Raw genomic sequence first — 72,089 nt, 5'->3', positions numbered from 1 at the left:
CTCCCTGCTGCCTTACCTGGGGAAAATCCTAAAAGCTCATGTGGCAAGCTGCCTGAGTTCCTTCATTGAACAATCTAATTTCTTGGACTCTCACCAGGCAGGCTTTAGGCCAGCACATTCAACAGAGTCCGTCATCCTTGCAGTTATGGATGAACTCAGAGGGGGGATGGACAGAGGCCTCACCCAGGCCCTGATACTCCTAGATCTGGCAGCTGCTTTTGACACGATCGATCAAGATATTCTGATCGACCGTGTCAGTAATGCTGGGATCCAGGGCGTAGCATTGAGGTGGATCTCTTCCTTCCTCAGCAAACATTTCCAAGCTGTTCGCCTTGCGAATTTCTCCTCCCAGAAAATTAAATTAACATGTGGGGTTCCTCAGGGGCCTTCTCGCCCCTTTTGTTTAACTTATACCTACTTCCCCTGATCCTCTGCGCGTGAGAAAGGTAATTACTTTCAACTATGCCGACAACCTTCAGTTGGTGTTTGACATCAATCCTACCATCTCCCCAGCATTCGATTTCCAGTCTACGCCGAGCTTTATTAGTGTCTGGATGAATGATAACCAACTGAAATTAAATCCCAACAAAACTGAGCTTATTCTCTCAGGTGGACCAGCAAATCCATGGAACGCCAATTTCTGGCCTCCTCTGCTAGGTAGTCCCCCACTACCAGAAACTTCTGTCAAGAGTCTAGGGATTATGATTAGTAACGATCTTTCCATGAAGGCCCAGATAGGCTCAGTGGTCTCGGCGTGTTTCTTTCATCTTCGCAGAATCCGGAAGATCAGCAGATTCTTAAGCACTGAGGCCTTAACCTTGACTGTCCTTGCCTTGGCAATGTCGCATATTGATTACGCCAACTCACTTTATGTTGGCATCCCCGCATATCAATTACAATATTTGCAGCTGGTGCAAAACGATGCAGCCAGATTAATCGCCCGCCAGCCCATACGACACCACGTTAAACCCCTGATGAAGAGCCTTCACTGGCTTCCAGTGGCTAAACGATATGACTTTAAGCTGGGATGCACCACATTCAAAGCCCTAGCGGGGAACGGCCCTACCTTCATCTCTTCCAGGATTCAGCGCTATACTCCCTCTCGAAAACTGCGGTCCTCCAGCTTAAATTTGCTGACCACTTCCGTATTTAAATGCAAAAAACACGGAGGGCTCAGTTATGCGGTCTTAGCTTCGCAGCTCTGAAACTCCTTCCCTGTGGAAGTGAGGCTGACAGCCTCTTATGCACAGTTCAGGAAACTGCTTAAAACCTTTTTCTTTACTCAGGCATATCTGTAAGCCAAATGCATCTCTGTCGCAGCTCCTCTCCTGCTCATGAGCGCCATGCAACCGTTTGGTGTACGTGCGCTGTACAAATATATTTAACATGACATATAGGTGCCGATTCCGATCCGGCAAAAAAAAATTGCGTACGACTCGTATACGTATATTTTCACGTACGAATCGTACAAGTACCGTACAAACTGCGAAGTACGATTCGTACGTGAAAAATACATACGAATTGCGTCGGGAAAAGGGTACGAGAGGGAGCCGGAAATTTTTACGTCCAAATAGCGTCGGGAAAAGTGTACGATGGGGAGCCGGACATTTTTACTTGCAAATCGTAAAACAGAAGTCTGAGCGCGCAAGTACGATCCGTACCGCCCGTCCGAATACACAACCGCATGTAAAAGGCCCCGTACGCAGCGAACGCTGTAGCACACATGTACACGGGTAAACTTGTGCCCGGATACGAGTCGTACAGCTCCCCTTCCCCCTGCATATGTCAGCACCGTACCCCCGTATGTCAGCACTGTACCCCCCTCCGCACCGTACCCCAGGACCGTACCCCAGCCCCGCACCTGTATGCGCCGCACCCCAGGCCCATCTCCGAGCCCCGCACCTGTACGCACCGTACCCCAGGCCCGTACCCCAGCCCCCCACCTGTACGTGCCGCACCCCAGGTGCGTACCCCAGCCCCGTACCTGTACGCACCGTACCCCAACACCGTAGCCCAGCCCCACACCTGTACACAACGTACCCCAACACCGTAGCCCAGCCCCGCACCTCTACGCACCATACCCCAACACCGTACCCCAGCCCCGCACCTGTTCGCACCATACCCCAACACCGTAGCCCAGCGCCGCACCTGTACGCACCATACCCCAACACCGTACTCCAGCCCCCCACATGTACGCACCGTACCCCAGGCCCGTACCCCAGCCCCGCACCTGTACGCACCGTACCCCAACACCGTAGCACAGCCCCGCACCTGTACACACCGTACCCCAGCACCCCACCTGTACGCACCGCACCCCAGGCTCCTACCCCAGCCCCGTACCTGTACGTACCGTACCCCAACACCGTACCACAGCACCCTCACCCATCATCGTGTATGTACGGACCTTACCTATGCGAAAAATACTCGTACAGAACCAGGACACTGTAAAACAGCACAAGGAGGGTCAATTCAACTCGCACAACACCATAAAACACGTCTACATGACAAAATACATCTCAATGACTGACCTGGCACATCCAAACAGGCAAACAGAGGCCCTAAATCACAACCACCTCTTATAACACACCCACCACAAATTCAAACCCAGCCACACCCACAAATGGACCAATAAAAAGGGCCCACACACACAACCCATGAGCCTTTGCAACAGACCCACTGCTGCCAGACCCCACAGACAAACAACTGCACCTTACTTACACCTTAACCCCTTGCATGCCCTTGACGGAACCACTCCGTCATGAGCCACGGGCGCCGTGTGCTCATGACGGAGTGGTTCCGTCATGCTGCGGCCGTTGGCGGCCGCTCCGCCCACGCGGCGTTAATTCCCCGCCTGTGCGGGCGATTAGCGCAAGTGGGTGGAGTCATGACGGAACCACGGCGTCATGAGCACAGCTCGCCCGTGACTCATGACGGCGTGGTTCAGTCATGAGCATAGCGGTGCCGCAAACCCCCAAAGCCCCCCCAGCGCTGCGGCAGAAATCGCGCCGCAGCGAAGAGGTTAACTACACCTTAACTTACACACCTTCACACAACCTCCTTCACAAACACCCCCTCTTCACATTCACACACACTCCATCACATTCACACCCACACACCCACAACCATCCACACCCACACCCACACCCCACACCATGCCCACAGACAAGAATCCAAAGTTCACAAGGGCGGAGCTGGACCTCCTTGTCAATGAAGTCATCAGAGTCGAGCAACAGCTGTTTGGAACATTGGTCAGACAGACTAGCATAGCCTAAAAAACAAGCCTGTGGCAGAGGATCGTCGATAAGGTGAATGCTGTTGCGCCCATCCGAAGGACCAGGCATGAATGCCAAGCCAGGTGGTACGATCTGCGCAGGGCAGTCAAGAGGAAAATGAACGAGGAATACGCCCAGAGTAACATCACTGGAGGTGGGCTGCCCCGCAGACCCGTACATTACCATCCCTGGGAGGAGAAGGTGATGGCCATGCTTTCGCCGGTGGGAGTACACGGAGTCGAAGGAGTCGCAGAGCCTGGTAAGTACACAAACAACTTACGTAACATGCGGGGAATGGCATCCACACCACAAATACACCAAATGCACGCAACTTCCCCCAAGCCCTCACCGCACACAACCACACTCAAAAACCACGCTCATGCCACTAACGTCTCCATGCCCCATTCACAAATAAAGGCAATGCCATGTCCCAGGCCACACCAACCACAAACCCAAGACTGGATGTCCGGGATGCTGGGAGGGTGGGGCTCACACAACACATTGTGCAACTCAGAAGCAGACACCAATGCCCTCAGCCCATATGGGCTAGGTACATACACATGCACCATGCCCAATGCACAGGGACTGGCAATGTACTGACAAGGTAGCTGACACTTGGCCCTGCTGTATGCAGCACAAGGCCCCCTGTGACCACTGTACACTCAAACACCAACTCCACAAGCTCAGATATCTAGCACAGGAACTCACACTCACTGTCATGCCAGCATGCACCATGAGGGGACAGACACATTACCTGGGAGACCCAATGACAAATCACACTACACCCAACAGCAGGCCCGGTCACACACCTCCCCTCACACAAGCACACACCCCCGGGGCAGGCAACGGATTTACCCACTCTCACAATGGACATGTGACACAACAAGACCAATCCATAGCCAAATAAGCATCCTAGCCAAAAATCTGCTGGTCAAACACTCAGGAGAACATATCAATCTGTCCCCCGCATCATCCCCATCCCCAAGTGGACATTGAGAGGAATGCTAGGGACACCCAACTACCTGGAGGAACTGTGACAACTTGAATATGTATGAAACATTGATGTGGCATGAAACAGCATTAACATTGTCTCTCTCTCAAACACAGGGCAACGTCATCGACCTCCCCCCAACAATGGGGGGAAACAATCACAGTCCCAGGCTCAGCGTGAAGATGATCCCACCGGCAGCAACGACTCACACCACTCCGTGAATGACCCCGACCAACCTGGCCCCTCTGGTGCCCAAGCCCCTGCAGCACCTGCGTCTGGTACATCTGTGCCAACCCCCTCCCCCATTCCTGCCACATCCCAGGAGACACACAGGAGCCCTGCTCGCACTGAACAACAGAGCCAGTCTGACCAGGAGGGACAAGGTTCTCCGGGCACCCAGGAGGAGGCAGACAACCCCGCTAATGCCATCCCTCAGGGGTCCCGTAGACCCAATGTGCCCACAACGGCAGGACAGGCTCGTGTGGGCAGGGGTGGTGGGAGTGGAGGCAGGCGGAGGCGAGAACCTGACCAGGCAGCTGAGGGAACCGGTATGTCACACATACGCCACATCCTGGACACATACCGGCGTGACACCAGGGGCATCAGCCAGGTAGTGTCGAGCCTCACAGAGATGAAGGGGACCCTCGACGAGATGAAGAACCTGCAGGCCGAACAACATGCCAGTCAACAACAACACCAAGGATGGATGGAGGCAAGACTGGCTGAGTTCCTGGCGGAGCAAACGGACATGAGCCGTTCACTCCGTCGGATCGCCGACAACATGGGCAGCCCTCCCTGTGCCACCAGGCGAAGGCCACCACCAGCCACAGGGAGGGAGGAGGAGGAGGATTTGTCCGACGGAGCATCACAGACATCGTCAAGGCCTGCATCTGAGGGTCCCCCCAGGAAGGTGGGTCGTCCACGGAAAAGACCGTGAGAGTCAGCGGACCATCCACATCTACCAGGTCACCTGGCCTGGCACCTGGCCCTCTGGCGTAACAGCAGCACCTCACCCAATGACATTCTCTGCCACATGGACTTGCTGGTCACAGTCTGACCTATGATGACCAACACTGTGGTCTGGACTCTGATGACTCCAACTGACAAGGATGCCATCTCCCCCTGTGAACTTTGGATTCTATGCACCCGGTAGAGCACCTTAGTTCATCTAACAAAAGACAAACCCCACCAAAAATAAAAACTTAATTTTGTCATGAGATGTTGCTGTCATTTGGCATTATTCCACAACATATGTGTGTGTAAATGTCAAACTATGCCTGAGTGTTGAACTAACTCCACCCATCCATACCCTGGGATCTGAGTCTGGTACAGGACACACATGGGTCACAATGTATCATTCAATACAGACATGGAGCACAATACTCACCTGTGATGGCCTCAAGCTGCTGAGGGGGTGCTTGCAATACTGTGCGGACAGACCTATTTGGAAGAGTATCATTAAGGCGTAGAGGTCATGCCTCATTCGGAGGTTCCCGAGGAGGGAGTCCCAGGTATGTGTTCCCAGGTGGGAGAACTATGTCCTGCATGCTGGAGTACGGTGGATCTGAAGAATGGAGGCCAGGTCAAGGTAGGATGCACGGAGATGGCACTACGGGGTCTCGGATGACAGTGGTACAAGGTTGGTTTTGGGTCGGGGTTGTGGCCTGCCTCCTGAGTGTGGGTGGGGAGTCTGAAGGTCATCCTGCAGCACACAGTGATCCATTGCAGCTATCTCTGCTGGACGGTGATGTGGCTGGGGCGCGGGATGTTGCAGCTAAGGTGTGCACATGCAGCCTGGATGTGGACAAGTTTCCCGGGAGTTTGGATGTGGCTGCTCCGTAGAGGGAAGGGCAGTATTTGACACGGATGTTGTCGTGGACCTGGGGGATGGTCCGTCTTTCCATGGAGTGGATCTATCTGGGGATCATGTGCATAATTTAGAGGGCGTTGCAGTCTGAGGCACAGATGCTGGTGATTAGCATGGCAAATGTGATCAAGCAATCCATGATGCACACCATCTTGTGTGCGTGGACACTGGGTGCTTGTGCAGGGCTTGTGCGGGTGGGACACAAGCAGTTGACCCAGCTGTAAGGGGACAATCCTCAGATGTTGACCTCTGTCCTGTACAAGTCCAGCCTCAGGTGGCTGCTGTTCTGCCATTCATCAATGGATCTTATGCAATCTTGAATATTGGAACTGGCAATGTCTGCATCCTTGGTGAGGGTGAGGAGCACCTGCCTGTCACTGGCATATGAGTTGATGATGAGGTTGTGTGCGCATGTGATGGTGGAGAGGGGGGTCCTGTACACATTGTAGATTGACACGCTGAGAGATGATACCTGTGCCCTGTGCCTGACGACGACACCATACTACATGCAGAAGCCTTGAGTCCCACTCCCATGGCCTTGCCGGGGTACCCAGCCGGTGGGGAGTAGGAGGGACATGACCTGGTGGGTGTGACAGGGCCTGGAAGGCGTGGCAGCACTGTGTAGCCAGTCAGAGTTGCACACTCATCATGCAAAGGTGTTGTGTGTGCTCTTAGTGTATGCCTGAGAGCAGGTGGGAGATGTGTGGATGGACATTGCTTGGAGGGTGGCTGCAACATCAGACTGTAGTGTGATGTGGGTCATGCACGGACCTGAGGGTCGTGCAATGTGCACGTTGCATGTGCAGACGGTCCAGCCTTTGGCACCGCGTGGCCGCAACTGTGGCACAGACAAGCTGATGACAGCCAAATGAATGGGTTGAGAGAGGAAGGGAGGAGCATCTTTGATGTGTGTGTGTTGCCAAATCATGAAACTTCGTGTGCCCTTGCTGCAGTGGCTGCAACATCAGGCGGCATGTCCTGGGAACTATGCCACAATTTCCACACAAAGACTAGGATGTCTTAAAGGACTACTGCAACAGGTGTATGTAAAGGAAGGAGTGACCGGTTTTCAATGGCACACCTAGAGACAAGGGATGCACAATCACCAAAGATGACTGACACCGGATCATAAAACTGAAGGCCGAGCTGCGCACAGGAAACACATCCCAGAAGGTGTTGAGGGCCCGTTGTGGGGACCAACATGCCAAAACACATACACAGCCATGGCCTTCATGCACAATAGAGAATCAAATACATGAAGAACAGCATGCAGGTTGCTAATCTATACATAGACTCATATGCACAATCCTTGACAACCATGCCAGAGATGCCGCATGCACAGTGGCAAGAGACCTGCATTGACAGAGATGAGGCACCTTGGAGGCTGAGGAACACCTTTATTACTCAGGCTCACACCTATGGAAATGCATCAATATGAACAGACTCACAGGTCTTTTGGATGAACATGTGGGACCTACACTGGACACCCCCTTCGCACCACAGATGCTGTAAATCCATTGGACTGGCACACAAGTGAAGGGGGTGAGCCAAACATCCCCTGCTGCACACGGAGAGGCTGCAATTCCCCATCGAGCCTCTCATGGGGATGTCCCACACTATGTCCACCCGTAGCCTCCCGTATGTTTCCGAGGGAAGTTGTACACACATTGATGCCTTCATCACAATCCACAATCCCATAACAGATGACTGTCATGAAGTGTGACTATCAATTCATGTGAGTCATGCTACATGTCATGTACCCCATGGTGAGTCGACATGTATGCATAGTAACCAAACCTGCACAGGAGCAGTGCCCACACATTCCAAACAACTAACACACCCAAAATGCCTTGCTGCAAACCTTACCCAAAGGAGACTTTTCACCATGTCCGTGCATGTAACGCTGATTCAGCACACGTTGCAATACTCATGAGGAATAGCAGGAGCACAACGATGCCACGAGCACACAGCATGCGCAACTACCTGGGGATGACAGACACACAAGAAGTCAGGAAAAAGATAGTCATCCACATGCATGGTCATGTACTGTACATGAATAAGGTTGACACCATGCTAGTTGTCAATTGAGTGTGTGAGCTAAAATGTGTGGAATGACATCAGCACTCGAGTGACACATCAGGACACACCTCAAAGTCACTTAGCATACAGTCAGCTGGACACACACATTGCAACACATGCCACACAAGGCTCCAAGCGTGCACACTCAGACCCAGGGACTCACCATTATGAGAAGAAGTTGCGTATGAGCTGACTCCGGATGTCCTCCTCCTCCTCCTCCTCCTCACTTGCCTTGTGACCAAGGCCGTCATCCTCCACGGGTGGATGTTCCTGCTCATCGGGATCCAGGATGAGTGGCACAGCTTTCTCCACTGCCATGTTGTGCAGCATGCAGCACACGAGGAAGATTTTGCAGACCTTCACCGGTGCATATGGGAGGGACCCGCCTGTCTTGTGGAGGCAACGGAATCGGCTCTTCAGGAGGCCAAACATCCTCTCAATCACTCGCCTGGTCTGCCCATGGGCGTTGTTGTAACGGTGATCTGTAGCTGTTCTGGGGTTGCGGAGAGGCGTCACCAGCCAAGGCATGTTGGGATAGCCAGAGTCCCCTACATGGAAACATCATGTAAAGAAGTGGGTCAGGAAATGCCGTAACATACAAAGATACCGCTAAATACTGGACAAACAGAGTCTACCCACCAACAAGACATGCTCGTTCGTTGTGCAGCCGCAGCATCATTTCTGGAACCCTGCTACGCCTCATGATGTAGGCATCGTGTGCTGACCCTGGAAAACGTGCACAGACATGGGAAATCAGCATGTTAGCAAGACACACCACAAGGGCATTAATGGAGTGATAATGTTTACGGTTTCGATAGGCTACCTCCTGTGCCTGTGGTGGTACCAAAGCCACATGTGTCCCATCAATGGACTCAATTACATGGGGAATCCCTCCCAGGGCATAGAACTCACCCTTGATACCTGTCAACTGCTCACGATTAGGAAAGTCGATGAATTCATCCAGGTGCTCCAACATGGCTTCTAAAACATCATGCAGGACACGGCTGAACATGGTCTGGGACATGCCACCCACATCAGCTATGGTGAATTGAAACGTACCGGTGGCAAAGAAATGTAGGGCTGACATCACCTTCATCTTGGGGGTCAGCGCAGTCGGATAACTGTGTCGCGGTTGGAGGTGTGGTGCCAGCCTGTTTGTCAGCTCCTCAATTAACTGTTGGGGGAATCTGTAAGGGGGTATGCAGTCACGTTCCCTCATGGCACCCAAGTCTGGCATTGGTCGGGGGAGAGGCAGTGCCCTGCAGAAATTAGGAAGGAATAACGAAGATTGAGTACATTACTACACCAATGTCAATTAACTGAGCAAATGTTCAACAGCTAATACACATATGCTACATACAGAGTCTGTTCTGTGCAATACATCCTGGACACGTATGCCAGCCAGGTGATACTCCTACCAAGAGCCAGCTACAAACATGGATTGTCAAGGTCTACATGACATGCCATGAAAGTAGCTGTGGGCCAGTGTGAGTGAACAGCCAGACACAGTACTGGAGTGACATACATCCACATATGTGCATTTGAAGGATGTTATCTCATTCAGACAGCTGGCGGCAAGCTAGACGCACAGGTCACATGTCATTGAAAAAGGACAGACCACACACCTTGCCATGAAGGGGTACATGTCAAAACTGATCACACAGACATTGAGACTACGCAGATAAGTCCCTGTTCGATACATACAGACACATGTTACGTGTGATTCCACATGTGGCCTGGTGTGCGTAATAGTGTACCATGGCCATCTACACACAGACACATGTTGGATGCAGCTACAGCAGATGCAGTTGACGGAACACCAACAGCAAGCTCATGGGAACACATGACACACACATGACATAGTCACATCGTGGCACGCTGGTAGTTAGATGTCAGGTGTCATCATCCGTGCACCAGGCATCAGGGGACAGTTGCGGGTGTTGGTGACTGTGCCATGCCAGTGATGCAGTGCTTGACAAGTTTGTACTACATGCACACATGTAAAAGGTGTGAAGGGGAAGTGTGCCACATAGTGCCCCATCACACATGACATGTGTACACAGGTCATCACACAACTATTGGGTTAAAACATGAGGAGACATGTGCCACATCACTGCCTGACACACCTAGGCCCTACACATGAAGGACTGCACTAAAAATGACTTGATGTCCATCCTTGTGCGAGTCTGACACCTCCATTCCTGTCCTGTGCGTCTCCTATCACCAGTGTAAGCTGTGAAACGCAGCGTACACACGCTCTGAGGGCGTGTGTACGGTCGTATCACTATATTGGGGTTGGGTAGGAGTACGCGTGTGTGTACGGTCCGTACACACGCACGTGTACACACTGGTCCTATCCCTATGGTAGTGTTGCTGTAGGCGTATGCCATAGTGATACGGCCCGTACACGCATGGGTAGGGGTCCTATCCCCATGGTAGTGTTGCCGTAGGCGTATGCCATAGTGATACGGCCCGTACACGCGTGTGTAGGGGTCCTATCCCCATGGTAGTGTTGCCGTAGGCAAACGCCATAGTGATACGGCCCGTACACACGTGTGTATGGGCCGTATCACTATGGCGTATGCCTACGGCAACACTACCATGGGGATAGGACCCCTACACACGCGTGTATGGGCCGTATCACTATGGCGTACGCCTACGGCAACACTACCATGGGGATAGGACCCCTACACAAGCGTGTATGGGCCGTATCACTATGGCGTACGCCTACGGCAACACTCCCATCGTGATACAGCCCGTACACACGCGTGTACGGGCCGTATCACTATGGCGTACGCCTACGGCAACACTACCATGGGGATAGGACCCCTACACATGCGTGTACGGGCCGTATCACTATGGCGTACGCCTACGGCAACACTCCCATCGTGATACGGCCCATACACACGCGTGTATCCGTATCACTAGAGTAGTGGTGCCCTAGGGTTACGTGTGAAACGCACCATACCGGTGTGGGTATTTGAAAATTACAATGGGGACACATAGGGGACAAGTATTAGGGCCTAAATGCATGCTGGTTGTCATGGATACCCAGTTTAAAGATCAAATGTTTCCATCATGTGGCCTGGAAATAGCAGTTGGCCAGCTTATACATTGTTGCAAAGTGGTTGTTGACTTGACATGATGCTGCAAATTTGAAAAAATGCTAATGCTGTCACTGCTGTATGTTCAAAGGGATTGGAGGAAACATAGGATGCAAATGAGTCTGACCAATCACTCTGTACTCCTGTAAAGGAAATAGCCCAGCAAGGCAGATATAAGTCAGCCAGAACCCATGAGAGGGCACTTGCCTGCACAACCTTTCATCGACACCACTGCTGCTGTTTGGCTTCCCTGGCACCATGTCAAGGACTGTGGAGGGGGCCCAGCCTTTCACCCAGGAGGAGAATGAGGCGTTGCTGGACGTCATCCTCCCACAGTTCCCCAGCCTGTACGGTAGACCAGGGGTGCAGGTGAGTGCTGACTCCGCTACCTTTGACTGTGCCCCTTCTTTTTGTGACTGGCACTTCTGGCATTGTGTCCAGGTGTGACAGACATGCAATGTTGTTTAGAGTGGGTCCCAGGGGGGGAGGGAATGGCTTAGGTCTGTCATGCAGAGCATGATGTGGTTCATGTGTGCACTCCTCACTTGCATTGTGCTTACTGTGACATTCACTGCATGGTGCATGGCACATTCAGCATGGCTACTCCTCTTGGCCATTCTTGTTCTATAGTCCTGAGGTGATTCAGTGTTCCCCACGGTGTGACAGGTGACTGTACCCACAGATGTGTGTGAGTTTAGTGGAGCTGTGGTGAGAGTGACCAAATGATGTGTACGCCCCCTGGACATTGATGTGTGTGAATGTTCCTTGTCATGTGGGTGAGTGTTTATGTGGAGTGTTGCACCGCAGCTGCATGGAGGAGGCAACTGCTTAACCCATCTGATGTAAGAAGTAAGCCGTGCTGTGTGTCTGACTAGCTGGGCTAGCCCCACGCCTGTGACACCCCCCAGGCAAGTGGCACATGTGCAGAGTGATGTTTGTATCCGCTGTTGCCACTGGCAGGTGATTTTTCTGTGCCTGTGTGTGTCTGTGTACTCTGCTGAGGTTGGGTCAGTGGCCTGGGGCATGTGACTGCTTGGAGGTGCTGTCCATCAGCCTTGTGTTGCTTGTGATGTACAGTGTGTGCCATGATCAGGGAGTGTGTTGCACCCCTCATGCCACCTGTGTACTTTCAATGCCATGTAGTGCATTGGGGCATACACAGAGGCGAAATCCCCTATGACGAAGGTGCTATTAGTTTGCAGCATGCTATGCCCTGTTCAACAAATCAAAGATGTTCTAATGTGTGTCTCTGTGACATGGTGCAGGTGTAGTGATCTATTCTCACTGTGTCATCCTCACAGGTAACCGCCTACGAGAAGGGGAAGATATGGAAGTGGGCCGTCAGGGCCGTGATCTCCGTGGAGGGTCGCAGTCGGTGCCTGGCCCAGGTGAGGAAACGCTGGCAGGACATCCGGTGCTGGACCAGGAGGATCGCCCAGGTCCTGCTGGGGGACTCACCAGCACGAAAACACGGCGGGCGCCGGCGCCTGACCCACCAAATGAAGCGTGTCCTGGCGGTGGTCTTCCCTGACATTGATAGGCGGTTACAGGAGAAGCAGCAGCAGCAAGGGGGTAGGTACGTGTGTGTCTGTTGTGTGTCACAAGCTTTTGGAAGTGCTCAGTCGCATGGATACACTGCCAGGGTTTATATGTGCAGTGCATATCCTGTTCCCCCCGAGTCAACCGCTGCTGTTCTGCCTCCCTTCCCCTCCTTGACATGTGTTCCCTGGTCTGTGTGTAATCACTATTGCACATGGTCATCTAGGCTGCAAGGTCATCACGGTGCACAATGCTTTCTGCATCATGTGTGGGGGTGGTCTGTGACATGTGTTGGTACCTTGCCTGTGCCCTGTACTGTCCACTCATTTGGGGGTCCATAATTGTTGGCACTGTCCTGAGGCTCCACATAGGAGTGTGAGGTTTTAAATACACACCCTTGCAGCATGCATGACCAATGTAGTGGCCTCAGACATGATGTGCATGAGTGGGAGATATGCATAGGGCCGGGACGGTTGCTCCAGTTACAGTCAGATCATTCCAGGACCATGGAGCAGTGTGTCCACTACTGTCCCATGAGACACCTTATCCTAGGAATCATGTGTGGAGCCACACGCTGTGGCCTGTCTCTGTGTGTTCAGCATAGTTTGGCCTCTGTGACATTGTTCCCTGCCATAATTTCTATTAACGTACATTGTGCTACATGTGTCCACTGTACAGGGTGACCCCATTAGGCTTGTGCATACTCACACTGGGCAGTGCCTGTGTTTCTATGTACAACTATCAGTTGATGATTGTTTGTCACAGATATATGTGTGGTCAGCCTCACGAGGTGATGTTGAGTACATTTAGGAGTTCTTGATTCCCCTTTTAGTAAACACAGATTGAGAGGTGTAACTACTTACTCTGTCTCAATCACATAGTCACATGTATGGGGGGTTTGTGCAGGAAAGGCATACTTGTCAAAACCTTATGTCTCCTTGCCAGGTCTGACCTGTGTGTGCTAATTGTCTGGACTGACACTCAACGTGCAGTGACCCAGACATGTTGTGCAGGGTGTCATGTTTGTGCTTTGCAGCATGTGTCAAAAGTTACCATACATGTTTCCAGCTCATCCATTATTGGCACCGGTGTGTGCTCCCGATGCTATGTGGTTTGGTCTGTGTGTGCTGACATCTGTGTGGACATTCTTCGGTCCTATCAGGGTGTCTCCTCAGTGCAGGTGCTCCTTATTCCAACACTATTTCAGGGCCATTAGCTAATGCATTGTCCTGTGTCTGGACATGTGTGCCAATCCACATGACAGGTAGTGTGTCAGATGTGTTGCCAACTGTGTCATCATGGTACAGATGGCCATGTGACAGGTGGCATGTTTTAAGTTGTCATTCAAGAAGTCTTGTACCTTGGCACTCACTACACTGGTCAACATGTCCCAATAGTTTCGATGCTTCACTTTGATTATTGTGAAGGGCAATAATGTGCCTGCATGACAGTTGTCTCCCAAGGAAGTGCACAAGAAACCACCTTTACACTTTGGGGGAACACGCTGGCACATTTCAAACACAGGCACAGTTCTGTCCAAAATTTGTTCAGGAATTATACATATCCATGTTCCCACAGTGTGTTTGCATTTGGGTTAGTCCTTGGTTGTTGCTGATGCCAACTTACCGGTGTCCAGTCATCCGGACCACCGTGGTGCTATGTATATGTACTTCCTGATGCCACATTTCTTCTTTACAATGGCTTCTTGGCATTAGGCTGGCAGCTCATACAATGACTGTGTAAATGTAGTTTTGTGTGCACCTCCTTGTGTGACTTCTGATATTCATGCACATGTGTGTTCTGTTCCACAAGTGGAACATTCACACATTCCAAACTTGTCAATTGTGTAAAGTGTTGTGATTCCCAATGGATCAGGAAGTATTTATTTGGCTTTTCTAAAGTACTCACAGGTCTATGAGTGTGGGGACACCTTCAGCATTGGCGTCTGTTATTTGGCATTGGGTGCACCAATACTGTTTCGTTCACAGTGACCAAGGGGTGGCATGCCTTCATAGTCTGGCTGTGCTCCACTGTTCACAGACACTAGCTTCTCTGTATAATTGGATATCCAGTTATTTGCTGTTGTGTCCTGATATTCATTATTTAAGGTGGCATGGTGGGTTAACCAACTGGGGAGTGCAAGGCTTACATATGTGCGCAGTCATCTAGATGTTACTCATGATGCTTTTCATGATATGCACTGTGACCTATTATGTTTGGACTCATGTGTCAGATGTACACAGGTGACTGAATATTATCTGTCTCTTCACCTTGCCCACAGCATCATCGGGGGACACCGAGGGAGACACCTGCACGGACGTGGAGGAGGGATCCAGCACCAGTGCCACCACTCTTGGCGAGTCAGCAGCATCAAGTGGCACGGAGGGCGAGGGGAGTGCGGCGGAGGACCTGGGTAGTACCAACACAGACTACGACGCTGACGGGGCAGAGGCTGCTCCAACAGCTGGCAGCAGCACTACAACTGTCACCGCCCCCTCCGTTCCCATCACCGCCCTCCCAGTTGCTCCGGTCCCTTCTGTCCATGTAGGGGAACAACGTGTCTCCTTTGTGCCAGGCACTGCACCCCCTGCCCCTGTTCCCCCTGCTGCCCTCACTGCCGAGTCTGTGGACATTCAGCGGCAGTTGCAAGTTGGGCAGACATCGATCCTGACTGTCCTGCATGGCCACACCACACTGCTGACACAGATGGTGTCGTACATGGAGGGCATGTCATCAGCGATGTCTGACCAACGGATGTTGCTGAGGTCCATGAACTCGTCACTGACAGCAGCAGGGGGTCTCCTGCAGCGCTTGGTCCCCCACCTACCCCTGCACCATCCACACTTCCCACTCCCATGCCTGTCCCAAGCACACACACACATTCCCAGGCAGGCACCACACCAGACACAGCCAGCACACCAACAGGGAAGGGCAAGCGCACACCTCCAGCCACGCACACTCAGGGGGTAGAAGGCACACCCACTGGGTCTAGGGCACACAGGCAGACACGCAGCCACAGTCAGAGTCCGCATGCCTCACTCACCAGTCCCTCCAATGTCACTCCCCTTGGCTCCCCTGCCCCACAGTCTGAGAAGGAGGCCTACTTGGCTGTGCTGGGCCTCAGCCCCACTGCTTCACCATCGTGCAAACGGGCAAGGCACTCCATGGGTAGGGGAGTTGAGTCCCCCCCGTCCACCACCTCCCCCAGTAGCGCTGCAACCCATCCCTCCGCCCCCCCCTCCTTGGGGCCTGTGGTTCATTCGGGTGCAGAGGAGACGCTGGAAGAGCTTGCCGAAGTGTGCAGCACCATACTAACCTCCACCTTTGGCACTGCCCCACCCCCTGTGGGGGAGTCGCCCGTCCCTGCACCCACAACACCTACCCTTCCCCCTCCTGTCCCTGAGGTGCCTGGTCCTTCCCCACATGATGCCCCCACACCAGTCGATGAATCAGAGGTTTCGAATGTGCAGGCAAGCTAGGGGAGATGCGTGGACATGTGTCCCCCCCCAGGACATCGCTTCTGGACTGGCCTATGGCCTTTGTACATAGTGTCCTTTTATACATTTTATTTGACTGCTGAATAAAGCATTTTGTTTTCCCTTTGAACACGATTGCTTTTCAGGTATTGATGTTGGTGCTGATGCTCCATGAGTTGGGGTGGTGATCATGTGTTAGATGTCCGGGGAAATGTTGTAGTATGGTGCTCATGGGGTGGACCCTGGTATCTGCGTGCCATCACAAGGTCTCTGCTAAGATTCTTTGCTCGTGTATGCTCTTTGTGTTTGGAGACATTGTCCCAAGGAGTGTTCCTTCCTCTGTGGCACCGGACATTTTCCCTGCATGGAGTTGCACTATTGTTGTGATGACCTGTGTCTACATTTCCTTGGTGGCTGACGGATCACTTCAACTAGGCCCATGCCTGCTCAGCAATGTCTCCGGCTGCATCGTCTGTGCCATCCTTGGTAGTCAATGTACTTGTGTATAGAGTATGTTGCCATGCCTCCATGTGGAACTTGTCCCTTTTCCGCACTATGCATGTGTGTACTCCCAGCCTAGCACACAATTGGTACTTCTTCTGCAGGGTATTTGGTCACCTGACTGACATTTGTGGTCATTGTATCTGCGGGAAGACCACCCTATTCCTTACATGGGAGACAACTACTTGGTGGCTGTGCCAGCACATGTACATTCCTATCAGTCCTGGAATGTGCGTGACAGTGTGTATTCCCTTTGGCTCTCTTAGTTTAGTAGGCTTTTACATAACTATGCAGTCTTGTGACATGTTCTCAGTGTGTGTATTGTGCTGCATCCGCCAGGGGTGGGTATACATGTGTCATTTGTCCTCACACCCACATGTGGTGTGTCATGCAGTGGGGGAAAGACATCCATCCTCATGGGAGTGGGACACTGCTGCCAGTGATGTGTTGATATGGCACTCTCAACATTTTCGCACATTGGGGATGCGTTCATGAACACATGGAGTTGTGCTCATCTGAGGATGATGCACCCACCACTCATATGTCAGGACAATGCTGGGAATCCTCTGCACCCACCCCCATGTCTCTGTCCACTACTGGTGTTCCTCTGCACCCACCCCCATGTCTCTGTCCACTACTGGTATTCCTCTGCACCCACCCCTCACATGTCTCTGTCCACTGCTGGGAGTCCTGGGCATCCACCCCCATGTCTCTGTCCACTGCCGGCTCCCGTAAAAAATGCTACGTGCGGAGTGTCGTATGGAGAATGCGCTCCGTAAGACCATTCGTACCCGGGTTTTACAGGATCGGAATTGGCACCATAATGTTAGGATGAGGATATTAAGTAAAATTATGCTATGTCAAAAATTATGGATCAAAGGTAGTCTAATATTAAATTCAGTTTTATTACATATCTGACAGATTGTATGGCAAATATCCCTCATATTAGGACAATGTAGTTTCCAGAACATTGCATTACATATGAAGAGTGGTTGACATACAGGAGAGTTTTGCGCATCACAAAGGGTTTGTTTGCTCTACAATCGGAATCTCGCAATCTGTTTTTGGAAGGTTCTCTTGCTTGCTCACTCATATGTGCCTTTGTTTTCTTTTATTTTCAGTGTTTGGTCTAAAGATTGTTAAAATACTCACCCTGAAGATGGATGTTCAGTCTGAAATGCATTGGGGATTATGTAATGAAATGAAATTCCAATCATGAGTGGGATAAATAATTTTAAGTTTTTATTTCTTGTGGTTGTGAATTTCATAGAGAAGTAAATTTGATTGTAACAATAAAAGGAACATTTTATAAGAACAAGATTTAATATCAATTAATTTATAGGAGAGGAACTGCACCAAAAGTAGTGGGTATGTGGGTCTCTTTGTTGTACAAACTATAGCATAGAGGTTGATGTTGTCTATTTCAGTCATATTAGAGGGACGTTTATGTTCCCTAATACTTTAAACTATTTAAATTTTCTTAGTGACCCTGGCACAAAATGCATTTGAATAACATTTGGTGCCTTTCGAGTGAGTTTTCTCACTGGCGGTGTTCTCCTTACAACACAGGCATCCTCTACAATTTAATAACAGTTTCCATTTTTGAGATTCGATGTGTTTTGGCTGTTTTCAACATTTTGTCTATAATTTTATATGGAGTATAGAAAATATATATATTTTTTTATAAACAAATAATAGGCGAAATTATATTCATTGAAACGCTTTTAAATTGCAGGTCCCATTTTAACTTATGTTCCAGATGTTGTCTTTACTTTGTTATAGTTGTTGAATATTACCTTGCCGGTTCAGTTGGGGTTGTTTTGGCACAATTTTTGTTGCACTCTGTGGAGAGGAACATTTTGCTAGCTTTGTCAGTTTATTTTTTAATCTAAAATGTAATTGGGGTTTGTAAAAAAAAAGAAACTTATTTGTTAAAGCATTATTTTTACTAATATGTTACTTCTGTGCTTTAGTTGCTATATTACCTTGTGGGAGGCATTTTAGAAATTTTGAGTAATTTGATATTTGTGTTTTTATTTTTTCTCCTTTTGCATGTTTTCCTTCGTGTAGAGGATGCACCTGTAAGTTTGAGTAATGTAAACGTAAAAAGTGTAGCACATTTTTCATTATTTATTTTGTTAAAATACTTCAAGTTATTTATTATTTACTTTAGTTTTCAATGATTGTTAAACCTACTTTTTTCACGTTTGAAGTCTTAAATGGTTAGCTCAAGTGTAGCAGTAGCTTTGCAATCTATCAGAGTGACACTGTCCTGCTGTAAATATTTTGTAGGAAGCATTTTGCTGTGCATTTTCATCGCATTTTTATAAAGTCTGCTGATTGAAAAAGCTATGTTAATTGTTATATGTCTTTAAGTTTAATTGGATTGTTTGGATTTACACTAGTTAGGCTTTATTGTTGTGCACTATCTAAAATCTATGCAAATTAGTGTTTTTTATCTTTATTTATTTTGAGCTCTTTTCATATGTGTGTACACATTTAGGGGTCGATTCCGATCCTGTATTTTTTTTTTCCGTATGACTCGTATCCGTAATTTTTTCCGTACGTATCGTACAAGTCCCGTCCGACCCGTGAAGTACGATTCCTACGGGAAAAATACATACGGACCGGCCCGATCCGTACGAATCGGATTGGGAAAAGTTGTACGAGACGGACCCGGACACTTTTCCGTACAAATCCTGAAAATACTGTCCGACCGTACAAGTACGATCAGAACCGGCTTTCCGATTTACGAATCGTACGGGAAACGTCCCGTACACGGGGAATGACTTTACCCGCTACGAAGCGAACTTTGTATGACTCGTATCCCGTGAAAAGATGTTCCCGGGGTACGAGTCGTACAGCGGTACGAGTCATACATACAAGTCATACAGGGGTAAGAGTCGTACATACGAGTCATACAGGGGTACCAGTCGTACAGGGGTACGAGTCGTACATACGAGTCGTACAGGGGTACGAGTCGTACAGGGGTAGGAGTCGTACATACGAGTCGTACAGGGGTAAGAGTCGTACAGGGGTACCAGTCGTACAGGGGTAAGAGTCGTACATATGAGTGGTACAGGGGTACCAGTCGTACAGGGGTACGAGTCGTACATACGAGTCATACAGGGGTAAGAGTCGTACATATGAGTCGTACAGGGGTAAGAGTCGTACATACTAGTCATACAGGAGTACAAGTCGTACAGGCCCCACCCATTCATATGTACGCACCTTACAACAACATGTATGTACGCACCGTACATACGCAATGTTGGGGTATGCACCGTACATACACAACACATGGAGGTGTATGCCTGTATGACTCGTACCCCTGTACGAATCGTACCCCTGTACAGCTCGTATGTACAACTTGTACCCCTGTACGACTCGTACCCCTGTATGACTCATACCCCTGGGAACATGTGGAGTACGACTCGTACCGTGGAGAACGTCGCGTATGACCTTTTACGGCTGTTTTTGGCTCCCGTAAGAAAAGAGCCGTACGGAGTGCTGTAGGGACGAATCGTACTTGCTGGGCCGGAAACCTCTGCTTAAATACATCCGGACGTCGTGTACAGGCTGTTCCGGATCTGAATCGTTGTTTTTTTTACCCATACGGTCTTTTGTACGATTCGTACGGAAAGAGGCTTTCTGTACGAATCGTACTTCCTAGGTTGGAAGGAAAGTTTACCGGGTACGAGTCGTGCGGAGAAAACGCTCCGTACAAGGATTCGTATAGCCTTTTTCCAGGAGTGGAATCGGCTCCTTAATGTAATATTGCATTTTTAATTTACAATTATGCTGATATTAATATGTTTGATAGTTTGGTTTCGTATGATTGTTGGTATGTTTTGTTAGTTTTAAGGTGTAGGTGATATTACTTTTTGTATATGATATTTTGTATTTGAGACTTTTTCTGCAATATTTTTGTTGTCAATATTTGTGTGTTTACTTTTTAAGTACAGGGTAACAATATTTTTTCTTTTGATATTATGCCGTACAGCCACTCATAGGTGGGCATTTGTTTATTGTTCTATTGAATAAAATACATGTTAACAAATTAATTGTATTCTAAAGCACTTTACTCAGATTACTACATGTAGTTGCAAGTATGATATACACAAACATGCTATTCATCAAAAAATAATACCGCATATCTTAACGTTTAAGATGGCAAATAAAAGGCAGAATGACAAGACATCAAAAAGATAACAGGGACATAGGAAATCATCATAGCTAAGTAGCAGTTCAAAGGTTGCACAGTAGGAAAACAAATCCAAACAAGCAGACAAGTGTGGAAAGGTGATTCAATATATACATTACAATACACAAAACAAGAAATGAAGGTGATTGGGTGATGATAACCAATGAATAGAAGCAAGTGCGGCGACTAAGAGACTAGAGGCCTGATTACGAGTTTGACGATGTGGCAGCGAGCCACAACACCAGTACCCCGCTGCCATGCTGCCAAACACGTATGCACACCGCCCACCAGATTACAAGTTCATTAGTGGTCTGACAGTGCTTAGGCGGTCCCACATCAGTGCCTTTCAAAGGCTCATATTTATGCCTTAGGAAAGCAGCGCAATCGGAGTGCCAAAGCATGGTCCTACATGGCATGGACTGTGCAGTCCATGCCATGCAGGAACAGGGGGTGCATACTTACAGGGGGGCACATCATGTGCTTCCCTTCAGGCACCCCCAGGCCCTGAGGCAACAAAGGGCCCTGTAGGGCTCCCTTAGATTCCTCACTGCCACACTTTTCATGCCGGGCTCACCGCCATGAAAACTGTGGCATTGAGGAAACTCATAATATGCTTGGTGGTGCCAGCATATTGTAGCTCACACCGCTGCAACACCACCGAGGGATCGCTTCCATCGAAATAACTCTGTATCCCCTACATTCCAGGGCTAGAAACTGGTTGAATCTCAGCTTTCACTTTACAAAGTCACAGTGTGTGCCAAGAGCTGCGTGGCAGAAATATCCTCACGATCCATGTTTCAACAGTTGTGCCCAGCTGTATAGTGTCCAACATTGCCCACATTGCTGCTTCATTGTCTTGTACCAATATTATCTAATACCTCTCTCAATTATAAAACTCCATAACACCATCCATTCATTTTGGGCAAAGTGTATGAGTCTTACTTGTCAAATGAGGCAAAAACAATGTCATTCTCACTCCAATGTTCACAAGTTGTTTTTGAAAGACTTCCCTATGCTTTCAATAAGGAGCTGTAGAGGGCAAGGCGTGCCAGATCACCCTCCAATCATCATATATTCAAACATCAAAGATCTGGCACTGATGGGCACCTTCTCACATTTTTGGGTATAAAGGATAGATATGGGTGGATATTCTTATCTTTACCCAAAACCGTTTACACAGTCTGACCTAATCCTTTGTGCCCACTTAATTCATTTTTTAAAACAAAGACGAAAGGAAAAGTGGTCAGTCAAGTCACTCAACATACAGCATACCCACTCTAATTAGGTGTATGTGTACTACAAAGAAAAATGTGTAGAGAAACGAGAAAGTATCTCACGTGTGCACCACCAGAGGAGCTACTGGTAGGTTCTCACCAGCTTGCCCACGTTTTTATCATCATCGATAACTTTCTCAAACAAAAAAGAAGGTTGTGTCCAGTACAAGAAAGATATACAATAAAGACCCCGTGAAAAAAATGAGACATAAGAAGTCTCTAATAAAATTGAGCTAAACTCACACACCTACTTGTAACTTTTTAATCCGAAATGTGAGTCTGCCCAGTATTAAAAACACAGCATTTTGTGAACCACTACAAGGACGGCCAACATGTTTCATTGCCTGTTATATATTAGCGGCAAATTCGTCAGGGCAACCGAGGTCAGCAATCGCCTCCCTGGACATCTAACAATAAATCAAGAGTGACTGACAAACACACAGAAAACAATAGAAAGAGATTTATTTAGAGAGAAACACCCCCAAATCCCGGCTTGTCTCAGTACAGGTATTGATAAAAAAAATGGGCATGTGGCTAAGATATAGCACCTCGTCCAGTTGTTAAAAAGTCGTAATATTTACCTAGTGAGAGCCATGGGCCAACATACCAGCTCCCACTTAGTCGTAAGGGTGTGTATTGTTTATACTTTTGATCCCTTCACATAGCACAATCGTTGCTTACAAGTTCATCTGTGGAAATAGACATATCTCATTATATGTTTCTGAACTGAGCCACTGGAAATAGCACAAAATCATTTATGTGGCTTCCAACACAAGCACAACCTCAATTTCACTCGCAAGTGTGCCCCGGTGTCTGACCACATGCTGACTTAAGGCATGCAAACAATCTCATTAGTTCAATTAAAAACAATGTCACTCAGCATCGTACTTGTTGCACGGCATTATCTTGCTTCATATTTTGACCATGCCCGAGCCACTGCAAACTGCCTGTGCGTGATGGCTGGACAACATGTTACTTACTTCAATACGACCTCGTCCACAGCCTTATATTCATTCTTCAAGGCTGCATCACTCATACCGCCATCTTCTCAACAAACATACTCTTACCGCTTCACCAAGGATCTCCACGAGGTAATTAAACCCTGCATGTCGCTTACGAGCGATTTCCTTCCATTTCAAACAGGACGCGGTCAACCTCCGTATGTGTCATGACGTTTTCATCGTCACATGACCCCCGTTATGTGCTCCTTGTCATTCCTGATAACTCAGGCTCCATCTTAAAATGCCAAACAGTAGTCTATATAGACGCCAAGATATTCCTATTGTGGAATACTATTGAAGAAATAAGTATATACACAATGCGCGATCTAACAAAACCACAATACTTTTACTTCCTGTCTGCTTTAACCGATCGCGGTCAGACTACTCCAACAATACAACGTAGTCACCATTACATCCCAACTGTCAAAATGAGGGGTTTGGGCGCCATCGTTAAATGACTCGATTTACAATGTACTGATCTATGCAGATCCTAGATCTTCCTCGTATGGGCGGCCCCAATACCACTACTTCTCACTTGAGGTATCAAAATGAAGCCAGTGTAAACCCATACTACATACCTATTATACTATGCTGCATGGGACCAAGTACACAATTTTTGGCTACTCAAGATTGCATCAAGGCCATCTAAAGCATTCTCCCATCACACTCATATCAACCAGCATGCATACATATTAGCAATGCAACAATGGTGTCCTGCACCCAGACAGCATGTATCCATGGACCAGACATAGGGAAGTAAACGATCTTGGGCTGCCACTACCCCAGAGTGTATTCAAATGAACTCATCGGCATACCTCTAAAACTCATCAAGAATGTGTTTATAAGTAGTTGCGTTCCCGAGATGTTGCCCCTAAATGTGTAAACAACAGCACATTGCCTCATCCCTAACATTCATAGTGGATGTGTGTGCCCTCCCCCTGTTTGGGACAAACCCATTGTCCACTTCATAGCGAAGGGATGGTGATTCCGTTTAGAATATATATCATCATTGTCAGCAATGGAGGACATCTAATATATTACATGGTTCTTGAGTCATCTCCATGTCACCATTTACTGATCTTCTTCCACTCAATTTGGTCATTAAGGCCAATCTGGTCTGCTTTCTCAGAAAATATCCAGCGAGCATCTTTGGTAGCGAGTATCTTATCCAAGTTACTCGAGTCGCCGTCTACCTTCTCTAACACCACCCATTTCAATGCTCTATAGTTATGTTGATATTCCCTGTAGTGTTGCACCAAAGGTGTGGTCAATGTTCCTGCTTTAATTGTGCTAAGATGCTCCTGCACACGGACCTTAATTTTACGAGACGTCAGACCAATGCAATACAACCCGCATTGGCATGTCAATCTGTAAATCACATTTGTCGAATTACAGTTGCTGAACTTGTTTAGGTGCCACGTCCTTCCATGCAACAGCTGTACATTCATACTCTTTTCTGTTAAATCACATACTGAGCAACAACCACAGGGGTAGTGTCCAGGCGGAATGGAGGTGTTCACAGTGCTCTGTATCGGTCTTGTATGGACAAGTCTATCCTTTAAATTCAGTGCGCGCTTGAACGCAAACCTTGGTTGCGGCATTTGATACTCTGTGGTGGACAGTAACGACCAATGTTTTCTTATGGCCTGTTGGATTTTTGTGGACAAGGGATCAAAAGTCAGCACAACTGCCAGGCAGTCATTCGATTCTTTCCAGTTTCTTTCAAGAAGTGCCTCCAGAGGGGTGTTATGAGCCCTTTTGTGAGCTCTGTTAACAATCCTCCTTGGATATGCCTGCTGTACTAACTTCTCAGTCAAGCTTTCAGATTGTTGCAGATAGTCATATGTAGAAGAACAGTTCCTACGATATCTAAGGAACTGGCCCACTGGGAGGTTATCCCTGAGGGCTCTTGGGTGAAACAACTGGTAGTGCAACAACAAGTTCTTATCAGTTGGTTTTTGATGCATACTTGTGCTAAGCTTGTTGTTAGTAACTCCAATGTCCAAATCAAGATAGGTCACGCTTTCATTGCTTATGTTCCATGTGAACTTCAAGCATTCATCGAGACCATTCAGCCAGTCCAAAAACTCACGGAGCTGACTTTCCGGTCCAGACCACACACACAGAACATCATCAATATACCTCTTCCAGAGGCAAGTGTGCCTCTGGAAGGGGTTAGATGGATGGTACAAATGATGTTCTTCAAACTGGCCTACATAAATGCAGGCCAGATTGGGCGCAAACGGTGCGCCCATAGATGTACCGGATATTTGCAAAAACTGTTTGTTTTTATAGCAAAAATAGTTATGAGACAAGGCTAACTCAACACATTGCATCTCAAAGGACTGTAGGGTGTCGTAGAACCACTCCTGAGCCCCAAGAGCGCCAGCTGCTGCCACCAACGTTGCCTCTTGGGGTATGCTAGTGTACAAAGACTTGATGTCAATTGTAACTAAGAACTGTTGTAAAGGGTCAAAATCCATGTTTTCAATGGTATTCAAGATATCGGTGGTGTCCTGGACATAGGACGATTGCTTTAACACCGGCTCTCTTAAGAAGAAGTCCGCAAACTGCGACAGTGGTTCTAAAATGAAAGAGATCCCCGAAACTATCGGTGGGCGTTGGGCCTTATGAATTTTAGGCAGAATGTAAAACGCCGGTGTTCTGGGTTTTACATTAATCAAAAAATCTGCCTCTTTACTAGTTATCCACTTTTTCTCTTTCGCTGGTGAAAACAATAGCTGTAATTATGCTTAGAAGTTCATCTGCCGGGTCTCTAGGAAGGGGTTGATAATTTTTCCTTTCTTGTAATAACCTCCTCACCTCAGCTTCGTAATCACACGTATTCATTAAGACCACTGCCCCGCCTTTGTCGGCGGACTTTATGGTTAAAGAGGTATTGTCTTGTAGCGTTTTGATTGCCTGCCAGTCACTTCTACAGACTTCCCGCCTTAACCAAAATGGTCTTCAATGTCATCAAACAATCCCTGCTGTACATCGATACTGTGCTGAGGTACTTGACTCCTGCAAAACCTGGAAGTTTCAAAGTATCATAGAGTACACAGGGCATGGACCTGGCATTCAACCCACCATCAGGTGTTTTTTATGCCCTGATTCCACGTACCTCTTAATAACTACAAAAAGCAGCCGGTGGGCATCCGTTAAACACACACACACACACACATATATATATAGATATATATATATATATATATATATATATATATAACTTCACTGAAAAAACCATAGGTTTCAGGCACGTTATAGTTAGGAATTAGCATTTAAAAAACCTTAGAAATTCACTGAAAAAAACATAGGTTTCACGTGCGTTATAGTTAGTTGGACATTTCACTCATACAAATCCATTGAAATTCCCCCGTTATAGTTAGTTCAGCTAACTATAACTCGCGCGCCCGCAATGCACTGCTGATGACGTCACATATTACATCACTCATGACATGGTCAGTGACATCACTCATGACATCACTGATGACATCTCAAATGACATCACTGATGACATCACTGATGTTCTCCAATGTCCACCATGGCATCCCACAGGGATCGACGATAAACCCTATTCTTTTCAATGTCTATATGAGACCCTTGATTGAAATCATAAAGGCGCATGGTGTGAAATTGGTGATCCATGCCGATGACACCCAACTCTTTTTTTCTCTAGAGGGAAATCAGTCGATTCCTTTGACAGCCTTCCATGATTGCATGCAGGATACTGCCCAGTGGCTAAGAGCTAACTCACTTCAATTTAACTCAGATCAGACTGAAGTTTTATATTGTACTACAGGGAGGGTTCCTACCCCTTTTCCTGGAAATCTTTGGTCCTCTTCACTCACGTCTACTATGGCTCCGGCCAAAGCTGTACGTAATCTGGGAGTTATGCTCGATGCTAACTTAACTCTGGAAAGGCACGTAAACAAGGTGGTGGGGAATTGTTTTTCCCTGATTAGAGCCCTGAGGAAGATTCTTCCGGTACTACTAAGGATGGCCAGAGCGCTGGTCGTTGGTAGTATCTTCCTCAGTAGATTAGACTACTGTAACGCCTTACTGCTGGAGGCTCGTAAATTTTTGATTGAACGCCTTCAAAGAGTTCAAACTGTGTCAGCCAAACTGGCTCTGATGAAACCAGTATTGAAAGAGTATTAATTCTCCAACTTAAAACTCGCCACAGGGCGCGTTTGCACAGTGGTGAAGGGAGGGGGTGGGTCCTGAGTTCACATGTGTGCAAACACGCCCTCTGGCGCGTTTTAAGTTAGAGAATTAATTCCTCCTCAATCCTGTGGGTCCCTGAGGGCCAACTAGCCCACCAGGTACCTCCAGTATGCGCCAAAAGGCTGCGTTGCAGACAGGTGTTCAGAGGCCACGCCCCTTTTTACAACACTCTGCAACTCAGCTCCGTGGCGCTTACTGGAGGTACCTGGTGGGCTAGTTGGCCGCCAGGAACCCTCAGTATTGACAAGGAATTTATTCCCCAACTTAAACCGCGTCACAGGGCGTGTTTGCACACATGTGAACTCAGGACCCGCCCCCTCCCTTCACCACTGTGCAAACGGGCCCCGTGGCGTGTTTTAAGTTGGGGGATTAACTCCCCTTGAATACTGAGGGTCCCTGGGGTGCAACTAGCCCACCAGCTATCTCCAATAAGCGCAACAGAGCTGCGTTGCAGAGAGGTGCAAAAAGGGGCGTGGCCTCAGAACACCTCTCTGCAACGCAGCACCCTGGTGCATACTGGAGGTACCTGGTGGGCTAGTTGGCCCCTAGGGACCCCCAGTATTCAAGGGGAATTTGAGCCCCTCTGCAAACGCGCAAGGTGGCGCGTTTTGCAGAGTGGTGCAATGAGGGAGCGTGGCCTCCGTCCACGATCCCTTTTTTTTTGTTTTTGTTTTTTAAGAAGGGGGCCTGTGTAGCCCCCCCTTCTTTTTCTAAATTTTTGGCCCTGGGGACCCCATCCCCCAGGCCCTGCCCCGAATTTTGTTTGCAAAAATGTAAAAATCGGGAAGGTGGCCGTGTGGCCCCCCTCCTGAGGCCATAATCAGCCCCGGGGACCCCGTCCTCCGTTGCATGGGCCTTTATTTATTTATATTTTTATTTGGAGGGGGGCTGCCTTGCCCCCCTACTGTAGCCACTTGTGGCCCCAGGGACCCCATCCCCCGGGGCCGGCCCTTTTTTATTTAAAAAAAAAAATGTTCATTCTTTTTGGGGAGGGGGGCCATGTGGCCCCCCCTCCCGGGCCACTTATGGCCCCGGGGACCCCATCCCCCGGGGCTGGCCCACTCCGTTGGGGACCGTGGGGGGGTCCCCAATCCCCCCGCGGTCCCAGCCGGCTCCCCGCATCCTGCGTGACCCGGCATTGCTTTTTCACATGGGGAGCAGCTAACATGCTGCTCCCCATGTGGAAAAGCAATCTGCTTTGCTATTTGGAAGAGAGAGCAGGTTTCCAGTTTGCAATGACAGGGTGGGAGTTGCGAGGCTCCCGCCCTGTCATTGCAAATGGCAGTGTCCTGGGGGTGGGCACCCCGGGACACTGCAAGAGCCAGCCCTGGGGGGTGGCAACCCCCAGGGCCATCACTGGCTCCAGGAGGGGGGCCACGTGGCTCCCCTCCCATCATTTGAAAAGCCCCAGGGGTGGTGGTCCCCGGGGCTTAGGGGTCCATAACGGACCCCCAAATTTAAAAAAAAATGTGGGGCCCTGGGGGTCCTTGTGGGACCCCCTGAGCAATCCTAGGGGGTCAGGGTGTTTCTACCCTGTCCCCTTTTCGCGTTTTGCACGTTTGTTTTTTAGGTTTCTTGTGCCTCGGTTCTACTGAGTCACAAGATGGCTGCCAACACTTCCTGATTTGGAGTGTTGACAGCCAATTAGAATACAGCTCGTGCACGGCAGGGTGCGCGCTGGTTGCTCTTACAGTATGCGGATCCTCCGAGGCCATAGATATATATGTACTTTTAAATGTCATTTTCTCAGGGACTACTGAACGGATTTACACCATTTAAGCAAAAGGCACGAGTCTGAACTGAGGACTACCTCTTTGCCAAATTCCGTTCAGCAGTTCGGGCTGTAGCTGCGGCTAAAGGTCCTATGGGAAATTGCATGGGGAAAACACGTTTTGGGACCCCTCTTTTTTCTCAGTCCCCGCTACACGAATCATCCTGATACTTTCAGGATAGGAGCGGACCAGAGCTGGCCAAAAGTTTTGAAAATTTCGCGAAGATTCGTCAACGGGCGCCAAAGTTATTCCAAATAGAATGTTGCAGATTTCCTATGGAAAATAGGTCCTAACTATAACTACCTGGAAACCATCATGTTGTTTTGCCTTCAACAGAACATCTTTCTCTTTGAAAAATCTGTGTACCAACAATGATCTGGTACTGCCATGGGCACCTGTTTCACCCCCAGCCTGGCGAACTTGTTCCTGGGCTGGTGGGAGGAACAGGTGTTCTGGACGGAGAGGTTCGAGCGATATACTGATCACGTACTAGTATAGATCAGATATATCGACGACCTGTTCCTGATTTAGGACGGTTCAGAATCCTTGGCTAAGGAATTTATCCATGAGCTGGGAGTAAATAATCTAAATCTTAAATTCACCCATAAGATCAACACTAATTACTGTGAATTCCTGGATACCATAGTTGAAGTTAAGCAGAACCGAATCTCAACACGTCTGTTTTGTAAGAAAACAGCGGGAAACACATGTGCTGCATGCGGCGAGCCTCCATCCCGTCCCCCTAGTGAACAGCATCCCCTATGGGGAGGTGTTACGGGCCCGCCCGAATTGCAGCACCAATGAGGATTTCCAAACTGAGCAAGATAACATCATTGCACGTTTCAGAAATCGAGGGTACAAGGACAGTGTACTACATAAGGCCAAAGATAAGGTGAGCGGCATCACACAGAGTGAGTTGTTGTTTAACCCATCCTTAAGCAAAATCAAGAAAAATGTGCAGAAAGGGAACATAGCACCTCGGATGATTACCACCTTCAGTAGAGGTGCTTGGGCCCTAAAGAAAGCCATGAAAGTCCATTGGAATCTTTTGGTGGCAGATCCCATAATAGGTAACAGTGTGGGTGACAGCCCACAAGTGACTTACAAACGAGCAAGGTCATTGCGGGACCGGTTAGTACATAGCTATCCCCCAGTCAATTCGCAGACACATTGGCTAAAATCACTCAATGGATTTACCACATGTGGAACGTGCAAAGCCTGCCACAATGGTAAAAACTGCATGGAATATGCGACTAGTCTGGGTGGCTCAAAGAAAATCACACTTACCATTAATTGTAGTAGTGATTTTGCTGTCTACGTACTGGAGTGCCCTTGTGGTCTCCGGTACGTGGGCAGCAATAAGCTCTCACTTAAACAACGCATATTACAGCACTTTGCCGATAAACACAAAAGTAATGTCTGCCATCTACTATTCTATGGGATAGATAGGATACCAGCGCACATACGAGGTGGCAATAGGGAGAGAAATCTCAGGGTCCTTGAGTCCAAATATATAATAGAATTGGATTGCAAGACACCAAAAGGCTTGAATGGGGAGAGGAACTCGCAACCCATATAGGCTATTAAATTATAAGCTACTGCTCTTCATTATCTTCACTATGTTTTATAGTTTTAAATGGTTGCAAGCAGGTGTCACGTCACATTTTTTAAGGAGGACTTTTAGAATTGGGGCATGGGTTGCCCTCATGAGCCATGTTCGGCAGGCCAATAAGTAGTAAAACCACAATTGTGGTATTATCACTCAGGTACCTTATGGTTATTCCCCTAGGTATCCTTTCCCAAGCCCCTCCATTTTAAATGCCCAGTATTTGTGTTTATCATTATTTTTCACTTCACTTACTTCATTTGCTTATTGCACATCTAACACCCACTATTCCCACTCGGAGCACTTTACTTAAGGTCCTTTTCCTGTCTTTATGACCACCCTCAGCGATATAGTATTTCATGATGCACAATTTCAGTACTTCCATAGGACTCTGGTTGCAATAGGGCACTTGCCCAGTATTGGGCTTTCTCAGTATAACCACTTGTGTTGCATGCTGGGGAATGTAGTAATTTTGCCTCAAATTGATTCCTTAAGTAGGATCTGTGTAAAAACAAAATTCACATTAACTTTTGTTACCCTCAGTGGGCCTTGAAAATTGCAATTGCCAGTCACATTACGCGTGTCTTTTGTTCCATAGGAGAACTCGGGACAGTCCCAGGCTCTCATGATCCCTCTTGACCCCAGGGGTGGTGTTGTTTTCACGGCTGGACTGCCGTTACAAATTTACATCAAATTGTCCCTGGTTAAAAAAATATTAAAATATTAAATGTATTAATTACAAAATATATTACTTTTAAATAATAAACCACTTTAAATACATTGCATTAATGTTGATTTTTATTTACATTTTTTTTTTGCTATTTTTGGACGATATTCGTGTCAACGATTTTACTTGGATTTTACATCATAAGTGTAGGATCCCAATATTATTGCTAACAAAATTTTTGACACAATATTTTTGTATCTCGATATTAATTATCAAAATATTATATAATAGATCCGTTAAGGCAACACAAGCACTGGGATTTAGGTAAGCATATGTGGTCCTGCGTTCTCATCTCCCTTTCTTTGCTTCAACCGTGGTAATCCTTTCATTGAATGCTACCAGCATGTAATTCATAGCTCATATTTGTGTACACCGAGTAATAAGCTACAACCTATGGAAGATTTTGCTGCCTTTAACCTTCTTTAAGATTGAATATAATGTGCCAAAAGTTCCACTGAACGCATCTGAAGTTAAAAATACTGATGTTTACACCTCTTAATGTGAAAGTGACCTTTATATGTTTCTTCCAAGTGTGAAACATCATCTTACACTGTGAGTGATTCATAATAATCCATCAGAGGACCTAATTTATAGAGTACCTGAGTTAAAGGCTGATTCTTTTGATTACTTAGAATTGATAACGTATTGGCAACAATTAAATCAGAGTAACTGTCCCTAGATGTATTGCACTTGAAAAGCAACTTAGCCTTTCCCACTTCCAATTATTTCCTCATGCAGTGTCTTGTACTCAGACTTGATTCGTGGTTCCATGGGACTAGGCAAATTGAGTAATGAAAGGCCCACCTGTGGCTTATTCTAGGTTCTGCACTCTTTCGATTTCCGGAATGATGATTTCATTCTACTCTCGTCTTATTGCCTACTGTTATTTGAAAATTGGGAACCCCTGCTATAGGCTCACCTCTTTGAACCACAATGATTCCTGACACTTTTTGATGTCTCTTAGGGGCTAAGAAGAGATTTACATCAACAATTGGATTTTCTTGTCACTGACATCTCCCTGGACCCTGGCTGGAGTCTATCACCCTTTATTTAGATCTGTTATTGCTCCTATAACTGCATCTTTCACTGCTGACTCAGTTTCACCCCTCCAACAAGGAATGAGACAGTACCATTATCCCCTTACTCAGGGCTTATCCCTCCAGCACAATTTAGAGCAGGAATGACTAAATATAAGGTCCCATCTGAAGGTGCTCCTCCTTTAAGCTGGGGTATAACGGGTACATTTACAACTGAAGCTTCTGCAAAAGGCATAGAATACTCTGGATATTCTAAAAATAATATACTAGGGACCTGCCTAGCATTTAGTTTAATCGGAGCCACAGAAGCCTCTTCAGAAACAGTGATATTCGACGCAGTACATAGAGGGTATTGTCTCATACATACCGCTGAGAAGCTGGTCAACATTATATTACAAAGCACGTTCTATACTACTGGTCTCCAACCTCTTCTATAATGACAGCTACTTTTGATCAACAAAAATCATCCCAAGCTACTAGCAAACATAACAACTGGTACAGTAGATACCGTATCAGACATGGGCATCAGATACTTTTTATTAAGTTTGCACACTTTGACTCCAACTCATGCAATTCCACACTTAAGCTACTGTGCTCTTCCTAGCACAGAGTTTACACACAACATAAACATACTATGACAGACAGAGCCTGAGTCCACTGCGGCAGGCAGCTTTGCTTATGTTGATTGGTTATGTTGCAGGCTTCATGCTGTCAGTCTCACTGTGAATATGTTTGAGCATGGATCTTTGTGGCTGGATAGACTGATTTCTACTTCAAGGGTCTGTCCTCATGTGGTATGCACAAGGTAGCACCACTACGCTCTATGTCCTCTGAATTGTGTATCAAGCGGGGCATCATTTTGAAGAGCTGCTTTCATACAGCTGTCGAGCTACTGGTAGCTCCTTAGCAGTGTGTTAGTGAAACCAACTGATTATTAGTACTCTTTTAACCATCCCTTACTACAACAGATCAATCAGTCAAGTACTTTTATTCAACTAATTTTTAGCCATAAAAAGTCATAAAGCAATAACCACAATAAAAAAAAATATAATAAATACAATATCCAGACACATTAAAATACATTTATGAAAGAGATCACAGCAATAAACTGGTACAAACTGGCAAGATTAAGCAATTAAAACTCATGAGTATAATAAGAAGTAGGCAGAACCCCCCTGAGGTTTTCCTATTTTTATGAGAACAGAAAATGAAACTAATTACAGCCTGACAAGTAAGAACACTTTCCAAGCGCTGGAAGAGTTTCAAACTTGCTCTTGCAGATCTAGAATTGAAAGAGCACAAAATGGCACGAAAGAATTGAGCTTTCAGCACAGAATAAAACTTGCAGAAAAAAATACAGTGGATGAAAGATTGCTGGCTAATGTTATCAAATAGGCAACAAGGTAAAGAAGGAAACCAGCTAGCTTGTATAGGTAGGCTAGCAAGAAATGATATGTAGACAGACTGATTAGAGAACCACAGCAAATATGGCTCAATACAGTCGTAATCTCCAAGTAAGGACAAACTGTGTCCATTTACTGGGATTTATCTGCCCTTTTCAGATCTCTATTGTTATGAAACAGGGTTCAGATAAGAGCCCATGATTTAGCGTCGAATTCCTCAAGTCAATGAAACATATAGGAAATGAATAATTCTGAAAATGACTTTATAATAAAAGATAGGCAAGCAATTCTTTCCCCGTGGTCTAATCTGATACAATCATTCAAGATTGAGCGGGACTATTGGGTATGTGGGGAGCACCAAGCTTTAGCCCAAAGTAAAAGTAGTGCTAGATTATTCAGATCCCCTAAATAAAGCAATCCAACCTCTGGATGAGTTATGATACTGGCAGTACTCCTGTGTGCAACCAGCAAACTGGTGAGAAATGTATTCTCAGCAATCTGTACGGAATGACAATCTGGGCCAGAGCTCATCGCATTTAAAATTCGATTAAAAAAATAATTCCAAGATAATGTGGTACTTTAGTGACCAGGATCGCGTCGATAAAAAAACCTCAGAGAGCGAGTACTTTTGGGGCCTAGAGTCATAACAAAAGAATTCTTGTGATTGACCCTTAATTTTAAGTCCCCCATGAACTCCTTAAAAGATTCCAACAGAAGCTGGAGACCATGTGCAGTCCGCAATATAAGCACTGCATCGTCTGCATAAAGTAAACCAGACACCGCTAATGTCCCAACAATCAGTACATCCTTCCCATTATCTTGTCAAAATTGGTCAAGTGCATTTATATAAAAGAGGAAGAGAAAGAGGGCTAAAATACAACTCTATCTGACCCCTTTACAGACCTTAAAATAGGGAGTACATTCCCAGTAAGGACTGCAACAGATCTCGAGCTTTCATATTCTCTGTGTTTTTTTAATTCTTATTTTTCAATATATCTCCCAAATATAGAGGCTTCAAGCCTGTTGAAGGAGTAGGCAGACCAACAGTTTTCAAGATTCTGTTCCCCATTTATCATCCTATTTTTTCACCATATGTTTCCTTTAGCTGCTGCAGTGCCGGTCTCCTCTGTGCAAATGATGAGGAACTAAGAAGAGGAATGGGCATAGACTTAATTTGCAAAAGAATAGCAACCCAACACCCCCCCCACCAGAATGAGGCTGATTCCGCCCTTGGATTATGGATATTTAAACTGAAGAGAAAACAATTACATTCCACGCATGCTGTTTTTGGCTTTGGAATGTCTTGAATGCCACATTTATGTACTTTGGTAATATATATATCTTCAAGATATATGTTGGGTTAATCTATACTTGCCTAAATAATACTTTCTATATATTTTGATCCTCAATATTTTGGCTACAAAATGTTGGTATCTAAATATTTCAAACAAATGAGGGACTAGGGGCTAGTATACCGAGGTCCAGCGTACATGTCCCAGTAAGGCTGTTTACAAAGAGAGTACGGAGTTCCTCTGTGGCGGTCGGTAAGGAGGGCTGGAGCTGGTAGAGACAAGTGGATAACAGGGGACCACTATTGTGTATGTGTAGAAGAGGGAATTCTCCTTGTTGGAACTAGGGCTCTCACACACCCAGCAAGCTAGGTGTCATGCTTCATCATTTGAGCCTGCCCCTCGTCAGGTCAGCGCTGCAATACCTGACGGGCACCCGGAACAGGGGCTCTTTATCGGGGATCTTTTGTTCCTGCCGGTGGGTGCAGTGGGGGTGAGGGGCCTTAGTGTGTGTAGATGTAGGACAAAATGTGAATTCAAATAGGTCAGTTAGTCCTAACCAACATTTTATTCTGAAGGTAAACTGCCTAATGTAAAAAATAGAGAGGGACAAAAAACTAGTCGCGATGTGTCTAGTGGTGTATGCCCTGCCCTCAGGTGATCGACATGTTTCATGTCTCTGATGTCATTACGATCCGGACACTTCCTCAGGATCAAAGGAACACTATCTACACTAAAAAGGTAAGTGGAATCTACATACCCAGTTCTCTGGTTGTTGACTTGCAAGTAGGACAAAAGTGGGTGGGGATAACATGTTTAAATCACATTATATACAACATACATAGTCTCTGTGAACCAACACTCAATGTCCAGCAGGGCGGACATGCTTGTGAAAAACCAAAACTAGGACGCTGTGTCACATAAATAATCACAGCGAAATAACCGATGGTACCAATATCGTGTACTCAATGTATTCTGTGCTCAGGTTCTTAAAACTCATAGCTTTGATGTTAAATTGCCAGTGTGCAGGTAGTAAAAAATCGTGGTTGTCAGGACGAAGTAGGACTCACCTATAATGTCAGCAAGTCATTGCTTGCAACAGTAGCCGGCGGTACTTAAGGACACCGATTGGGTCCTAACAGGAAGAGATGGAAGTAGTAGGCAATCTGTTATATTTAGGCATAAAATATGGGAAGGTCATAGTCAAGGTACTAGCCTGTAGCTGAAAACGCTGAAGGGATGGGCAGACATAAGTAAAGGACGTCCAAAAGCGACCCTACCCAAGAGGAGCTCCCACCTAGTGAGCAGTAAGTGGCGCGACCTCACCCCCCCAGAGCTGCGTGAGCTGCAATGGTGCCTTGGAAGGAACCAAGATGCCAAGCTAGCAACACTGGACCCAGGTGAGCAAGCACACGCCCCAAACCGTGCACAGATGTCTGGTGCCCCTGCGGGCAAATCCCGACATGGATACACCCCGATACACAGTTCACTCACCTCCAAAGTGGTCAGACACCTATAGTTATCGTGTGCACAGTCACTCACCAGCATGTATAACGCTATCAACGTTCGACCTACCCTGCCGCCAACACCGGGATGGTGGAAGGTTGTCGGCGGCGGGTCTAGATGTAGTCACTGAGACCGCGGTGCCGGGGGATCACGTGGGTGGAAAGTGTCACGTGGGCATTGTGATCGAACGCTAGCAATGGGATAGCGTAGCTAGCGGCCATCTTGGAGTGCAGTATTAGTGTTGCAAAGTGTAAGATCATCGTGGATTAAACAGCGTGAACCTGGTGTCAATGTCACCGACATTCTGAAGATCATTGATGAAACACCCAAAGCAGGAGAGATAGACCTTGTCCTTAAGTACCACCGGCTACTGTTGCAGCACTGAGGGGGAGTGTAGGGTCGTTTTTAGTACTGGGGCAGGTACATTTTAAGGGTTTGGGGGGCTGGTTTTCAGGAGGGAGGGGGAGCTTCAGGACTCAGGGTGGGGACAGAGGTCGGGAGGTTAAGACTTACCTGTCAAATCTTAACAACGGATATGTCTTTACCATACATGCCTTAACAAAGCATAATTCGTTGTAAAGGAATGCGTGATAAAGGCATATGCGTGGTTAAAACTTGTGTTGGTGAGACCACGTGGAACCGGCATGCATGGTAAACGCATGCGTGGTTCCATCACACAACCGCCATAATCGAACACATAGCATTACAGAGTCATACAAACGCATGTATCTTAAAAAGTGAGGGTAATCTTATTCCAACTTACTGTAGTTATATTAGAACACTACATCACCCAGATGTTACAGTCAAGGTGTTACCATCAATTGCGCTCTCGCCTGCAGCATTAAGTCAGGTAGAGCGAATGTGGATTCAGTGACTATACATCATTATCTCCTGAATGGTAATCTGCCAGAGGGCAGTCGTTACAATCTGTCCCCATTGGTCCAGAGCAGATGCTTCCACGAGGTCGCTGTAGTATGCTCTGCTATGGTCTTCCTTTGGATGTAGGGTACACTGTAAGTCTCTGACCACCTTGGCACAGAATCTCGTTACCATAGGACAGTTGTGCACCATATGGAAGGAGTCTGATTTAATCATAACGTTCAGCCTGCGTGGAGTGAGGTAAGAACGGTGTAAAAAGTTGAATTGTGTGTATTTGTAAGGCGTGTTTCCCTCTTCATTGCTTGCTTAATGAAATGGTCCTCCCAGGTCCTTTTTCCAGTGGTGTTGTGTAGTTCCTATATTACCCATACAGGACCAGCGCGTTTGAATAATATAAACTGTAGGATTGGTAGCAGACTAACTCTGAGCACCCCCACCGAGAATGTTAGCCGGTTTCCATTAGCTAGCTCACAGTGCCACTATAATCTCCTCTTATCAGGGAGAGAATAGTTTCTGGCAACCTCAGAACATGACAACCCTGATGCCCCAGGATCGTGGAATCAATATACAACCTTCACTCAGTCACTTTAGCTCACTTACTTCATCTCAGAGAGTTACACAGAAGAAACAGTTGGGCGTGTTACAATAAAGTATTTATTGCTCAGTTGTTCTAGTTGTGTCTAGTGTACAATATATGTGCTGCGACAACCGTTAGACAGTAGCAGAGATATATGATCAGCAGTGCAGTGAATATAAAAGGATAGTACAGTTCTACCATTTTGCAATAGTCATGAACACATACATGGATATAAAATGCATGATAAAAGAAAGCGTGTGTACTCCTACGATGCCTATCTGGATGTACCTAAGTGTACCTAGCATGTGAGTAGGTGTAAAGCCAAGAATCCCTCTAGGTTTAGTCCAACCCAATTGCCTGAAGCAAGAGAGTGTGGAGCCCCGTCCTGGTCTCGAGTTGGACACCCCACAAGGGATGTTTAGACTGCTGTCAGCTGGAGCATCTGCATGCAGAAGCCTCCGCCTCTCTGGTCCACGTGTTGGCCTGGTAGTCTCGGTTCCCTCTAGTTAACTCTAGCAAGAGGTGCTGTATTTATACAGAAAGTATCTAAGGTTCATTTGTCCCTTGTTACTTGTATTAGCCATTGTTGGGTTGGAGGATGACGTATGGGATGAACCTCATACGTAGATATTATGCAGGTGGATGTAGCCCCAGCCTGGTTTCCAAGAACCCTTATGAATATTCATTCATACTGTGTCAGTCTAAAGATGAAGTCATAGAACGCCATTGTTCAGGGAAACCCTTCTTCTGTGTCCTGGACTAGATAAAGGTTTAATCCTAAAAGGCCTGTTACTGTGTAGTGTAGGGGAGGTGATGTAGGTGAAAGGGTATAATGTTAACTGGGCCTATATTAGGGTACCTGTATGAAACATAACAGCGGTTTTGTAATGCTCTTGATCAAGGACAAGGTTGTCCGATGGATCCAAGGCAAAATCTTGCATCCTCCGCCAAAAGTCAGGAAAGTCTGCAGCAATTTGTTTAGATGGCTCTGCCTTGGTCATCATCCAGAGATTGCCCATTGACCTCAGTAGTGTTGCATATGCCAGGAATTTTGTCGATGGTAGGCCCTCATTGACTAGATCATCCAGCTTGGGAGCCCTGCCTTTGGCGTAGCAGACCCCCTCCAATCCAAGGCCTGCTACGTTCCACTCCCACATACTCTGCTCTGTAAAGAAGCCTCCCAAAAGTGTGGATATGCCAATGATGGGAAGCACAGGTTTATACAGTGGGCAGTGCTGTGTCTTTTGGACCACTGAGCGCTAGCAGTGCAGCTCCGGGTTAAGGAGCTCAGGACACTCAGGGCACTGGACCACTGCCAATATCATCCCCACAAAGCGCTCCTGCGGCACAGATCATCTATTGCTCCAGCTCTGTACATGGCATCCGGCTATCCATCTTACCAGACACTGCAGTAGGGTCAGTAGGAAGTACATCTCAAATGCGGCACCCCCAGGCCACCATCATTCGTCTGGTGTCTCAGCTCTTCCAGTGAAACCCGCTGTCTGTACCCATCTTATATGAAGTCACATAGCAGGGTAAACGGACGCGCGGCTGAAAAGCAGACAGTGGCAGTGTCTGCACAGGCTTGGACGAGGAATTACGAGCTAGTGCCGAACTGCCTACCTGTCGTTCTTTTTTTTGATAATCAAATTTATTGAAATTTTTAAAGCACAAATTCATAAAGGCATCACAGTCAAGTAGAATATCATATTGTACATACATGAAGAGAGCAACAAAGATCGACAAATCAAATAACAGGGTTAATTCATACAGAGGGTCAACCCAGAAGACTAGCAGCCAATATCCACTCCTCAAGAGCACAGGTTGAACCATTTGCCCCATATCTTTTGAAAGAGTTCAGGGCAGCCCCGGGCTTCGAAGAGGGGCTCCTCCTGAGTCCCACACCAGTCCACCCCCGCCTCCACCTTCGCACAGTGGGGGGCTTGGCCTGGGACCACAGCGCGGCTAAGTCTCGTTTCGCCACTGCCACCGCTGTCCTGAGGAAACGCTTGTCGGCCCGAGAGCCGTCCAGGCCATCGAACACCCCTAAAATCAGGCGCAAAGGGTTATGGGGAATGTTCCACCCCAGGGTCTGTGAGAGCTCCAATTCCACACCCGCCCAGAATGGAGCAAGGACAGGGCACTGCCACACCATATGTTAGAAATCCGCGGGGGCATAGTTGCATCGCCCGCAGGCCGGGGAAGGGCGCAATTGGGCTTTATGTAGGTGCTCCGGGGTGAGATAAGCCCCGTGCATATAGTAAAGTTGGACTAAGCGCAGCTTCGACGAGGTCGTCAGGGTTTTAGGGGCCATAAGGGCGTCCCTCCAATCCACCTCCTCCAAGGGGCCCAGCCATCCCTCCCAACGGGCCCGCAGCGCGTCTAAGGTCACGGGGGTATTGTTGACAAGGGAACGGTATATCCGGGAGACCCCGCCCCTGCCCAGATTCCCCATCATCACCTGGGCCTCAAGGGGACTAAACTCGGGAAGGGAGGAGAGAGAAGGTAGGTGCACTCCCAGGGCGTGCCTAAGCTGCAGGTATTTGTAGAACTAGGAGGGGTGGAGAGAATAGCGCTGCTGCAGGTCTGCGAAGGTTTTGATATGGTTCCCCACCCAAACATCCCCGAGAAGTGAGATCTCTATGCAGTCCCAACGATGGAAGTCCTGGAGGGATGAAATCTCCTGCAAACATGTGCCACACCACAGGGGGGTCTGCCCAGTGAGTGTCTGATCCCACCTCGTGTGGCGCAAGGCGTTGCGCCAAGCCAGGAGGACCGATCGAGTGATGGGGGCAGGTCTCGCGGCACGGGGATTCCATATATGTAGGCCGTGGTCGGACCAGCTGCCCGTGAACCAATCGTGAACCACAATAAGTTTCGTGGCAAGGTAGTAGAGGTGAAGGTTGGTGACTCCCATACCTCCGTCATAAGGAGGTATTCGGCAGTGTGCCAAGGACATCCGTGGTCTCCCGCCCCCCCACAAGAAACGGGTAAGAACCCCGTCAAACTCGCAAAACCAGGTCGCCGGTAGGTGAAAGGAAATATTCTGCAGAATGTATAAAAAACGGGAGAGGACCATCATTTTGAAAAGGGCACTTCTGCCAAGTGGGTTAAGGGGAAGAGACTGCCATTTCTTAAGGTCCGCCCTGGCCTTGGTGAGCAAAGGTGTGATGTTCAAAGCCCACTCAAGCTCTGGAAGCAGGGCAACCTAAAGCCCCAGGTACTTGAAGGAGTGTCTGCGCAAGGGGATCATTGTCTGCCATTCGAAACAGGCACGGGATGGGTGGAGGGGAACCAAGGTGGACTTCGCCGGGTTGAGCCCAAGGCCCGAGACCCGCTCGAAAGTGGAGAGAACCTCCAAACAGTGGGGGCCGGAGGTCTCAGGGTCCGCCAGAAAGAGGAGGACATCGTCCGCGTATAGGGCGATCTTGTCCACCCGCAGAGGGTCTCACGCCCATCCCCGGATGTTGGGGTCCTGTCGGATAAGGGAGGCCAGGGGTTCCATCGCCAGTGCGAATAGTAGTGGTGAGAGTGGGCAACCCTGGCGAGTGCCCCTTCGGATAGGAAAGGCCTCCGACAGCACCCCGTTGACCAGGACCCTCGCTTTAGGGCTGGAGTATAGAACGCAAGTGAAGCGCCAGAAAGGCAAGCCGAACCCCATCACCTCCAGCACCTCATCCAAGTAGGCTCAATCAACCGTGTCAAAGGCTTTCTCAAAATCGATTAAAAGCAGAGCCTGATACGGAGTGAGACGGTGGCAATGCGCAAGCGCGAGGTACCTGAGTGTAGGTGAGAGATGGCGTCATGGACATCGTCCGAAGTAATGGGGTGATCCATGGTCTCCGAGACCGTTTGGGGCAGGCGCTGCAGATGGGTCCCTGTCTCCGCCAACAGTGCAGTCAGCGAGGCCCCGGGCAGGGTGGGCCGCATAGAGAGTAGTATAGTATGCTGCAAAGGCATGGGCAATAGCTCGCGAGGTGGGCAGTGAGAGCAGGCGAGCACCCAGATAGGAGGGGGGTCCCCGGAACCCAGAACGTCAATACTCAGGCACGGGCGCCTGGGTCAGCCCCCCAGGTCACCGCCCACTCCTGAGGAGAGCCTGTAGACAACCAGGAGAAGCTCCCCAAGCAGGAGAAGTACCAAACAGCTGACAGCCGAGTAGGCCCAGGGAGGTAAGTCTCCAAGACGGTGCACAATGGGTGAAAGGCAGTTCCAGGCAGTCAGTCAGCTCCAGGCAGCAGCGACCGCAAAAAAGGGGATCCACCAGGGTGCAGGGGGGCCTAGGCGAGCGGCAGAGGCGACGGGCAGGAGGCTCTGCAGCGCCCCTCCATCCGCCACTGGCCAGGACGAGTACGGGGAGGAGGGAGGGTGACCTCACGTGGCCAACTCCCCGTGGTGGCCCCGTCAGGGAGCACGCACCTCCACCACCCCCACCCGCTACCCGACAATGGTAGCTGAAGGCAGGTAAGGCCCAACAAATACGCGAAGGGGGGGCTCGAGAGCGTCCACCGGAGGCAAGGGCACGTCTACCAAGCAAGGAGAAAGGGGGCGGGGGGGAGTTCCCAACAGCTATAACTCCCCGGCTACTCCAGCCGGCCTCCCACACCCCCCGCACTCACCAGAGTCTTGTTCAGAAGGACCGACGGGGTCCACCCCCTCCACGAGGCCAACGATCCGCAGGGGCCAGGACCGGGTGCAGGGCCCAGGCCAGATCAATTCAATTCAGGGGGGGCACCGAGTAACAAGCTCAAATCCCCGGTTGGATGACAGGTGTCTCAGCAGCGGAGCTCTCCAGCGCCCAAATCCAAGCGAGACCAGAGGCCCAGGAAAGGCCAAGAGCACTGGGGGGTAGGGAAGCCCCCACACACCTCGCCGCTGCCCGAGAAAGACAGCCGACCCCAGTCATGATGGGCGGGCAGGGCCGACTGTCAGGCGGGCCCCCAGCAGTGCAGGAAGCTAAAGGCCCTCGACAGGGCCGGCCCATGGAAGCCCCGGGGAGATCAGAGACCCAGGGGAGCAGGTATGCCCCGATGCACTCCACCGCTGCCCGATTAGGCAGCCGAATCCATGAGAGGCAGCTCCAAGGGATGGAACAATATGGCCAGGATACGTGAAGCCCTCCGCTGCCTGGAAGACACCGCGACCCCAATGGGTCACACTGGGGCCCACAGGCGGGATGCACAGACCGGAGCGCATGCCTCCGCCGGCCCGAACAGATCTCCCAGCTCCACCGTCCCAGGCTCCAGGGCGATCGGAATTTCGCGGAGGGCAAGCAGGCTCCAGCGCACCCCGGTACTCACCGCCGCTGCCCAGAGATAGCAGCCAAAGGACACCAGGTTGGGGCGGACTACGGGTCGGCAGGCAGGCCGGCCGTGGCTTCAGTGCATCCGGGGCGCCCCGTCCCCACAGCTCACCAGCACTCACCCCTCGAGGCGGGCAGGTGTTGCAGCTCGGCTCGCCCCATTCGCCAGAGACCCGGGACCTGACTCGGCCTCCAGCAGCACCGGAGGACCGGTAGGCCTTAGTGCCCCCAGAATGGCCGGTTGAAAGGCCCGGGGGAGGTTCACCAGGGCCCAGTATGGAGAGTCAGAAATGGGCCTTCCCAGGGGGCCGCCATGTTGTGTAGTGCAGCCCCGGGAAGAAAGGCTACTCAGACAGGGCGACCAAGCGTGCAGCCATTCAGGACCAGGATCAAAAGGCAGCTATTGGGACAGGGGAACCTCCGCTACCACTGTAGAGGGTCGATGGCAGCCATCAACGGCGGATGAAAGGCGGATGACGGAAGGGGTCCGGAGCACTCTCAAAGTGCGACCGCCATCTTGACGCCTCAGGCCACGCCCCCTACCTGGCGTTCTTAAATACTTTAAAACACATATTGCAATTTTCACGTGGTCTTTAACAGGGAATTGTTTAAGGCGTAAAGCGTTTTTCTTTTTCTTTCTTCTTTTGTAATTTGATTTCTTACTGGTCTCCTTGTGTGCAGCTCTTTCTCTGCTCTGGTCCACCACGGCTGACAGTGCCGATTGAGCGGAGAGCGGACATCTTGACTGCACTCACTTCCGATTCCCCACTCTGGGCTACAGTTGGCGTGCTAGTTCAGGGAGGCTCCAACTCTATTTAGGACACATGCCTAAACGGACGTGCAGCGGATACGCGGTGTGGGCGCGCCGCCAGCACGATGAAGGCACGCCAAAGGCAAGCCAAAGGCAAGCCTGTCTGCGCCCGTTCATGGCCGGCCGGGGCTAGGGGCCAGTCCCCCTGCTCGTTCCGTTGTTAGGCAGAAATGGGGCAGGAACTACGACAATTATGCCCAGTAATCACAGAACAATGTAGGCATAGCTTGCTATCACCCCCCTACAATGCTCCCATTGTCCTTTTAATATATCCGTCCACATGAGAGGAGTTGGGACTAAGTCAAAGCATTGCTTTGCACTCATCAATTGCAGATCCCTTAATCAACATAAGCACGAAGTACATGATTATATTGTGGAGAGCCAGCCAGATGTTGTATTCCTCACTGAAACCTGACTAAAGGAGGGGTCAGCCCCTAAAATATTTGAAGCCCTCCCGCAGAACAATGGCATCATGAGATTGGATCGCGAAGTCAATCGGGGGGGGGGGGGTCTGGCATAGCCATTATACATAAACTTCTCCTTGAATGTACCTTGGACAAGGCTACTATCAACGAGAGTGAAGCTGCCTTCTTCTCGGTTTCTGCTACTACGAACTGCATTATAAAGGGCTTCCTAATCCTCCTTCCCCCAAGTACTGCTACTCAGTTTGCATCCAGTTAAGCGGAGCAGCTGATTCAACCTGCTCTTCGCTATCACAAAGTACGTTCTGGGGGATTTGAACCTACACTTTGATGACCTATCTAATTGTGAATCTCTCTGTTAGGAACTGGCTACCCTCCAGCTCAGACTGAAATCACTACTCCCAACTCACCAACATGGCCACATATTAGATCCAGTTTTTGCCAATTGGTCTGATCTAGCAACGGAGCCCCCTATAGCAGTCCCTTGGTCGGATCACTACCTCGTTCCCTTCAATGTCCCTGCAGCTACTAGCCCACTCATAGGCACTAAGGGCCCAAGTGGTCAACACAGGAAATGGACTAAATTTACACCGACAAGCTTCTGTCACACACTCCAGCAGAGTTGCCCTCCAATGGGCACCAATATTGAGGAGGCCTGTAGTACAGTGGATACATGGATTACAACAGCACTGGATAAAGTAGGCCCCTGGACAGCAAGTGCCACGTGCAGACATTTAAAATCCGCCCCTTGGTTTAATGATGAGCTAAAAATAGCTAAGAAGGCATGTTAGCGTCTAGAACGTTTGTGGAGGAAAGATATCTCAGTACTTAGGAAGGCTGAATATAAGAAAAAATTAAATAACTATCACTCTCTCATAAGAAGAAATCGTGCAACCTAATAGTGATAGAATAGAGCAAGCAGCATGCTCCTCCAAAGTTGTATTCAGCATTTATAACGACATAACATCTCTTACAAGAATTGAGTCTCTCCCCTCCAGCTCAGTAGAATCATGTAATCAAATGGCTGACTTTTTTGCAGATAAGGTTACGAAAATATACACTACCTTCCCGTATGTGGCCCGCAATGGGATCCCTGGTCTGGTGGAGAGGGACAACATGGAGGAGGCATACCGCCTCTACAAATTTGAACCCCCACCCGATGAAGATCTCAAAGGCATTGCCTTAAGCATCAAATCCGGGTCTCCGAGAGACCCCGCAACACCTAGAACTATGAGAGAGGGCCTGGAAATTCTAATACCACACATCAGGCATCTTCTAGAACTCTCCTTTGCGGAAGGCGTGGTACCATCGCAGAGGAAGCAAGCAATAGTTCTACCTGTTAAAAAGAAACCAGCTAGACAATTTCCGTCCTATTTCTCTCCTATCCTACTTTGAAAAAATAACTGAAAAAGTAGTTAACAATCAATTGATAGCCCACATGGATCGCCACAGTCTACTTCACCCTACACAGTCTGGTTTAAGGGCTACCTACTCCAGCAGAATCTGCCCTGCTCTTGTCAACCAATACTATTCGCAAATATGTAAATGAGGGCCAGACAGTCGCACTCATCCTTTTGGATCTCAGTGTGACCTTTGACACTGTATCGCATGAAGTACTCTTACAGTGGCTCGGTGAAGGAGGACTGAAAAAGAAGGCATTCAAATGGATGACTTCCTTTCTGCAAGACCGGAGCTTTCAGGTGGCCCAACGCCCACACTATTCTAAAAGCATCCTATTATCTCAAGGGATTCCTCAGGGTTCCATACTGAGCCCTACTCTCTTTAACTCATATATGACACCATTGGCAAAGGTGGCAGAAAAGTATAACATCACTATCGTGTCATATGCGGATGACACGCAATTGGTGGTTTTGCTGTGGCAACCCCGCGCGACACCGGTCACGAATTTCGCCTCCTGTCTTCGAGATCTATCCTTATGGATGACCAATGACTGCCTAAAGTTAAATGGCAGTAAGACAGAAATTCTAGTGGTAGGGAAATCCCCCTCCATCTGGTCATCGGCATAGTGGACACAAACGCTAGGCCCCACCCCCCCAAGTAATCAGGCTAAGAACTTGGGGGTGTGGTTAGATTCTAACCTTTCCTTTGAGGCTCAGACCAAAAAGGTAGCAGGGAAAGGCTTTGGAGTCTTACGCATATTACGGAAGACTTTGTTTGTGCTCCCTATGTCACCCAGGAAAACCCTAGTCCATGCATTGGTCACCTCTAACCTGGACTATGGAAATACTTTATATTTGGGAGCTACAGAAAGTGCATGCACAGGCTTCAATGCATTCAGAATGTGGCGGCCCGTCTTATGCTGATGCTGCCTAGAAGAACCTCATCAAAGAAAGCTCTCTCTATTTTACACTGGCTACCGATGAGAGAGAGAATACTCTTCAAGGCCTTGTGTATCAGCCACCGCATCTTGCAGGGAAAAGGACCAAGTTACCTACAAAACCTTCTCACTCCCTACATCCCCTTTCACCATCTTGGATCATCTGAGGCCCATCTGGTGAGAATCCCGAAAATTAAAAAGGCTAGAATGGGAGCACGCTCCTTCAGTTGTCTCGCCTCTAAACACTGGAATGCCCTCCCCTACTCTTTACGCATAGAACCATCTGAGACACTCTTCAGGAAAAAACTAAAATATGGCTCTTTTGCGCATAGTTCTCTTGATCCGTTTTTCACTTGCACCCATATCTCCTGTTTGTTGAGTTTGTGCTGCAGTGCGGGGACACAGTACTGTGTAAGCAGGTGCATTACAAGCTTGCTTATAATTATTATTATTTAGCTCCCTGAACCAGCTCTGTAGTGCCCACATGGGTAGGTTCACAAAAAAATACAGGACTTGTGTTAGGATTACTATCTTAGGTAGTGCAAGTCTGCCCATAATGGGTAACTTAAGGTATTGCCAAAAGTTTGGCAGAACCTCAGTTTGCTTCACCTTTGGAGACTTTTGACTCAGCAGTCAGTCCACCACTGGTCACGTGATGTTAACAAGCTCTATTTAAGGCAGGATGGCCATCACTAATTTTCCCTGCCCAGGCCCATGGACATAAAAAATGCCCCATGTGTATCAGGGTCACTGTTTCAATAAAACAATACAAATTAATGCAGGCAGGGATCTAGGAATTTAGCAAGTGGTCCTCTGCCAAGGGAGCCAACACTAGGTCCTCTGCCACCTTGATGGGCTGGCAGGCTTCCTGCTACACTTAAAATGATACCCTTATTTATATTCAGGCTCAAAAATTTAAATCCCAACCATATGGTATTACTGACCCAATTCATCAAGTGAATGCAAAGATAACTTGTAGTCCAGATGACAAATGAAAATGCTAGTAGACTTCATGTGAGCTAGTATAATCCAGTAATTTTTGGAGATTTCATCAAAGCAACCCTTGAATATTCTTCTATATTTTTAAATGTACTTTCTACAAAGACGTTTCAATTGATGACAACAGAGTAGAAGAGCATCAAGCTACAATGATAAGATTTTATCGAGTCCAAGCTCAGCTGCTAACAGGTTGGCCGAGTTATCCTTGCCCTTGCATCTAAAATGTGCATTAACTTAGGGTCAGAATCTACCATTACACTTGTGTGCCACAATGGTGCATGGAAATCTGCAGCATTGCATTGTGTGAAGTGCAGAAAATAGATCAGCACTGTTTATACCATACGATGAGCACCGATGATGTCACTGATCTTACTCATCCGAAAAAAGCATTATTTGCATGACGCTAAACATAATTTAGCATTGTGCTATGATGCAAAGGGCTTGCATGGGATTTGTACTTGAGGCACACTCAACATTACACATCAGTATGTGAAGACAATTGCATAATTGTAAATTTAGCAATATGAATAATTGCAGAGAAATTGCAAGTTTGACATTGCAAACACTGTTTCACACTACAACCTTGATTTACAGCTCTTCACGCAAACCTGGTTAAATGATACATCCCATACCATAATGGATCTGAAATGACCATGTAGAGAGGGATAGAGGAGGTATGGAAGCTATCTTCAGAGATTCCTTAAACCGCAGAGGGATACCCAATTGTTCATTTTCTTCTTTCTTTTTTGTTTTTTAATATTTTAATTGTATTTTCAAAAGTACACAAACAAACAATACAGTCATGGCTTTCAGTCTAAGATACAATTAAACTAGTTATTGCTTCTCATATGCAAAAACATATTCAATAACATTAAGAAAAAGTAACGTGGCTAATTAATCCATTTCTCCACCGGAGCCCATATCTTAGAAGCAAGCTCCCGCCTCCGCCTACCCTTTATTGAATAGACTGAAGATTCAAGTTTATGGATAGCAAGCAGTCTAGTTCTCCAGTTAATAAATGTTGGGGCTTCAGGAGAAAGCCATTGTGAAGTTATACATAAACGGATCATGGACATAGCAATGACCAAAAACGCAGACGTATACCATGAATTGCCCAAAGATACTACCCCATCATAGCCCATTATCACCATCTCAGGTGTCAAGGTACATTGAATCTTTAACATAAAATTAATAAAGCGTTCTATATCTGATATGAATTCAATCAATTTAGGACAGGAAAAAAACATATGGCTTGCGTTTGCTGCGTATAACCCACACCTTGAGCAATGGTTCCCTTTACTACTACCCCATTTTGCAATTCTTGCAGGTGTATAATAAAGATCGAACATTGACATATAACTTTGAGTCCGAAGACTACCAGAGACCAAAACTTTACTTGCGAACTCCAAAGCCGGGTTTAAATCCATACCCGTCTTCCCTAATTTATCTGCCCACCTTGCCTCTTGTGCACATAGATCATCCGGTAGGCTAGATAGTAAATGCTGATATATCATACCTATTTTGGCTTTCTTCCGAATGAATTCAAAAATCTCTATTTTATCGAATAGTAATGGATTTCCTACAAGCTGTGCAAACAAAACACTTCTAACCTGAAGGTATTTAAAAAAATCATGAGGATAGAGCTGATATTTATCCTTCAAGCCTGAAAAAGATAGCAGTTGCCCATCCCCCACCAAATCTCCAATAACCTGAACTCCTTGTACTTGCCATCTAGACATTACCAGATCTTGGCAAATAGAGGGTGAAAAAAGTCGGGATGCTTTAAAAGGAGTATATACGTTAAACTGGTGAATGGACAATTTCCGCCGAATTCGCTGCCAGATTAGAAACATGGCATTAATTACCTTGAATCTAGTTTTTTTAAAGTAACTCTGTTCTAGAATTTTAACCAGAATACCCTCAGCCACAGTGCCTAAACCAATCTCAAAAATGGTAGGATAATTACATAGCGAAACTTTGAATCTATTACCTAGAAGCGGCACTCCCAAAGTCTGTACTATTGCAGACCAATAATACAGCACCAAATTAGGTACTGCCCAACCGCCTCGATTCAAAGGAAGGCACATCCACTTGGCAGCCCTGCGAGAGCGCTTATACCCCCACAGAAACCTATAGCAGATCCTATCTGCCTTAGCCAAACTGCTTTGAGATATTACTAAAGGAATTGTCCTAAAGAGATATAAGAACTTTGGCAATATAAGCATTTTAAGAACACTACATCGGCCGTAAAGAGACAAATGTAAATGATCCAATCGTTCAAGTTTAGTATTTACTGTGTCTATAACCGGAAGAATATTTAAATCCGGAATAGCGTTGACTGCCGCTGAAATTCTTACCCCAAGATACGTTGCTTCCCTAACTATTAAAGGCCCAGAGTATGACATATCTGTCGTTTGAACAACCTGAGTCTTAGCCACATTTAACTTATACCCAGACACTGAGCCAAATTGTGCTGCAGACACGTTAAGTACCTGAAGTGCAGAAAAGACATCCGACGTTAACACAACAATGTCATCTGCATAGGCAAGGGCTCGATACTCTGTGGTGCCAACTCTTATAGGTACTATACTCCAATCCCCTTCAATTTTACTTAGAAACGGATCAATATATAGGGCGAACAATAAGGGGGAACACGGACACCCCTGTCGAGTGCCCCTACTAATATTAAAATAATCGGTCATCTGGCCCGAAATACGAAGTGCTGCCTCTGGAGATATATACAGTGCCTGAACAGCGTGGATAAATTCAGTACTAAAGCCCTTCCACCTGAGCACGGCCCACAAGAACCCCCAGAAGACCCTGTCGAACGCTTTCTCAGCGTCCAACAGGATCACCCCAAGGGGAGAAGCCGTGGCCTGTGCCCAATCCAATAGTGCAATGACACGCCGAACATGGTCTGCAGTGTCACGGCCAGGGATAAATCCATGTTGGCGCAGGGATACTAATGGGACTATTACCTCAACTAGTCTAGTGGCTAATATTTTCGAAAATATTTTGGAATCGCTGTTAATAAGAGAAATTGGCCGAAAAGATGATGGGCACAACTCTGGCTTACCTTTTTTTTTAAACAAGACAATCGTAGTCTGCCGCCATGAGTCAGGGACCATTCCTTTCTGAGCAGCCCTAAAAACAGCAAGGAGATCTTGCCGAATCTCTGTTAAAAAAAACTTATAGAACTCGAGAGGCACAGCGTCTGGGCCTGTAGCCTTGCCATTGGCCAATGCTTTGACCGCTAGTACCACCTCCTCCCATGAGATAGGGGCAGATAATAATTCGTTCTGTTCAGGTGATATCTTAGAAGTATTTTGGCTCGATAAAAAGTCCCCAATCTCTGATTCTACCTGGCTGCTCTCAATGTCCTTAGTATAAAGCTCTGCATAGAATTTTAAAAATACTCCATTTACTCCTTCTGGAGTATCCTTAACCATACAATTTTCATCCTGTATTCGCGTGACACGACTCTGTACGCTTTTCTGATGGAGCCTCTTCGCTAAAACCCTTCCCGAATTTTCACCAAATTCAAACATCATGGTACGATATTGTAAATACTTAGCAGCTAAGTCTACGCCGAAAGACTCCAAAAATTTAGATTTTAATATAGCTACAACTTGCTGGGCGTGTTCTACATCACAGGCATTTTTAATTATAGAGGCTAGTTCTAATTCTGCTAATCTAAGCTCCTCCATACGACACTTCAATTGCTCTTGCTCTTGCTTCCACCGAAATGAAGAGAAACTTTTAGTCTCTCCGTGAACTGCAGCCTTTAAAGCGTCCCATACCACCTGATCAGAGGCTGTACCTCTATTAATGTCAAGAAACTCTATTAACCATTTTCTTATATGTACCTTGTAGGCCTCATCAAACAGAAGCTTCCTTTCGAAAGTCCACTGCCTGGGGGGCTTCCTAATTCGAGGCCAGGAGCACTCAACAATTAATGCATTATTATCAGATAAAGTCCTAGGAGAGACATAGATGGAGGATGCTTCGGCAAGCAGCTCTGATACGAGAAAATAGTCAAGCCTGACCAATTTATTATGTGGGGCAGAGTAATATGTATACCCATCATCCAATTTATTATGTCGGTTCCATAGATCTGCCAACCCATGCTCTTGTACTAAGGCCTGGAGTGCTTTAAACACCTTGGGCTTCCTACCACTATAGTTGCTATCAACTGCCAAGTTAAAGTCACTTAAGTAAATTGATATTCAAATCCCCACAGAATAAAAGTGGATAGGGCCAGGCAGCTAATTCTACATTTAGGAATTTAAACACATCGGGGTCGTCGCTACTAGACCCGTAAACCGTACAGATGGTTAATAATCTTTGCCCAACTGAAATCTCAGCTATAATCCATCTGCCGAATTTATCCTCACGAATTTTCCTACAGACCCCTGTCCCACGCTTCATAAGAATAGCCACTCCTCTAATCATAGAGGTCTGTTTGGAGCATACAATTAAATCATACCCTGGCAGCTTCAAACAATCGAGCCTCCCCCAGGGTATGTGTGTTTCCTGTAAGCATAATAAGTCAACATGCATAGCGTGAACCATCTTAGAAAATAACGCTCGTTTCTTAGGATCGTTAAGACCGCATATATTCCATGAGCAACAAATAAGTTTATCCTGCCCCATGAGATCTAAGGTATCGTTTCCACCTAGACTGCACTTTCTCCAAATTTACAAACAAAGTAGCCAAAATAACAACTATACAAAAGCATATATCAGAAACTGAAGCCATCACTGTAACATCTTTCCAAAACCCAAGTACCCATAACCCCCCTCAAACCCCCCTCCCAATCCCAGCCTCCCCGAGATAACCCTCCCCCTTCACCCACCCACCCCTAACAATACCCATATGTGGCAACTGGACCTAGGTCCAAAAGATGAGAGAGCTGACTAAGCATTCCCCCCTGGCCTCCCGCACCCTCCAATAATAAATAAAACATCAAAGCAAGAGACAGTCATCCTTAAATAGTTTCCGTATCCCAAGAGATAAACAAATAATTAAATAGATACTATACTGCTTTCACTATTTTATTTCTTGAGGAAAACCATGAATATAACCCGAGGTGAATCACACCCCAATCAAACCCCAGTATCTCTTAAAACTATTTAAACCGACCCCTTGCCCAAAGAGAGAAAAAAAAAAAGATGGGGAAGGCACCGGAATGAGCCTTAACTATATGGTGCACAGATAATCCTTAGCCTGAATTTCAGACAAAAAAAATCTAGTCTGCCCCTGAAAAATAATTTTCAATTTAGACGGGAAAAGCAAAAAAGCCTGTGCACCCTTCGCTTGGAAGGGGGAAATCAACTGTCGGAGCTGCCACCTCCGCTCTACTGTGGCAGGACAAAAGTCTGGCCGTACAAAAAAATCGCAATCTTTCCCCCTTCTCTTTCTATCGGGCCTCGCTAAATCGTAAATCTTTTCCCTTGCTAAACAATTATTGAGGCATATCAATATTGCCCGAGGTCTGTCCCCAGAAACTCCAGGCTTTTGCCGCTGCTTTATCGGGGAACGGTGAGCACGCAACACCTCCAGCTGCCAATCCCACTCCTTTACTTCTGGGAATGCCTCAGAGAACAATTCGACAACAAATTGCCTAGTATCCCCGCCTTCCAAGCCCTCAGGTATCCCAAGGATCCTGAGGTTATTTCTTCGGGCTCGATTTTCTAAATCGGTTAATTTCCAAAGAATGTCATCCTTCTGAGCACCGATCAAATCCGTTACGCTCTTCTGCGCAACTAAGGCATCCTCAAGATTAGAAATCCTTTCCTCGGCCGCTCCGATTCGAGTAGCAATGTCAGTACAGGTTTTGGCAACTCGGCGAATGGAATTCTGTACTCTTCGACAGGCCCCCTGTGCTCGAATATTCTCCTGCCTAGCCTCCTCCCGATGCACCATCATCGTCTGATAAATCAATGCTAGCGTGATTTCCCCCATCTGCAGATCAGACTGATTGGAGGAGCCAGGTACTATACTACTGCCTGGGCCATGCTGGGTAAGAAAGCTATTACTAGGCGGCGGTACAATAGCTTCAGGGGCCCGAGAACCTGGCCCTTTACTTTTACGCACCGTCCCCAAGTGGCAGGACATTAACTCCTCATTAAGGACTTCGTTCGATCGCCAATCACCAACTTCGCTGCCATCATCAGTCCACTCCGGATCGTGCTCATCCTCTTCATCACCCAGAGAAGAGCCTGTGTGCTCCGACAAAGAAAAAAATTTGTCTCCCTCAGACTCCTTACAAAGTTCGTTACCGAGCACACTAGCAGTTGGGGAGTTAACTGCCTTTGAGGTCGAGATATCGACAGTAGGGAGGGAGAGCTCAGAGCTTGCAAGTTTCTTAGTACTCTGGACTACATCCCCCATAGTTCCATTCACTATCGTGTTTAACCCTGATGACACATGACCATTTCCTATAGTTACTTTATTTATAATCTTATCTTCCGGCCACTGTTACTCCGCTGCTGAATCTTCTAGCCCAATAGAAGTATTGTCTGCCAAAAGAGAACCAGATGTAATTAGGGATAGGTGCTTCCCTGCGAGAAGCGGTTCAGCTCCCCCGGTTCCCCCGGCTGCCTCTGCTGTTCCATGCTCAGAGGGAGGCTTGATCTTTAAGGCAGCACTCTTAAAGAGACCCGGGACTGTATGCTTGCCCTTACCGGCTCCTTTAACATAAACACCATTGCGGATTGTACCTCCCTCCTTTGCAGGTCCTCTGCTTCCCCCCGCCGCACTCGATGGGTCTCCCGCACCAATCGGGATTGCAGGATTGTCGGTGGAGTCAGAGGCAGTACTCGCTGCAGATCACGCCCTCGCTGCAGCCGCTGCGGCCGCGGCCGTCTTTGCCTTCGGGGCCATGTTTCCGAGCGAATATCCCCTGAGAGCAGGCACACTGATGCCGCGAACGGAGCAACGAGATGCCGGCAGACACAGAACAGCAGATCGCCGGAAAGCACAACGCGATCCAAATTCCACTGCCCGGTCTCTGAAGATATAAGGTAGGGGACTGAAGTACTGGGTATTTTAGACCCAGCGGTGCAGGGGCACACACCCTATGACTTCTGGGTTCACCCTGTTCCAGACCTACAGAAACACAGAGTCTTCTGGGTGAAGTCAAAGATTCGTTTATTGGCTGCAGACCAATGACAGGTATCCTAGAAGTACAACAGCGTGTATGTTCTCAGGAGACTGCTGAAAATCATAGGAACGGGCTTCTCCTTAAATACAAAATATCATGCTTCAGGCACACATTCCTTGGTTTACGATATGGCCATTATAAGTATACATTACAAACGAAAAAGCAGAGTCATGATGACCATCCCACATTCCAGTTCGGCCAGCCCACAATGATTTACACAGTAAGGTTCAGATCCCACATTTGATGTCAATAGACCCCCCAATAAACATGAGCATCTCCTGTTTTGGGAAACAAGTCATAAAGCAGGAACAAGCAGGTGTGGAAGAGATTAGCCGGAGGATTGTGTAGAATGAAAGGGTTTTATGACGGGTCAAGCCCTGATGCTAATCACAGGTGGACGGAGGAAGGGGAGCTCGTGAGACCGGTTTGACCTGGGGCAGCAGAGCCAGCTGCCCAGGTCACAGAGAAGTCAGAGGAGAAGCCCATGTACTGTGAGGCCCGTATTTACTCCATTATAGCCTATGTGAGGGCAATGACAAGATGGCCACTGCTTCCAAAATGGAACCCGCGTAGTGAAGCAGAATAACGTGTACACAGTGCATTCATAGCTAGAACGATATATAAAGCACTCGTACATGCCGCATTTACCATTTGCGGTTTGTAAATACCAAGATAGACAGGGGTAGAGCCCTGTCCCCTACGCGGTCCCGAATATTAAAGTACGACAGACCCTCCTTTTGCCCTTACATAGGCAATCACTATACTCATCTTAATCCGAGTCTAGGTCAATGTTCACAAAGTCATGGAGATGTTGCTGTAGCATCATCCTATTACTTAATTCGTCCCTCGATACAGGTTTCCTTACACATAAGGTAGCACAGAGGCCACATATCGCAGGAGCACACTGTATGCACAGACAGAACAGGAAAAGAATGGCTAAGATCATTCCAATGACCATCAGAACTTTCCAACCCCAGGCAGATATCAATTCCCAGAACCACCCCACCAGTGACCAATCTCCCTTATCCACGTGTATGGATTCAGATATTTTATGGAGTTTGGAGATGGCTTGATACACTGTTGGAGCATTATCTGGTATGAAAATGCAGCAACTGGATTGGATGACCTTGCATACCCCACCGCGGTCTGCAAGAATAACGTCTAGAACCATGCGGTTCTGTAAAGTCATAAGGCGATCCGCTTGGAGCTCAGCTGTCAGATTACTAAGGGCACCAGCCGTTACATTTATAGTGGATTCAACCACACGTGTCAGCTGTCTCAGATTCCTACTATTGACCATAGGTCCCCAAAACGGCAGGAAACCCAAGAAGAAGTCTCCCGCTTCCTGACCGGCAGTATCCTCCTTACTAATCACACCTCTCACAACTCTGGTCTTGTGATAGTCAGAGGCAGCAGTAAATGTCGGCGGTAGCAAGTTCGCAATATAACATGTGCCCGAGAAATCAGGGGGCAGCCATGTATATGCTCGGTCATTACAGATGAAATATGTGCCCTTGGCAGCCAAAAACGCAGGGGAAAACTGTGACGGGAAAGTGTACGTTTCAGTACAGTCACTTCTTCCCAGTTGAGCTCTAGGATTCTAACCATTACCCTGTAAGCAGAACCGACCCATGTGGGGTACGACCCAGATTGGAGATGAGATTTTTCGCTGTCTTTCACCCAGACTAATACTATACCCCGTCGCGTTCCATCCTACATAAGGTCTCAACTCTTCTTTGGGAATGGATGAGTATGCATCGATATCCCTACTCATATCGGCAACTCCTTTCATCAAAGCCTTATTATTGGTGATAGGTCTGATGGAACGCGGTTGGTGAGGGGAGTATGTATCTAGAGCATAGAGAAACATGGTTTGGAATGCCCATGACGATCCATTGTAACTGTACGGCAGCACCAGGTAGGGAATACCCTTGTTAATGGTATGTGGCATTAACCCACACACCCAGCAATTGGTCGTATTCATTACCAGTTGGTGCTGGTGCAAGAGCTGGATAAACGAGTTATTTACGAACTCTGATCGTCTGGTCTGTTCGTGCTCAGGCAAAGGGTGAAAAGAGTGAGAGGAGGCAGTAGAAGGAGATATAGGTTGTTGAGTGGGTGCAATGGGCTTTTGAGCGGAGAAGAACACAAATCCTACAATAAACATTATGATACTACACAGTGTAAAAAGGCACAAAAAGACAAAACATTTACTTTTCACAATTCTACACATCCTTGCGTTAAAGTTCATTTCCTCAATCGGTCTCTCCATCTTAAAAAACTCCATCCTCTACTCGGGCCGCTCGCGGTGGATGAGTGTCTTCTGCTAAGGAGTACGCCTGTCAGTCCAGGGAAACGCCCTAGACCAACCAGAACCGTTGACCTAGCGTCTTCGGCCTGTACCCCAAAGTCTTGGCACCGCGACCCTGCGGCAGAACCCGGATGGTGGTTCGAAAAACAAAAATCAAGAAAGTCCTTCAGATGGGAGAGCAAAAATGTCAAAAAGGAAATAGTGAGGAAATCTTTATTTGTCCATGGGCCTAGGTCTCAAATTATAGCGGAGACGGCCAGGTGCTGTTTGGTCTTGAAACAAAAGTTCAGGCTCAGTGGTGTCCAGTCGATTTGATGGTGGCACAGCTTCCTGCAGAATATTGTCACTCTCTTGGTCTGAAACTGTGCCTTTTATGCGTGCGTCACTGAATGGTACAAAACGAGGTACAGTGTCTGTCTCAGAGTCGGCGATACCCTCCTTGACCCACTGGTCATATGGCAGAGGCAAGGGGACTACCTTACAGTGGGTACCATGGATCCAGTGCTTCTTCCCTTTCACTCGCACTGCTGATCTTGTCGAAAGAAGAACAAGATGAGGGCCGATCCAGCGAGGCTCGTCGTTGCTCTTGCGCTGGAAATTTCGGACTAGCACCCACGTACCAGGGTTGATAGGGTGTCCAGGAGGTTCAGAGGCTTGAGGGAGAGTATCATGTACCTGTTGGTGCAAAACACGCAGTTTAACAGTCAAATCATACAGGTAATCGAGCAGTACTGGATGCTCTATCTCACTGAACTTCATGGGCCTCGGTACACCCCATACATTGGCCGGACGGCCAAAAACAACCTCGTAAGGGCTAAGTCCCACTCGTGAGTGTATGGTCATTCTGGTGGACAGGAGTGCTAGAGGCAGAGCGTCAGGCCATTTAAGACCGGTGCTCGCCTGGATTTTGGCCAGCTTGAGCTTTAAGGCTCCATTGTAGCGTTCTACTAATCCAGCTGATTGGGGGTGATTTGCAGCATGGAACTTCTGCTTTATCCCTAGCCCTTCACATACATTCTTCATCACTTTACCCACAAACTCACTTCCGTTATCACACCACACCATTCTTGGCATCCCAAACCTAGGGAAAAATTCCTTCACAAGAGCTTTGGCTGTGGATAGGGCAGTGTTATCTTTCAGAGGATAAGCCTCTATCCATTTTGAGAAAGCACAAACAACCACCAGTACATATTTCAGGTTGTTGCATCTTTCCATGTGAATAAAGTCCAGCTGCAAAACTTCAAATGGACATGATGGGGGTGCAAAGTGACCAGCTGGAGTTGGGGTTCCCCTACCAGGGTTGTACTTCAAGCATACTATGCAATTCTTGACCACATTCTCTGCACACTTGGGAATCCCAGCATTCTGCCATACTGGAGCCAACAACTTGCATATACCTTTCGTACTGATATGTGCCATTCCATGTGCCATAGTAACCACTGGAAGCACATATGCATCAGGCAACAACCATCGCCTATGTTCTGTCAGATCAATCCAACAACCATTCTCATCCAACTTACCCATACTTTCTCTCCACTTGCTTAACTCTTCCTCTGTGGCTTCAGCTTGAAGCGACTTCACACTCTCTATTGTGTTCTCACACATTCCCACATCATTAACCCATCTTGCGGGGCCTGCAACATACATTCTAGTCTTCACATTCTGTGCTGTTTCTTTCGCGGTCTCATCAGCAAACGCATTCCCACGTCCAACATCATCTGTGACTTTCCTGTGCGCACTGCATTTCATGATCGCAACTTGCAACGGTAGGGTCAGTGACTCAAGGAGATCATTCACCAACTTGCCATTCTGAATTTTAGCTCCATGCGACGTCAGGAACCCACGCTCCTTCCACAGTCGCCCAAAATTATGAGCCACGCCAAAGGCGTACTGGCTATCTGTGTATATATTCACTCTCATTCCTTCAGACAACACACATGCTCTCGTGAGGGCGATTAATTCTGCTGCTTGGGCCGAATTATGTGGCACTCGTGCAGTTTCCACGACCGTGTGCAAAGTCGTGATAGCATATGCAGCAGTCGTGTCACCATTAGGGAGCTTGAAACATGAACCATCTACCCATAAAGTGCCATCACACTCAGTCAGGGGAGTATCTTTTAGATCCACTCTCCCTTTCGTCTCTTCTTCTGTTCTGAACAGACAGTCATGTTGCTCAATCTCATCTGAGTCTGCTGGAATTGGCAACAACGTGGCTGGATTCAGCGTATTGCATCTCTTTATGTGTATGTGATTTGCTAACAGTGTAAGTTCATAACCTGATAATCGCGCACTAGTCAAGTGTTGTGTCTTGGTCCTATTTAATAATGTGTCTACAGCGTGTGGAACCATAACAATCAATGTATTGTCCATTACCAAACCAGCAGATTGTCGGATAGACATCGCTGCAGCAGCTGTCGCTCTCAGACAGCTTGGCAATGCCCTTGCTACAGGGTCCAAGGTTGATGAAAAATATGCGCATGGGCGCGGTCTGTCGCCAAAAGGCTGTGTTAACACTGACAACGCACATCCATCTTTCTCGTGAACATACAATGTAAAAGGCTTACTGTAGTCGGGGGTACCCAACACAGGTGCTGAACATAATGCATTACGCAATTCCACAAAACTTTTCTGGCACTCTTCAGACCATGGGATAGGATTCGGTGTGTCTTTGCATGTTAAGGCTAACAAAGGTTTTGCCAACAAAGAAAAACTAGGGATCCAATGCCTACAGTATGAAGTGATGCCCAAGAAAGCACGCACTTCTCTCTGTGTTTTTGGCACACTCAACTGTGCAATGGCTTGAATTCTTTCTGGGGTCAGTTTCCTTCCCTCCTTCGATAAGAGATGACCTAAGTAGGTCACTTCTTGTCGACAATATTGCAGCTTAGAGAGAGACACTTTGTGATGGAAAGCAGATAAATGGCGCAACAATGACAATGTGGCTTCTTTACAGATCTTCTCAGTATCCGCGGCAATTAGTAAATCATCCACGTACTGAATCAGGATAGCGCCACTAGGTAAAACAAGTGCATCAAGCTGCGCTTTCAAAGCCTGACTGTATATGGATGGACTCTCACAGTAGCCCTGGGGAGCGCGTTTGAAGCGGAAGCTTCGGCCTCCCAGACTAAAACCAAAAATATCTCTGCTCTCTTCTGCAATTGGGATGCTAAAGAAAGCATTCTTTAAATCGATCACTGAAAACCATGCAGCAGAGGCTGGAATCATCGTTAACAAGGCGGTTATATCGGGGACAACCGGAAACTGTGGCACAACAATCTTATTAACCTCTCTAAGATCGATCACAAATCTGTAAACAGGTGGCTGTGAAGGATCCGTTCGTTTTAGGACAGGTAAAATCGGGCTATTGCAAACGTTGCCTCTTGTCTCTTCTATCACACCCTTATTAATCAAGTCGCTGACAATGTCTACCAATGCTCTCTGCCCTTCATTAGAGATCTTGTACTGGGGAATACGTGGCAGTCTGACATTAGCCTTTAAAGTCACCACATATGGCGGTATCTCCAAGAGGCCCACATCATTGGGACCAGTAGCCCAAAGGGCATCCGGAAGGGATGACAATTCAGGCGGCATTGTGTTTTTAGACAAGTACATTGGGGAAATCACTTTCTTGCCTAATGTAAGTTGTACTCCTGAAGGAGAACAATACAGTGTAGCGTGCAATCTTTTCAACAAATCTAATCCCAGCAAATTCTCACCACAACCTGTTGTCAGAATCAGGGGTGCTTTCAGCTCGCAAGGTCCAACAGAAAGTGACATGGGACTAGAAATCGGGTTCCTAACTGGTGCGCCAAAAAAACCTACCGAAACATTGATATCGCCAGACAAAGGTGCGCCAGGGAGTTTTGAATGCATGATTGAACTCTGCAGCACCAGTGTCTAGCAGAAAAGGCTCTGTTACATTTGCTGTAGTCACCTCAACATACGGTCCACTCTGATCCACTGGCACTGAAACAACTCCCTCTCTCTGTCTACGGCTGTCCTAGTAGTCATTACTTTCTGCATCACCGTCCTCTGCATAATAATCATTATTATAATACTGGGCCGTATTACTAATCGCGTTAGCTTGCTGATCAAAGCTATTGATGGTACTTTGAGGCGGCAGAGGACGCGTGTTCTGGGGAACACTTCCACGCCCTCTGCCTCTAGGAGCTTGCTGACCACCCCTTCCTCTGGCGCCATACATATTGCCGTTACGCTGCATCAATTTAGGGCAACTGTATTTAAAATGACCTTCCTCTTTGCAGTATGAACATTGGTTGGGACCTAGAGGGATACGTGGTTGGTAATACCCATTCATTTGCTGATTGTTCTGAAACTGTTGGGGTTGGTGATAGACACCTTGGGGTTGCCTATAATTATTCTGACCTCCACGTGGCGGATAGGCCTGCTGTAAAAGGACCTTTGTCTTTAGTTCCTTCGTTTTCTTTTCTGTTCTATCTTTCTCGTCTTTATCTCTATTTTCATAATACTGTGCAGTAGCCAGTATTTGCGCTGAAGAAGAAACAGCCCAAGAACTTTCTGAATCTTTTAACTTTTTACACAGGTCAGGAAGTAAATTCTGCACAAACTTATCCACAAATAACCGTTGGCCACCCTCAGTACTCATATCCTGCCCACTGTGGTCAATAAACGTTTCTTCAAACCTAGTAAAGAAGTCTGACACTGTCTCATCTTTCTTCTGCTTGCATGCAGATAACTTGTCCCAATTTACGCGCATCGCAGGCATTATTGTCTTCATATACGTAATGATTCTACCAGGCAGTTCAGCTACTAAAGGTTCTGGTTTCGCACCACCAGTTTGTCTAGCATCAGCAGCAACAATGTTAGCCCATGTATCCCCTAGTTCTGCATTGTGATCTACATTACGAATTGACCCCCATAGAGGCTGTGGAACAACATTACCAAACAACATAACTATGTCGGCCAGATTCATAATGCATGACCCTGCCGTCTGTGACAACTCTTTATAATAACCTGCTGGGTTTTTACGGGGATCAGGCAAGGACTGCTTAAGCGCTAACACCTCAGAGCGCTTCCATGGAACATGCACCCAAACACGCTGGAAATGCGCTGCCACAGCGGGGTTACCACCGGCAGCTGCAACCGCTTCCTTCCATACCGGGGGAACTTCTCTCATAGGGTATTGTCGCGCTTTTACCTTTTTCCCCACAAGGACATCTTGTTCAAACAATGATTGTTGGCAATCATCATTCCTAAAGGACAATTCAACCGCAACTGCTTTATCTACTCCACGGTCCACAATTATACCAGTTCCAAAATCAAACCTCACTCTACACAATTCCTGCGGGTTCGGATTTTTACCACTATCCTCCAATTCTTCACAGAGAATTTCGCACATTTTCTCAAACACATATCTCTGTTTCGGGGCATCCCATTGATGGAAAACGTTGACAACTGATTCCACATCATACAGTGAAGGAAAAACAATCCATCTACGCGCCATGTTATCTATTACCTTTTTCTCATCGGGGTTAGGCAATTGGCTACGCAATTGCTTACGCTGTAAACCAGGAGTCGCACCAGATGACTCAAAGAGAGGAGACATTAATGTAGTAACCACATTAGCTAAGCGCTGTCGTGCTGAAGGAGAAGCTGAGGCGAGAACAGGGGGAAAAACAGAGGGAAGAAAAGAGGATGTAGAGACAGGTACTGGAGTGGTGGAAGGAAGAGTGTCAGGGGAGGCAGCTGCTGTATTAGGCAAAGTCGCAGGAAGTGCGGGGGCAGTTGGAAGCACAACTGGCGGTCCTTGAGAGGGCTGCGCTATATGGATAAGAGCCGGCTGCAAAGCAACTGGCGGTTGCGGCAAGGCTTGCAGTATATTCACTGGAGGTGGCATATTTACAAGCTGGGGAGGCGCCGTGGCAGTTTGAGCATACGGGGGTGGCGAACTCAACAAATGTGACATCAGGGGATCTTTCTCCTTTTCTTCTAACTCATTCTGCTTAGAATGTGGTAAAGCTGGGTAACATTTGTCAATCCCTAACTTGCGCTGCCTATGCAATTGCTCACTCATCTGCTCCTCTTCATTGTCTTTAAATTGTACAGCTGCTTGCATTACTGTCATACCTTTCTCCCTCTTATTCTTTTTCGCTAACTTAATTTCCTTTTGTTTGGCTTCCTTTCGCCATAAGCGGAAAGAGTCAAACATCGCCGGCCGGGCTTTCTTCTTAAACAATTTAATTTCCAAATTATCTAAAATATCGGTATCAAAACTACCATTTTGGGGCCATTTTAAAACACCATCTTTCCTGGTGTAGTGGATCCATACTTCGTTATATGCAATGGGGCCTACGCCATGTTTTACATAGAGCTCATAAGTTGGAGTTCCAACCGGAGGAACCGGACATGATTCCTCCAGCTGGAAATCTTTTCCACAACCCAAACAGAATAATCTACCAAATAGTCCAGAACCAGGCATCTTTGCTCACTAGTCTAGATCCAAACGTCAAAGGATTATCGAATACGATATTCTCGTGAATACACGAGTCCTCTGGTTTTGGCGTTTGCAAACTCCAAAGTACCAAATTACCAAATCAAACGATCCCGAAGGATACCAAAAACAAATAGGAGACGCTCCACTTATACTTAACTGAATATTGTTGATCGATGGCGTCACCAGAAGACTCTCTCGATTGTTTCGCTCTCTCAAACTCGTCAAGGGTCCAAAACAGGTCGATTAATCAGGGCAGCAGTCCTTCGTAGCCGTCGGGACGCGGAGAACCTCGCAGAAAAGACTTTCGGACCACGTCGACATGCAGGGGTCGATGAAGTGGCGGCCTTCCTCCGGAATTTCCACACGAAGCTCCTCACGAACCTCTGGCTTGGACTGGTACCGCTGAAATCGTCCCGAGTTGGGCGCCAAACTGAAGTACTGGGTATTTTAGACCCAGCGGTGCAGGGGCACACACCCTATGACTTCTGGGTTCACCCTGTTCCAGACCTACAGAAACACAGAGTCTTCTGGGTGAAGTCAAAGATTCGTTTATTGGCTGCAGACCAATGACAGGTATCCTAGAAGTACAACAGCGTGTATGTTCTCAGGAGACTGCTGAAAATCATAGGAACGGGCTTCTCCTTAAATACAAAATATCATGCTTCAGGCACACATTCCTTGGTTTACGATATGGCCATTATAAGTATACATTACAAACGAAAAAGCAGAGTCATGATGACCATCCCACATTCCAGTTCGGCCAGCCCACAATGATTTACACAGTAAGGTTCAGATCCCACATTTGATGTCAATAGACCCCCCAATAAACATGAGCATCTCCTGTTTTGGGAAACAAGTCATAAAGCAGGAACAAGCAGGTGTGGAAGAGATTAGCCGGAGGATTGTGTAGAATGAAAGGGTTTTATGACGGGTCAAGCCCTGATGCTAATCACAGGTGGACGGAGGAAGGGGAGCTCGTGAGACCGGTTTGACCTGGGGCAGCAGAGCCAGCTGCCCAGGTCACAGAGAAGTCAGAGGAGAAGCCCATGTACTGTGAGGCCCGTATTTACTCCATTATAGCCTATGTGAGGGCAATGACAAGATGGCCACTGCTTCCAAAATGGAACCCGCGTAGTGAAGCAGAATAACGTGTACACAGTGCATTCATAGCTAGAACGATATATAAAGCACTCGTACATGCCGCATTTACCATTTGCGGTTTGTAAATACCAAGATAGACAGGGGTAGAGCCCTGTCCCCTACGCGGTCCCGAATATTAAAGTACGACAGGACAGTCTCAGTTCATCGAAAGCATACTAGTAAGGTGGTAGAGGCCAGTGGAGAAGCGCCAGCTCACACGGCCTGGGATACGGCCGCCATCTTGCCCATTTTCTTCTTTCTAATGCCTGAATCTGGAATTTCACATACAAAACAGTTCCCCTCTCAGATTAAACACCATTTATCACCTGCCGGATGATAATGATGCCTTTATCAAGAAATACAGGGCTCTTACACATAATCATTGCAAAGTGTTAAAGTGGTTTTCCATGGGGACTTTAATCTTCATTGAGGCATCTCAGATGACTCAGGAATCAATCACTTTGCCATGTTTCTTACCAGAAATGATCATATCCAACATAACCTAAGACCGACACACAATAAAGGGGCCATACTATACTTAATAATCTAAAAAAAAAGACCTGCTCTCAGTGGATGAACTTAAATAGTAGACTGGAATGACCATCATTTTATTCTGTGCATTCCGTGGCTCTCGCATTTCATGTCTCTAGGTCAAACACAAAAGGGGATAACTGGTATTGCAACACCACGGATATTAACATTCTTAACAACACTGCGTAGAAGTTACTTCCACCCAACAGCCACGTCAAGGACATCAATGACTCGACTATCCAATGTTTTGTCTATTTTTGGGCCTGCTTGATAAGCTTGCTCTGCTCCAGAGCAAAAAGAAAAGAACTAAACCGTCGGCTCCCTGATTCAACAAGGCTCTGTATGAGGAGCAAAGAGCCCTGAGAATACAGGAGAAAAAAAATGAGACAATCACTACCCACCATCAACCTTACATATCTCCAAAACACAAGATCACTTTACAAAGGAAACATTTTATGGGTGCAGTTTAATCACTTTAGATCTCTCTTTGATTCAGCCACGAACTGCCCTAAACAACTTTCTGAATTGGTCAAAACAGCAACCAGACCCTCTATTTCCACGCCTCCCAAATTTAATGACTGCCTGTTAGAAATGGGGGTCTCTAGTCAACAGTGGCTGGCGCCAATGTGGAATAATGACCCTTCTTCCTAAGTCAGAGTTTGGGGCTACACCCTTTGATAACCCCTGCTCAACCCTGTGGTAACGTAGCACGAGCAGACAGGCCTATCTCAGAGGCAGTGTGTGAAGCATTTAGGACCATACACAATAACGCAGGAAAGACGCTACAAAATAGACACCACAAGCAGTTATACAAAATTGTTCTCTTTATATAGATTAAACATGAAACTGAGAAAAGCTCAAAGAACCACAATGCACGTAATTACAGATTTGTCTCAAGAGCGATGAAAGCACTTGTGCATGCGGATGGAACGAACTTAGTTCGGGCCGGGATCTATGCGACCCGGTGGTGCACAATGTACAAGGTACTTAGGATATAAAGGGGCACGGCGCACAGCTCCTCAGGGAGGGTGCAGGATGGCAGGCGGACCCACAGCAGCCACAGTTCTTGGGCGGTGGCGTTCCGCAGTGTGCACTCACGATAATCCTGGGACGGGCGTGGGAGCGGCACCCAGCGGCACATGCGGAAGTTGACAAGGCTCTCGATGTGGGACTAGCGTGGCAATCAGCGGCGCAGCTCTTCAGCTGCAGCGGCCCACGATAACAATAGGGATGATTCTTGTGGCAAAGTAAGGATGGGCACTCAGCGGCACAGCTTCTCGATGACGGCGGCCCAGAACAATGATAGCAAGGACTCTTGTAGCAAAGCCAATGCGGGCCTGCAGCGACACAGCTCCTTGGCTGCAGCGGCTCACAGTGGCGGTAGTTACAATTCTCATAGTAGGACAAATGCGGGCCCCCAGCGGCACAGCTTCTTAGCGGCCCACAATAGCGACAACAAGGTTTTTCGTAGCAAGGCCAAGATAGGCACTCAGTGGCACAGCTCCTCGGCTGCAGCAGCCCACAATGGCGTCAACAATGGATCTCGTAGCAAGGCCTATGCGGGCACTCAGCGGCACAGCTCTTCAGCTGCAGCGGCCCACAATGGCAATAGCAATAGTTTCCGTAGACAAGGCAAATGCGGGCAGTCAGCGGCACAGCTTCTCAAATGCAGCGGCCCACAATGGCGATAGCAATAGTTTCCGTAGACAAGAAAAAGCGGCGTTCCCCACAGTAGATCCAGAGGCCTTGGATTTCTCGACAAAGGCCTCACCTGCGATTAGGATTTCTCTCAATAGGAATCCGGGCTGCTGAGGAATGAAGTCTAATGTCCCTGAGACTTCGGCACGGGGCAAGCTCAATTCAGGCCCTTGGGTAGTTGCTTCAGTGGATGGATGAAAGTTTCAAAGTCCTCTCCCTCTCATTTACACAGCCAGAGGTTTGTCTTGGCATCCCGAAGTTACACCACAAAGGGGTTTCAGCTCAGATCTTTATACCCCAAAACTCTTTGTTCATGAGAAAGTCACAAATCACTCGACCCGACCAGAACCAGTTTGGTGTTGACTTGGGTCACTTTATTTACGAGGCTGCATCCTTCCTTCCCGGGAGAGGGGCCCACCATCAGACACACAGCGGGAGGTGGAGCCATCATTCACCTTGCCAAGCACAGCCCTGCTCAGATCAAAGGGGTCACCCCTACCCATGCTTCAACTGCAGATTGCTCCATTCAACCCAGGTCGGCCCGGCCTGCCCTGGCCCTCTAAACCAGACAACCAATACACATACCAACGAAAAACACAGAAAGGCTTAGACAAAAAGATACCTACTTTCCAAAAGCGGCAATTGCACACGCAGAACATAAAGACAATCACTACTACCAGATGCACGTTAATATTTGGAGCGGAAGCATACCAAATTCGACCTCCCTGGCATGTTCCTTGGTACTACTAGGACTACACCGGTTCGTCAGTTATTTTATAATAAGGAGCATTCGCGCTGTGTCACTGAATGGCAGTGGCACAGCGCCCAGAACATCTTAAGCCAGCAAGCATGAAGGAGACATAAACGACAAAAAAATGGAAGGGAGACCTACGCCAGTGGTGCCAGGTCTAACACTGCCATAAAAGCTGAAGAATTCACACTGTTCTTGGACTCTGAGCGGAAATGGCTTGTGTGTCAGGATGTTGATCCCAGTCCAATCACTTTATGCAAATCCAAGAACACTAGCAACTCTTTGGCATAACCAGAAAAGAGGAACTTCCAAATACGATCACAAAAGTCAAACCATATTGTGAACCCTATTTCTGGTAGCCTAACGAAGCAAATATTTACACAAATGCCCATCTACTGGGCCAAAGTTGTACATCTCTAACTCAGCCAAGGTATTTCAAGACTGAACAGGTTAATTCCCTTCTCAAAAAAACACTCTGCAAATGACTTCAACAACGTTTGTCCAATCCCCATTCTCCCTTTCCTTGAAATCATTGAAAGATGTGCAGCCGATCATTTTACCTAACACATCCAAGACAACAGCCTCCGAAATAAATATCAATTGGGATTCAGTCAGAGCAGCAACACTGAAACAACACTGCTCCAGATAGCTGATTATGCACTTTGCATCCTAGATCCAGGCAATTCCTGCCTCCTGATTTTTTTTACCTATCAGCAGCCTTTGATACGGTAAATCAATGCATGCTTCATGACTCACTCAAATTCAATGAGCATTTGATGGTGTGGTCCTTAAATGGTTTGAGTCACACCTCATGAGCAGGTCTCAGAAGATAAAAATTGATGATTGCTTCTAAATATGGTGGGTCCGGGAGACAAGGGTCCCTCAAGGTTCTACACTTTCCCAACCTTATTCAAAATTCAAATTGATCTCCTTGGTGTCTCACTAAGAAAATCAAATGTTTTTCTATCATTAGTATGCTGATCACACTCAACTGCACCTGAGAATCTCCTTTCCAACACACTAAGCACAGTTCAAGACTGGATGATCTCTCATTACCTAAAACCCAGCCCTACCAAAACTGAAATCCTCCTCAATTCCTCAACTAAGTCCCCACCTCTGACTCAATCCTGGTTAGACACAATCAACATTCTTAACAGTAAACCCACAATTGTTGACAATATCAAATCCCTAGGAGTCATCCTAGATAAAAGGTTCAAGTTACAAATAAAAATCAATACCATGGCTAGAAGTACGTGCTCTCAGTTGTGTCTCCTTTGGGGTTTTCGCCGCTAAATTTCAGAACAGGATCTCAAAACTTTTGTTCAATCCCTGGTGCTATCTAGAATTGATTACTGCAACTCTATCTGATCTTCCCAAGAGTCATCTCTCATCTCCTAAATCAATTCTACATTAATTAGCAAATTTTGTCATTGGGTCGAAAATGAGTTGCCATATTTCACCAATACTGGTATCATTAGAATGAATACCATTCGAAGCCAGGGCTCTATACAAGACTGCTTGTATCACTCACACGGCCACCCACACACATCCACTCCAGGGTACCTGGCTGCCCAACTTAAGTTAATTGGAGGCACTAGACCATCATGGAATGCCAAAACACTGCTACTAGAAACTCCGGCCACTACAAAGGAACTACATATGGTGCAATCCTTCTCAGGAAGCACAACCAGGCATGGAACTCTTTATCTCCGAACCTATGCACTACTACCTTGATGGTAGTCTTTAAACCTGAGCTAAATACCCTTGTCTTTCAAGAACATTTTCGGTAACTTCGCCTCCCCAGTTCTCACCTCTCCGGTTTACCCTCCACACTGACATGAGGCAACCTTGCTATCTCCATTTACTAGACCCTGTCTTGTGCCTGGCACCAAAACACACCCTGTTGCTGTTGGGAAACAGCGTTTACAATGCAGGCAGAACTACGTAGTGCCATCACAACGCAGGCCACTACAACAAACGCGTTGTTTTTTTTATTGACATTTGGTACCAATAAAAAACATACAAAGCCAACATGTAATCAACTTACAGGCTATGGCGCAACAACATTCTTCATCCATTTTGAACAATCCAATCACGTAACTGTAGATCTCAGTAATTACAGTGCGAACGTACAATTATAACTAGTCGACCTGGTAAGTTTGTAAGTATTGCACCAAGTATTGCCAGTAGTCTCTTGGTTTAGACCCCATCGGTAGTTCCTCCTCATAGGTTTGTAATGTTTCTTTACAATACGTCAAGTCCTGCATCCATTGCCGAATCCGTGGCGGCCTCCTACCGCCCCAACACAACAACACCCTTCTCTTGGCCATGAGCAACGCAACCACACAGAACTTTCGCTTGGTCGCCCTTATCCCAGGGAGCAGTCCCAACAGACACGTTCGGATATTACATGCAATATTAACACCCACCATTGTCCCCACCATCTGCGTCACTTTTACCCAGTACCCAGCCACTGCGCTGCAATACCATGCCAAATGTGTGAAATCTGCGCCCTCCGCACCGCAACGACAGCATTTAGAGTCTGCCCGTAGACCATACTTGTAAAGCTTTGCTGGAGTGTAATAAGTGCGATGGAGGTATTTGTAATGTATCATACGCAGGCCCCTATTGGGTGTCAGCATACTAGTAAGAGAGCAAGCAGTAGTCCATTCCTCCTCTGTCAGTGGATCTTCCAAGTCACTGCTCCATTTACCCATTGCGTTATATGTATTGCCCGCTATGTCGTCTTGCAGTGAGGTATATAGTCTCGAAACCAGACGCCCAGCCGTGGCAGTCGTGATCAGTAATTGCAGCGTAGCCAACAGCGGTGGCTCCGCAGGGTGTGTCGGGTATAACGCCTTCAGCGCTCCCTGCACTCGGTGATATGTGAATTGGAATAGCAGCGTTTGATTACTTATAAAGGTCAGTTCTGCAAGTGACCTGAAAGCCCCATTTTCATAGAGATCATCCATAGTAACAAATCCCACCTGCCGAAGCAGTCCCATACCCACTTCTTACTGGGTAACCGATAGCTCCGGGTGATATTGTAGCGGCAATGATGGCGCGTACAGCGGCAATTTACCTACCTTCCTGCCCATAGTCCTCCAAGCCTTGTTGGTCGTGTCAATAGTATTGATATCGCGATTATGTAGCGGGGGCCTATGGTGAGGTAAAATAGCCCTCAAGGGAATCGGGTGCACGTCGCCCTCTTCGATCGCCGCATGCGTAAGATATGGGATTGGATGATACCAAACATGAGCATGTTGAGCCTGTGCACATAGGTAATAAAGGAAAAAGTCTGGGACCCTAAACCCCCCTTGGGAGTATGGCAGTGTGAGAGCACGCATTTCAATCCGGGCTTGTTTACCCGCCCATATTAACCGAAGAGCTAGAGTGGAGATCCTGCGGAATACCTCAGGTGGGGGCTGGATCGGAATGTTATTAAATAAATACAATAATTTTGGTAGGATGACCATCTTCACCACAGCCAGGCGGTCCGCTAAGGACAGTGGCAGATGAATCCACCACTCTACCTTGTCCTCTAGTGCCCCAATTGCTCTTCCGTAGTTAGTTCGAATTACTACTCCCGGATCACGGTGATACCAGACACCCAAGTAGCGAACCGGGTCCGATTGCCACTTCAAGGGGTAGTCCAGGGCGCAGGGGCTGGTGGTGTCCGTCAGCGGCACGATCAGGAACTTAGACCAGTTTATTTTGAGGCCCGAGTGCTGCCCGAACCGGATATACTCCCTCAGTAGAGGATTTAAATTAAGCTCAGGGTCACGTACGTACAGCAACATGTCGTCAGCATACA

This window comes from Triturus cristatus, chromosome 2_1 (genome assembly GCF_964204655.1).
Source record: "Triturus cristatus chromosome 2_1, aTriCri1.1, whole genome shotgun sequence".
NCBI classification, from domain to species: Eukaryota; Metazoa; Chordata; class Amphibia; order Caudata; family Salamandridae; genus Triturus; species Triturus cristatus.
Note: the sequence above shows the minus strand (reverse complement) of the source record.